General features: G+C 46.6%; 1 protein-coding gene across 1 annotated transcript; it reads left to right on the top strand.

The window, feature by feature from the left end:
• The first annotated feature begins 19,430 nt into the window (after positions 1–19,430).
• Positions 19,431–63,924, top strand: LOC147665729 (uncharacterized). Its single transcript, XM_086949559.1, is given in 6 exon segments — positions 19,431–20,903; positions 21,000–21,324; positions 26,702–26,751; positions 27,950–28,001; positions 52,382–53,410; positions 63,803–63,924. Coding segments are annotated over 6 exon segments (3,051 nt in total).
• The last annotated feature ends 8,165 nt before the right edge of the window (positions 63,925–72,089 follow it).

Raw genomic sequence — 72,089 nt, 5'->3', positions numbered from 1 at the left:
TACGCTTTTGTAACCTGCACACATGCCACTTTTTTCTCCTGTAATGTACCGATTGCTACCTCATGTATTTTGGTTGCTCACTATTGTCACTTTTGATTCATGTAACTTAACGTTTGCTTTTGTAATTTGTCCACTTATAATTTTCTCCTCATGTATTATTGCTGTTCCTAGTGTGAAGCGCTCTCACACCTTCGGTAAAGTCTGCGCTATATAAAATCGCATAAATTAAATAAATAAAACAAAAAAATTCCAAACATCACCAGTCCCCCACAGCAAGACACATTCTTCCTCGCCCACTGTGCCCTGAATGTGAAGGGCTGTGGGCGAGGTGTTAAGACTAACACCGTTTCTGTGCTGCATGGGCCCCGGGGGGCCGAGGTGCAAATGGCTCAAAGGCCTGAGAAACACCTGGCCCCCAGGGAGGCCGATTATTGAAAACAATCACCCCTCCCCAGCCCAGCCTCAGCTTGATTGCTTGGCAGGGCAGGGGTGAAGGAGAGCCCACAGCTGACAATCGCTGTCTGGCCGCACAGCGAGGCTGCTTTCATTTTCTCAATCTGTCTCCTTGCACTCTGTGGGCCGTTTTTTTTTCTCATCTTTCCTAGTCCACTCTCTGTGGACTGGGACAGGGGAGGAAAAAAACGGCCCACAGAGGGCACTGAGGCACCGGCCCTTCGGCCCATTCCCGAATGCCCGCCTTGCCAATCCGCCCGTGGGCCCAGGGCAGAGGGGGGAGGTGGGGCCCAGGGCAGAGGGGGGAGGAGGGGCCCAGGGCAGAGGGGGAAGGAGGGGCCCAGGGCAGAGGGGGGAGGAGGGGCCGGGCAGAGCGATGAGGAGGGCCCGGGCAGAGGTGGGGGGAGGTGCGGCCCGAGGCAGAGGAAGGAGGAGGGGGGAGGGCCTAGTTGGCGCGAAATAAAAATAAAAAACAAAAAATCAGTGGGTGCAGAGAGTTCAGCAGCAATGCAGGGGGCAGCACCAGGTCTCCTGCAGTCCTTGGTTGCAGCGGTGGTAACACTGCATGGTGCAGCACATGAGCTCATACAGATGTGAAGTGCATATGACTTGAGGGCAGATGCAGGGGGCAGCACATAATGCTCACACAGTCGTAGGACACACAGCGGGGAAAGTTAGACGTTAGATGTAGTGTGCATGCCCTGAGCCTCTCACACTGATTGTGCAATCTATGAAATGTGAATGCAGTACATGTTCTGCCAGCTCTCATAGTATCCCTTTCTGAAGGGGTATTTTCTGAGGGGTTATAGGTCCTTGGAGTATCTTGGGGGTCAAATGCTCTCTGTCCCCCTCCTGCTGCCCCTCCCTCCGTTCATTTAGGGCTGTCTTACCCAAGTTTCACTGGCGGAGGGAGAACATCCATCAGGGGGGCCACAGGTCTTATCCAGACCAGCCCTGTGAACCGTCGTGTCAACCAGCACTCTACAGTTTTACCACACCAGGCGAGGGCTAGCCAGCTCAATACTCCAGGCAATACTCCAGGCACTTCCCTCCCGCCTTTGCAGTCTTGTCTGCTCTTGTCATAGCTCATCAGCTCCACCCGCGTCTACCTCTGCTCCTCCAGGATGTGGCTTGGAGGATCCATCTTGGTCCCAGTAGGTTCCCCCACCTCTGCCAGCGGAAGGCATGCACTACCATGATAGGGTTGGAGGCTGGCATGCTTCTCTTTCGGTTTCCCTGGGTGTTTATCTTTCGGTTCCCCTGGGTGTTTCTCTTTTGGTTCACCCAGCTGCTTCTCTTTTCGTTCCCCCAGGTGCTTCTCTTTCTGTTCCCCCGGGTGCTTCTCTTTCTGTTCCCCCGGGTGCTTCTTCTTCGGTTCCCCGGGGTGCTTCTCTTTCGGTACCCCCTGGGTGCTTCTCTTTCGGTACCCCCTGGGTCCTTCTCTTTCAGTACCCCCTGGGTGCTCCTCTTTCAGTTCCCCTGGGTGCTTCTCTTTCGGTTCCCTGGGGTGCTTCTCTTTCAGTTCTTCAGGGTGCTTCTCTTTCTGTTTCCCAGGGTACTTCTCTTCGGTTCCCTTGGGTGCTTCTCTCTTGGTTCCCCATGGTGCTTCTCTTTAGTTTCTCCTGGGTCCTTCTCTTTCGGTTCCCCAGGGTGCTTCTCTTTTAGTTTCCCCAGGGGTTTCTCTGTCGGTTACCCTGGATGCTTCTCTTTCGGTTCCTCAGGGGGCTTCTCTTTTGGTTCCCCGTGGTGCTTTGCGTTTGGTTCTCTCTGATGCTTCTCTTTCGGTTTCCCGGGGTGCTTCTCTTTCGGTTTCCCGGGGTGCTTCTCTTTCGGTTTCCCGGGGTGCTTCTCTTTCATTTCCACTGGGTGCTTCTCTTTCAGTTCCACTGGGTGCTTCTCTTTCAGTTCCCTTGGGTGCTTCTCTTTCGGTTCCCCTAGGTGCTTCTCTTTCAGTTTTCCTGGGTGCTTCTCTTTCGGTTCCCCTGGGTGCTTCTTTCTCGGGTCCCCTTGTCGTGTAGTTCCTGTAAACCTATATAGGGGTCTGCATGTTTAGGCAACATACTGCAGGATTGGTGTCAGACTGATTCTAGAAACCCCCACCGTGTATGTTAGCCTGTGTACCAGCTAGCTCACAGTGCCAATAGAAACTCCTCTTACTAAGGAGAGAATAGTTCTTGGAAACTATCGAACATGACAACCCTGATCCCTCAGGACCTTGGAAACAGTGTACTACTTTTTGCTCAGTCACTCGTGCTCACTCAGTCTCAGAGAGATACACAGAATAAACGGTATGGACGTTTTCCAATAAGCATTTATTGGACAGTCGTTATTCTACTGTAAAATAGGTGTGCTCAAACAACCACTAGACAGTAACAGATATAAATGATTAGAAGTACTATGAAAGTAAGGGGATGGTATATTTCTACCATTTTGCTATAACCATTAATACAGGCACGTATATAAAATGCATGACAATAAAATGCATACTCCTACGATGCCTCCCTAACTAGATGTACCTAAATGTACCTATCATGTATGTAGGTGTTAAACCAAGAATTCCTGTAGGATAAAGTCAGCCCCATTACCTGAAGTGAGAGACTGTGGGACCCCTTCTTGATCTCGAGCTGTACACCCCGCAAAGGATGTTAGACCACTGCAAGTTGGGGTATCTGCATGCAGGAACCTCAGCTTCTCGTGTCATTGTGTCGGCAGGGAAAGATGTTTATTTACCCAAAGCTCTCCCCGGGGGTTCTGCCTTGATGTTCCACTTGTCGGACTTAGGATGACGTCGGGAATGAACTTTATACATAGTTATTAGACAGGAGATGGTAGTCCTTCTGAGTTTCCAAGAATCCTCATGCATATTGTATGAGGCTTTTACCAGGGAAAATCCTGCGTTCTGTGTATTTATTTTAATTTTATTTTTGTTATTTGTAGAGTGCGGCACTCATCCCTCGGGATATCAAGGTGCTGGAACCAAATTAGCTAGTAATTCTGCGGGCCGTTGCTTAAAATTTAGGGAATAGGCGTGTTTTTAATTTTTTTCCAAACTGGAGGTAGTTAGAGGTGTGTCGCAGGTCTTAGGGGAGCTCATTCCACTTCTTAGCTGCTAAATAGGAGAACGAACGTCCTCCTGTCCTTACTCTGTAGATGCGTCTTGTTCTGGCAAGGGCTGATTGGAGCGATCGCAAGTTTCTTGTGGGAACATAGAATTCGATCTTCTCCTGAAGTAGTAGAGGGCCTGTTTTATAAAGAGCTTTGTGAGTATGGCTAAGAAGTTTGACTACTGCTCTTTGGCGCATCGGTAACCAATGCAATTTCTTCAGGCAGGTTGTGGCAGTCAAACTTCCCCATATTGCAGACGAGTTTTGCTGCTGCATTCTGCAGCACATGTAGTCGTGTAAATAGGTGCTCATTCATGCCTACAAATAGGGCGTTGCCATAGTCCATCAGGCTGACCAGCAAGGCTTGCATTACCGATCGTCTGCAGCCTAATGGTATCCATGGGAAAAGTCTAGCTAGAAGTTTTAGGATAGCAAAACCTTTGCCACAAAGGGATCGCACATGTTCCTTCATGGTCAGGGCATCGTCCATGATGATGCCCAGGTTTTTTGCATGTTGTTTTGGAATGGGTGCATTGCTTAGAGTGGGAGGCCTCCAAGTGGCGTCCCATACCAGTTTGGCGCCGCCAAACAGTAGGATTTCAGATTTTCCTGCATTCAATTTCAAGCAATGTGTGTGCATCCATTGGGCCATTTTGGAGAGACAGTTGTGCAATATTGATTTAATAATATGGGGTTTTTCATCCAGGGCTACCATCAGTTGGTGTCATCCGCATAGGAGCAAATACCAATGCCCCACTTCCTACCAATTTTAGCTAGCGAAGAAATGTAGGCATTGAATAGGGTGGGACTTAGTGATGCCCCCTGTGGGACACCACAGCCGATGGAGCTAGGTTTGGAATGGAATTGACCGAGATGCACTGACTGTGTTTGGTTACTTAAGAATGAGTGAAGCCAGTTCAGGGCATTAGAATGGATACCTTTTTCGTAGAGGATATTCAACAGGTTACTATGGGAGACCGTGTTGAACGCTGCCGACAGGTCCAACAGTATCAGAGCAACTGCCTAACCCTGGTCAGTGCATGATCTGATACTGTCCGACACTGCCAACAGCGTTGCCTCTGTGCTGTTGTTAGCTCTGAATCCTGTCTGAGAGGAATCAAGGAGATGATTTGTTTCCAAGTACTTGGTCAGCTGCCCATTTACCAATTTCTCTAAGACCTTCGAGAGGTAGGGGAGCTGAGAGATTGGACGGTAATTTTCAGGATTGAGAGCATCCGTTCCTGCTTTTTTTAAGAGGGGGATCACTGAGGCATGTTTCCATAGCTCGGGAAAGATGGCGGTTCTTAGGGATTTGTTAAAAAGCTGGGTAATCAGTGGGCAGAGAGTGGGGGCAATCTGCGTGAAAATGAAGCGGGGACCGGGATCCAACGGGGATCCGGATTTTACTGTGCTCATTGCCTTCAATACCTCGTCGGCTGTGAAGGGGGTAAAACTACCCAGGGTTGATGTGGCTTCCGAGTATGGAATTGAGAAGACCGTGTTAATTGCATTAGTTTTACTATGGGAGCTGTGGGGGCTGAAAATGGTGTAGATCTTTCTTATTTGTTCCGTAAAGAAGACACTGATTCTGTCACAGGCCTCGACTGAGGGGGTTAGGCTTTGGGTCATACTAGACGGCTTGTTGAGTTCCTTCACAATTTTAAAAAGTTCTTTGGCTGAGTTACAGCTCTTATTGATGCGCTGGAAATAGTAGGATTTTTTTGTTATCCTTATGGTAAGGTTGTAGGATCTAAGTTTAAACTTGGATTTTAGTTTTTTTGCTTCATTTTTGGACAGCCTCCACTGTTGTTCAAGTTTCTGACATTCCCTCTTAAGGCTTTTTAGTTGTGGAGTATACCATTTTTCAGTATGGGGCCGTTTCTGGGATTTCCGAATGGGGACCAAATTATCCAGCGTTCGATAAATCTCAGTTTCAAGGATGGCTGCGTCTGAACATACTGTGGTATCATCTGAGATCTCTAGATTAGTGCCTGAGAAATGTGTTTCAAAGGTGGATTCATTGACTAGCCTCCAGGTTCGACTAGAAGTTTGATGATTTTCCCTGGATTTGGTAATCTTAACAGGTAGGCCTAGCGTAAAGACTATGAGCGAATGATCTGTCCAGAGTAGTGGCTTGATCTCATGAATGACTGTGGCATCGTTATTGGAGAAGAGTAGGTCAAGTGTATGACCAGCTCTATGGGTCAGTCCTTCTATCCACTGTTTAACACCTTGGCTGCTTGAGGTATTTATCTCCTGTGCTGGACCATAATAGAAACGGTGGGGTCATGACGAGCTGAGCTCGTCATGAGCACCGAAGGGGTTAAAATTGAGAATCCGCATGTCGCTCTCCAGTTGAGAGACAGCTAGATTGTCTTTTTTCTCATAATGTATATTAAAATCTCCAATTACCAGTAGTTTTTGTGTTTTAGACAGGTTTGAAGAAGTTGAGTGAGTAGTTTAGTGCTAAGTTTGACTTGATGGCCTGGGGAGCGATAGATTACTGTTCCTGCTAAAATATTGAGACCTTCGTGGAGTAATTGGAAGGGGAGAATTTGAAGTTCGTTGTAAGGGGTTGCTTGCACCAGAAGGCAAGTTAAGTAGTCCTTAAATATTATGGCAACTCCCCCACCCCTGCTCCCGAATCGGTCTTGTTTAATAATTTTATAGTTACTGGGTAATGCATTGGCCAGATCTGGAGAGTTAGTATCATTCAGCCATGTTTCGGTTATGAAGACCAGTTCTGGCTTCTTATCATTTAATAGGTCCCATATGTCGATGGCATGCTTAGAGAGGGATCTAGCATAGAAATATAAACAGAGGAGTTTCGGGTGATCGCGGCTATCCCAGCTGTCTGACTGATATTGACCCATGCTTGACCATTTACAGGCGCGGCAGGAAATTGGGCCATGTGAAAGTCCGGGGCAGGCCAAAAAACACTGTGCAGAATTGTTGCATGGTTTGGGTGCATAGGCCAGCAGCTCATTCCGTGTGTAGCTGATGGTAGTGTGTAAGGATAGAGTGCCACCGGCAGGGGTTGTGGCCCCTGGCCCCGGCCTGCCGCGACGGGCGCAGACAGGCTTGCCTTAGGCGCGCCTTCAGCGCGCCAGCGGCTCGCCCGCTGCGCGTCCGTTGGCACATTGGGTTAAGTAGCGGGAAGCGCGGGCTCCTGGCTCCGCCCTCCCGCTCAGACAAAATGCACACAGATTGGTCTGCCTACTTCTTGTTAGCTCTCCACTCAATCGGCACTCAGCCGTGGTGGACCGGAGCTCAGGAGTAGGCAGCCAAAGAAACACGGTAGGAGGGAGCAGCCTAGCTCACTGCCTTCCTTTTCCTTATTTTAAAACTACTGTGCAAAATAGGCAAGTTAAAAATACAGCAGCCAAAGAGACACGGTAGGAGGGAGCAGCCTAACTCGCTGCCTTCCTTACCTCTATTAAAAATATTGTGCAAGATAAGCAAAGTTAAAAATACAACCGAGTGATGTGCTAGATAGGCAACATTAAAATAACAGGATAAGCGTTCAGCAGCAGCAGCTTACTAGTGGTATGCTGCGCGTCCGCCAACTCACTGGATTAAGTAGTGGGAAGCGCGGGCTCCTGTCTCCGCCCTCCCGCTCAGACGAAATGCACACCGATTGGTCTGCCTACTTCCTGTTAGCTCTCTACTCAATCGGCACTCAACCGTGTTGGACCGGAGCTCAGGAGTAGGCAGCCAAAGAAACACGGTAGGAGGGAGCAGCCTAGGTCGCTGCCTTCCTTTTCCTTATTTTAAAAGTACTGTGCAAAATAGGCAAGTTAAAAATACAGCAGCCAAAGAGACACGGTAGGAGGGAGCAGCCTAACTCGCTGCCTTCCTTACCTCTATTAAAAATACTGTGCAAGATAAGAAAGTTAAAAATACAACCGAGGGGCGTGGCCAAGATGGCGGCGGAGTAGGACGCCTTTTCGTGCCGCTCCGGCGCTGATCCAACATAGCAACTAATAGCACGTTTTTTGGGGGCACCCACGAGCCCCTACGGTGGCGGAGACGTTCGCCTAGCAGAGCGGCGGACGTTGGCGGGGTCCCCGGAGCGGTGTGACCCCCAGAGCACCTGCGAGGACGTTCGCAGCCTACGGCCTGTGCGACCCCGGGCTTTCCAACCATCGCGGCCCGGCGTGGTCGAGGGGCGGGGCCCTAGATCCGCCTGCAGGCACTGGAGCAGACGGTCGGCTGAGCGGACCGGAGTCTGGACGAGGGAGGCTCTATCGGCGAGACCCAGCTCATACCCCGCCACGCCTGGGAGAGGACCCCTGGCCAGGTAGCGCCACTTGCACAACCGGTGGCCCCTTGCTAACGCCATCGACTGGCCTCCCCACGTGGGTGGCGCCTGCGGCCTGCTTGAACTGTCCGAGCCTAGGGCCGGGTCGCTGCACGGAACCGGACGACGACGAAGCACGGGAGTGACTCTATCGCTCATTGGTGGCGGAGGCTCGGAGGACCGAGGCGGCAGATCGCTGGCCCCCTGGAACTCCCGTCTGGGATACGGGAGACGCTCACAGTCGAGTGCCTGAGGGCGGGGAGCCTGGAAACGACTGGAGGCGAAGGAAGGAACCGAGTGCTCGGCCCGCCGGCAGACCCCGCTGCTTCCTTGGCCACGTGGAGCCGACACAGGGCGTCATGTCTACAGTGCAACGCAAACGAAACCAGGGGAAGGACAAGGCCTCCCAACAACCGGCCTCCCCTGGAGCTAGTGGGTCATCAAGGCAATCTGATGAAGACGCTCCGGTGACGAAGGCCTTCATGTCGGAGCTGTTTGCCTCCATCAAGGAGGACATATCGGAACTCAGGTCGCAGCTCGCCTCCGACCTGCGGGAGGTGCGGAGGGACGTGGACGGCATAGGTGAGAGGGTGGCGACCCTGGAGGACAGGGACCTGAGCGTGGCCACAGATGTTCATATGCTCCAGCAAGACATTATCCGCCTCACCGAGCAGAATTTGGACCTCCAACTGCATACGGAAGACCTTGAAAACCGCTCCCGTAGGAACAACATCCGTATACGGGCGGTGCCCTGGGACGGTGAGGCGGGAGACCTCCGGGGATACGTACAGGAGCTGTTCCTCCAGGTCCTAGATGAGGTGGACACGACGGAGATACGGATGGACAGAGTGCACCGGGTGGGCTTGCCGCGGCGAGGGGGGGGTCCTCCCCCCGACATACTGGTGTGCGTCCACGATTTTCAACTCAAGGAGAGGATACTACGGAAGGCCAGGACCATCGACTCATTGCAATTCCGTGGCCATAGACCCCAGCTGTTCCAGGACTTGGCGGCCTCTACCTTACAAAAACGAAGGGACTTCCGTCCTATCACAGCATTCCTGAAAGAGAGGGGGATCGCCTACTCTTGGGGGCACCCTTTCAGAATAATTTTCAGATGGCAGAATCGCCTGGCCCAAGTACGCACACTTCAGGCGGCAAAAGAACTTCTAGGATTGGCGGATGTTCCATCATCGCAGGCCACGGCGGCCTCCCCATCTCGGCGGCGCCGCCGATCGAACTCTTGGCACAGGGTAGGGCGCTCCCCCGCCGGATCCCCTGCAAGACAACGTCCGGACCTCTCTACCAGCCTGCAGGAACGAGGGGCAGCGGTCGCTTCGGTGGCCTCGGCCACGTTGGCTGCTTCACAGCTCAGCTCTGGGGCGGCGTGATCCCCATATGGCGGATTGGCGCCGGGAAGGCTCGGGCCTTCTGATCGAGGGTGTGCAAGTACTCTGGTGGAGACGACCTTGATTACGGCCAAGGGGAATAGTGGCTTCATTCCTCTGGCCTGTCACTCGATTGGGGGCTTCCTACGGACTTCGGCCTACTGATCCTGTTGAGTATGGTTTTTGCACTTTTTTTTCCATTTCTGTACAATGTTCTGTGTCGGTTCGGGGGGGTTTTGGTTGGGGGACTGTTGGGAAGGGGGAGGGGGGGCCGTGACGGCAGGCCTTTGGGGATGAATGTAGAGAGTGAGTGGTGGACTGCGCGCCATGCTGTAGAGGGGCTGAGCCTCCGACTGTTCTGGGAACGTTTGGGAGCACGTGGTTGGGGGGAGGGGTGGAAGGAGGGTTGGGCGCCATTTGTATTTCTGATAGCAAGATCTTTGGGAGGTGTTTCTTATGCCGATTAGTATAGGCACTTGGAATGTCAAGGGCTTGAATTCCCCTCAGAAGAGACAGAAGGTCCTGAAATACCTTGTAGACCATCACCTTGATGTGGTGGGGCTTCAGGAAACCCATTTAGCTCGAAAGGATGAAATGCGGCTCCGACACAGGGCGTACCCCATTGTGTACAGGTCCTCAGCTGTCACGAAGCATCGGGGGGTGGCGTTAATGTTTAAGGCAGCGTTGCATTTTCAGCCTGTGGGAGTCCGCACCGATAGGGAAGGACGGTGGTTGATGGTCAAGGGACACATCCAGGGCAGGTTGGGTACGTTTGTGGTGCTCTACTTGCCTAATTCGGGCCAAAATAAGTACTTGCAGGAGCTGCTGGAGAAGGTGGGGGACTTTGCGGAAGGACTGGTATTCATGTTGGGTGATTATAACTTGGTCTGGGATGGGGAGATGGACAGCTCGGGGGGTCGGAGGGCGGACACGGGGGTTTTCTCGGGGAGTACACAGAGGGGGGTGGAGGAGATGGGGCTGGTGGATGGTTGGAGGTTTTTTCACCCTGCTGTGAAGGACTATACGTTCTTTTCCCATGTGCACCACTCCTACTCCCGCCTGGACTAGGTCTTCCTCAGCCAGTCCCTTAGAGGGGACATCTTAGATGCCGCCATTCTCCCGATTTCTGTCTCGGATCACAGTCTTCTAGTGCTCACGCTTCGGTGGTCGCCGCCGGACACCGCGAACCGGAAATGGTACTTCCCGGCCTCGGTGGTCCGAGACGATGTAACCCATCAGGCCTTGCGTCAGGCCATCCGGGACTTTTTTGATAGCAACCCTCCCTCGGACACGTCCCTAATGACTACCTGGGACGCCTTTAAGGCGACGATCAGGGGGACATGCCTGGGCCTCAACTCGCAATTGAACACCTTACGTAGGAAGGAGAGGGAAGCGCTGGAGGCAGAGGTGCTCGCGCTTGAGAGGGAACACAAAGCTAATCCCTCGAGGGTGACCCTACGTCCCCTAACGGCAGTACGGGGCAAGTTGAAGTCTCACTACACGAATAGGGCTGAACTCACGCTGTTGCGGCTGGGCCGGCTCTCCTACTCTGGGGGCAACAAGATTGGTAGACACCTTGCCCGGCAATTGAAGGATAAGAGGGAGCGGGAATACGTAGGTGGGATTAGAGACTTGGCAGGAGTGCTCCAACACGATGACGAGGCGAAGGCTGATGTCTTTGGCCGCTTCTACGCCGCGTTGTACGCGGGGGAAGAGTTGGACGCGGCCAATCAACGTGCATTTTTGCAGCGCTTATCGCTTCCGCAGGTGCCAGGGGCCTGGAATGATTTACTTGAGGCTCCGATCACAAGGGAGGAGGTTCTCGCGGCTATTAAAAACCTGAAACTACACAAAGCCCCCGGCCCCGACGGGTTCACCGCTGTCTTTTACCAGACCTATGCGACTGAGGTGTGTGACTTCCTGGTCGCCCTCTTTAACGACATGGCTGGACCTGGGGTGAATTCTGGGACCCTGGCGGAAGCAGTGATCACGGTCCTGCCGAAGCCGGGGAAGGACCCGGAGTGGTGTGCCTCATACCGCCCTATAGCTTTACTCAACATCGACGCCAAGCTCTACTCGGCTATATTAGCGAGCCGCTTGCAAGACCTGCTGCCGTCGATTATCCATGCGGACCAATCGGGCTTCATCAAAGGCTGCCAGACGCATGATAACACCCGGAGGGTCATCCACCTTATAGAGAAGGCGGACAGGTTCCGCATCCCGGCGGTCTTGGTGGGGCTGGATGCGGAGAAGGCTTTCGACCGCGTGGACTGGGGCTTTCTCTTCCACACGTTACGGGCGTTTGGGTTTTCCGATCGCTTCATCGCGATGGTAAGAGCTAACTTCTGCAGCCCGCGTTCACGGGTGGCGGTGAACGGCCACTTGTCGGCCTTCTTCCAACACTCGCGGGGCACTAGGCAGGGATGTCCCCTCTCGCCCTTGCTGTTTGCACTCAGCATTGAACCTCTGGCGCTGGCAGTCCGGGAGCATGAGGGGGTGAAGGGCATCCCGTTCACTGGGGAACAGCACAAGATCACCCTGTTTGCAGATGATGTCCTCTTGTCATTGGCCGACCCCGCTAACTCCCTTCCGTGTGTACGTGATATCTTGCTGGAATTTGAGGCGGTGGCCGGCTTCAAGGTCAACTATGGCAAATCGCATGTCCTGAACCTGACCCTATCTCAGGCCGAGGTGGCACGGGTGAAGGCGACGACGCCGTTGGCCTGGGCCTCGGGGTCCCTGCTATATCTCGGGGTACACCTCACCCCGACAGTGGGCGGTCTCTTTGCGGCCAATTTCCCGCCCCTCATGGCCAGATCACGCGTGGAACTGGAGAAATGGAAGCCTAGATTCCTGTCCTGGCTGGGACGGGTACATGCTATCAAAATGGTCCTTCTCCCCAAATATCTATACCTGTTCCAAGCCTTGCCTATTCCACTGCCCTCTACCTTTTTTAGCCACCTCAAATCGATGATGTTGAAATTTGTCTGGCAAGGTGGTCGGGCGCGGCTTTCATTTACACTCCTGCGGCGCCTGCGAAATGACGGAGGGGTAGGCCTTCCGGACTTCCACCTCTACTACAAGGCGGCCCAACTTAGAGTTATGGTGGAGTGGTCGCAGCAGTTTTCTGACAAACACTGGCTGCACATGGACCGGAGTGTGGCAGGCCGGTCCATCTGGGACCTAGCGTGGAAGCCGAAGCGAGACCGCCCGGTAAACGCGTACATTAGTACTCCCACGGGGACTACGCTGAAAGTTTGGGACACACTGGCCAGTGACGAGAGATGGACGACCTTCCCATCCCCGTTCACCCCTTTGCATTTTAATCCAGAGTTTTCCCCGGCGCTCACTGAGGGCCCCTTTGACGTTTGGAGGGAGGGGGGATGCCGGGCATTACTTCACTTGTTCCATGGCCCCGAACCCTTGACGTTCGAGAACTGCATGCGGGACTATCAAGTGCCGCCGGGGGAAAGGTACCGGCATTTACAACTGCTACACTGGGCCACTTTACCCGCGGTGCGAGAAGCGGCGACGAGACCTTTATCCGACTTTGAGGCCTTTCTCCTGAAGACCTCGGCCATGAAGGGGGCTATCTCCTTTTTATATCGGCTGCTGCTCCGCTCGGCCCTTTCCCCTAGACCGCGCTACATGGAGCAATGGGAGGAGATGGTGGGGAGGGATATCACTGATGGAGAATGGTCGGCGCTTTGGAAGGACATGACGCAGTTTAACCACTCCATACTCTTGAGGGAAGCACATTACAAAACCCTAACGCAATGGTACATGGTTCCGGCTCGACTTCATCGCATTTTCCCGGCGGCCACGGACAGGTGTTGGAGGGGTTGTGGCCTTTTGGGGGATTTCCGCCACGTTTGGGGGGATTGCCCGGTCATTAAGCCCTTCTGGGCCGAGATCCTATCGCATATTAAAGACATTTTGCAGTACCCTATCGATGACTCTCCCGAATTCGTTTTGCTGGGTTTGAGAGATCCCGGCCTGGAACACCAATCGCGAGCCGACAAAAAGATCTTATGGCTGTGCCTCGGCGCGGCCAAGCTCACGCTGGCCTCGGCCTGGAAACGTAAGGAGGCCCCGGCGGTTTCCCTTTGGCACTCCAGACTGTGGAGACTTCTGAGTCTCGAGAGAATGGCGGATATATTTATAGGCAAATATAAAAACTTCAAGCACGTGTGGGGCCCCTTGGTGTCCTTTCTTTCTGCTGGCTTGCCTTCGGCTGTTTGCCCGGCGTCATTGAGGAACTTGCACTTGTTTCAACTCTAGAGTGTGCTTGGTGTATGAATGAGATTTGCGAGCGGCGCCGTCACGGGGGGGGGGGGTAGGGGGGAGTTTTGTTTTTGGGGGGAGGGTAGGGTATCGCATTGGGACAGTTACTTCACCGAGATGAGGCATACTTGATCGCTGGAGAACTCCTGGACTAGTTGCTGGCTGCACTATTTGAGCTACCCCTTGGCGGGGGATTGCTGCGGGACTGCCGACATTACCAGCACTGAAGACTTTTTTGCTTTAATGCCCTGCCTCATCTTCCTTCTCAGCTTTCCCACTGTGTGGGACCTTCCATGCGCCCACTGTGATGTCTTTTGTTAATTGTTACTTTTTCTCTGTATGCAAAATAAAAATTTTACAAAAAAAAAAAAAAATACAACCGAGTGATGTGCTAGATAGGCAACATTAAAATAACAGGATAAGCATTCAGCAGCAGCAGCAGCAGCTTACTAGTGGTATGCTGCGCGTCCGCCAACTCACTGGATTAAGTAGCGGGAAGCGCGGGCTCCTGGCTCCGCCCTCCCGCTCAGACAAAATGCACACCGTTTGGTCTGCCTACTTCCTGTTAGCTCTCCACTCAATCGGCACTCAGCCGTGGGGTCTTCCCGTCCCTCTACGGGGCGGGGCATGCTTCGACCTACGAGTGACGCGGGAGCACTTATATTTTTGACAATAGGCTATGTGTAGATTTTTCTAACTTGATCCACAAGCAGGGAATTAAAACCATATGCAAATGGCGAAAAGTTAATACAGAGCCATTGTTATCAACACTTTCAAACACCTCCCCCCTCTTACCATAAATTGAAGACATTCTCTCCAAAGAAATATAATTCACTCTGTGGCTCAGACAGGCTAGTAACCCACACCCCAGAGAATCCAACGGCGTGTTATAACCCGCACCAATCAGTGCCCTGGTACAAGCCAGAGTTAAAGGAGGTGAAACCTGCATTACGTTGACACTGGCGGGAAAGGGATGATGAAGAGAGCAAAATCAAATTTAAAACGGAACTTGCAGAATATAAAGGCAAAACCTTTCATGCAAAGCCATTTTGCTAGACGAATAAATCTTTGGAGCACATAATAAACAGAATTTTTTTGATATCCTGAATCATTTGTTATCACCAAATATAATCAGAACTACCCTGTTTCCTACTGAGGAATTGTCTGATAATCTAAATACTTTTTTAGTAACGAAAAAGTTGATTAAAGATAGTATACATTACAGCAGAAGTAATTCTGAAGTTGAGTCTGAAAATAACTCTACTCTCCTTATTCTTTTTTGAAGAAATAAACAAGCTCCATGAATTTATGTTCAAGGTCAAATCCGGGTCACCAACTGACCCTTGCCGTCCAATAGTCATGGAATCTCGGACCTCATCAATCAATCAATCAATCAGCATTTATAAAGCGTACCCCAAGGGTATCTGGGCGCTGAGGGTGCTGTGTCTCCGTCGAAAAGCCAGGTCTTGAGCAATCCCCTGCAGACCGTTTTCATCAATTCAGTAGCTCGAGCGATCGTTCCAACTGCATTTTAAAATGCTGTAATGCTTCTGTTACTGAAAGAGTAGGGAGATTACCCCAATATACTCAAGAATTATAGGCCAATATTTCAACTCCTTTGACCTGAAAAAAACATACAATCTCATGTTGCTTTAGAGGACCATGATCACTTTCAATCACAAACTTTTTCCACCCCCTCCGAGTCAGTCATCCTATCTGAGGTTGATACCTTAAGATGGGATGAAACTCTAGGACAGATCTCTGCTCTGGTGCTTTAACATTTTGTGGTCACCTTTTGAGAAGGTCTGCCATCGCATGTTGGTCGACCATTTAGAAGAAGCTGGCTCTCAGGACTCTGCCCTGGAATGGATGAATTCCTTCCTACTGATTGTTGTTAGGGTACACCAGAGATTATCATTCTTCCCGCACCTCTGTCATTTGAGTTGAGCTATTGGTGAAAGAACTGTCCTCAAGACGGTACAGGTTTTACAACTACACCGACTCTCAGTTGTTAATTTGTGTTGGCAGAATGTCCGCCTCACCACTCCAGTTTCAAAATATGATGCAATTTGATAATTACTTGACGAGGTTGAATCAACTGAAGCTGAATATTACCAAAACTGAGATTTTAAGTGTAAAGAATAAGACCATTCTTTGGAACCAACTTTACTCTCCAACAAAAATGTGATTATTACCGGAGCCTAAACCTACAGCTAAAAGCCTCTGAGTGATAATCAATAGCAATCTTAGCAAGAACCAGCAGACTGGAGCAGTAGGATCTGAATGCAGATTTATGCTGAAACTGCTTCAGAAACTAGCCTCCCTTCTCCCCCTTTATGCAAGAAAAGCAATAACTGTGCCCGCAGTCCTATCTAGATAGCATTATGCCAACCGAGTATATGTATGAATACCCATAACACCATTCATAGATTACAAGTAATTTACAGCAACGCAGCTTGTTTACTACATCATCTTCTGAGGTGGACACACGCCACACCTATATTGAAATAACAAATCCCCTCTAAGACCCTCTGCCTCAGCCCTAAAGGTTTGAGAGGTCTAGCCCCTCAGTTCATTGCAAACCAGGTGGAAATGCATATACCCGTACAAAACCAGAGATCACTTCACTTGAATTTACTGTCTATTCCGAAATTACAGAAGATCAGATCAGGTGGACGCAGCTTTGTGGTAAAATCCCCTTCCATACGGATCTCTCTCTCGGCTAAATCCATTTTGAATCTGACTTCAAGTGTTTTCCCAGATATCTGACAATCTACACGCCTACTCATACTACATCCTTCCTGGTCCGATTTGTTGTCTCCTCTTTTGTGTATTTCTGATTTGGTGCTAAGAAACCTCAGACTGAACATGCTCTCTACATATGCAATGACATAACAACCATTTTGTAGATCCTGTAGAGGTTTGGTATGTTGGGGCTTGCTTCAGTCACTGAACCGAATATTGCAAAAGAGGGGTGTACAGTGCAAGTGAGGATGATAGCACAGTCTTGTCTGCTAGGGTATTTTAAACCTTTAATTGCTGCAATTCTGTTTTTTTGTTAACACAGTGTGCAGTTTGAGCAGAGCAAGGACCAGACACATGGCCTGATTTCGATCTTGGCGGTACTCCTGCTGTCCCTCAAGCCGGGCCGAAGACGGCTGAAATGCCAGAAACCGGTCCCCGGTAGCTTGTTTCCTTCCCAGTATAAGAATTGGCTTGGTAGTTTGGTCTGCCCTGTTCCCATGATGCACTGGGCCAGGGTCAGACTAATTTGCATGTAGCCAGGTTCTGAGCTGGGATGGTGCAGTGAGCTAAAAAACGGTGATGGATCAAGCCCTGATCTTTGGACTGGGTAAGAGTGGTCTGCTTAATTCAGACACTCTGTTCATCACCACCCCCTTTTCTGAATCATTTTGTCCACCATAAGCGTGGAAGGGTATACTCAGATGTGAGTCCCTTGCTCATTGCACCATCAGGATTCAAGCAAGCCGGGCCGAAGACGGCTGAAATGCCAGAAACCGGTCCCCGGTAGCTTGTTTCCTTCCCAGTATAAGAATTGGCTTGGTAGTTTGGTCTGCCCTGTTCCCATGATGCACTGGGCCAGGGTCAGACTAATTTGCATATAGCCAAGTTCTGAGCTGGGATGGTGCAGTGAGCTAAAAAACGGTGATGGATCAAGCCCTGATCTTTGGACTGGGTAAGAGTGGTCTGCTTAATTCAGACACTCTGTTCATCACCACCCCCTTTTCTGAATCATTTTGTCCACCATAAGCGTGGAAGGGTATACTCAGATGTGAGTCCCTTGCTCATTGCACCATCAGGATTCAAGCAAGCCGGGCCGAAGACGGCTGAAATGCCAGAAACCGGTCCCCGGTAGCTTGTTTCCTTCCCAGTATAAGAAGTGGCTTGGTAGTTTGGTCTGCCCTGTTCCCATGATGCACTGGGCCAGGGTCAGACTAATTTGCATATAGCCAAGTTCTGAGCTGGGATGGTGCAGTGAGCTGAAAAACGATGATGGATCAAGCCCTGATCTTTGGACTGGGTAAGAGTGGTCTGCTTAATTCAGACACTCTGTTCATCACCACCCCCTTTTCTGAATCATTTTTGTCCACCATAAGCGTGGAAGGGTATACTCAGATGTGAGTCCCTAGCTCATTGCACCATCAGGATTCAAGCAAGCCGGGCCGAAGACGGCTGAAATGCCAGAAACCGGTCCCCGGTAGCTTGTTTCCTTCCCAGTATAAGAATTGGCTTGGTAGTTTGGTCTGCCCTGTTCCCATGATGCACTGGGCCAGGGTCAGACTAATTTGCATATAGCCAAGTTCTGAGCTGGGATGGTGCAGTGAGCTAAAAAACGGTGATGGATCAAGGCCTGATGTTTGGACTGGGTAAGAGTGGTCTGCTTAATTCAGACACTCTGTTCATCACCACCCCCTTTTCTGAATCGTGGTGGTTTTAAGTACTCCATCAAGTTGACGGTGTCCCGCCCGCTGTATTTAGATGTGTGCAGTTTGAACCGCCGTCTACATCTACAGACTGTTTTCCGTCACGGAAGTATTAAGGGAAGAGTTGTGGTGCAGCAGCCAGGGCGGCACACTCCGGAACACGTGGGCTCACGGTTCGATCCCCGGCTCTGGCGGCAGGTTAGCCCAGCACCTTGTGACTCTGGGCAATAGCTTGCTTAATCTTCCCGATGGCCCCCAGCACCGGGACACCTCTCCGGAGGTTGCTGTGCGCTTTACAAATGCTGGTATTTTCATTTTAATTCACCTCCGACGCGGAGGTCTTGTCTGCCGGCTGACAATACTCTGTCGCAGTCAGGCCTGCGGTATTGTGGCAAGCCGATTTTAGATGTCCCTGTTGTGCTGGTGTTGTCCTAGCGGTGGTTCGCTGATGGAGTGAGTTCCTGGTGGATTGATGACTTGTGAGTACTACTTATTAATGTGTCAATACACATTTTTGTTGTGTGCTTCTAAATACATATGTAGGTAATGTGTCATGCCCCTTTTTGTTACTTATTACATGCCACACAACCAACATTCCCACACTGTATAATCCACACCCAAGGGCACCACAAGCACAACACCTACAACCACCACAACAATATTTTGTTTTTTAGTGTAAAAAGACCTTGTTAAGTTGTAAAATAAACACTACTGCATTACACATTAGACTAAATTGCATGTAAGTGCGAGGCAACCACACATGAGGCTACATCAATCGTTAACACACTATTCATAGTAAGACAATTGTGAAAGTAGCTTTCCTCAGATCCTGGTGACAATGGAGTTGTTTGGCGTTCTTGTACAGTCGAAGCAGCAAAGGGGGACATGGACGAAGGGGTTAAAGACAGAAGTAGAAACCAGTAAAAAAAGGTACATGTATACCTCATTTCCTTCGATTCCGCCAACTCCTAGTAGGATGGATTCCCTCCACAGTTGTCTTGACGGAAAGCCACATCTTAATAGTCCCGTCAGCAGCCGCTTCTGCCTATGACGCTGTTGACGCAGTTGAAAATTCCTTACTGAGTCGGCTTGACTCTGGCCTTTTTTTATCTATAGGCCTGCCAACATCTAAATAGAGCAGGTGAACCGCCAAGTAGGCAGGCAGTGAATCCGTCTAAAAAGTGACTGCGAGACCATTACCCCCAAGATTTTTACCAGGCCCATAGTGTTGGAAACACATTTCAAATCAGTGCCTTTTTTTAATGCATGAACTATGTTATGGATATTGTTAAATTTTAATGATTGAATTTTTTTCTGGTTTTAGAAATTCACAATTTTCTCTGATCACACCAGGCTTGGTGAGACAGGAAGGAGTATTTTGACCTAACTGTCTTGTGATAACGTGTTATCTTTTCTCTTTTCCTGCCCTCTGCAGACACTTGAAAATCAAAATACTGTTATGGGGAGAAGACGGGCTCCAGGAAATAAAGTGACAGCGCAGTGTTCACGCGAATCCGTAAGAGCCACAGTCCCATCTTTACCTCTTTATGACGTCTCAGCTTCAAGATCCCGAAATGATGCTCAGAGAAACCAGGAGCTGGAACCGCCTTTGGAGAACCTGCCGCACATTATCCTTCTATCCCTGCTGGAGGAGTTGGAAGCCAAACTCGATAACTTGCTGAACACTGTGGAGGACGTACCTTCTAGAGTCGCTGGCCTTATTAAGAAAATCTGGATAGAAAAGGATCAATGTTACCTAGATAATGGTGGAGTGTCTTTGGAGATGGTCTGTCCGGCGAGCATTAGAGATTGTGCTGTTAGCCGGTCTCCTGCGACACCTCAAGTGGACAGGCCAGGTGGACCAAGCTTGTTTCTTCAGCCGGTGTTCTCTCATGGGCATGCACCAAAGCAAAACTGTATGCTCTCTTCTCCGACCGATGTTCAAGTGCGTCCAGAGGAGCCAAGCCTTTGTTTACAGCCAATGTTTCCAGATCGACATCACCCACAGCAGGACCAGTGCATGCAACCTGGGTTTCCAGATGGAAATGTACTTCAGCAGGGTTGTACTGTATCCAGGTGCCCTCAGACAGATCCTCCAGGCAGATCACTGGGGGCAAAGCTGTATCTTCAGCCGGAATTTGTTGAGTGCCAGACACCACAACAAGACCACAGCATACAATCAGCGTTCCAAGAGGAGAGGGAACCAGATGTGCACCTGAAGCAAGAACCATCCCCATTGTCTGCTAATAGCTGGGACCAGCAACAGAACATCTGCCCACACTCGCTATTTCCTGAAGGACAGGAACCACAGAAAAAACACTGTATACAACCCACGTCACCAGATGGGAAGGAACCTGATGATCCCTTAGAGGAAGAATTGATGTGTTTTGAATGCCAAGATCCCCAGGGGAACCGCAGCCTACAACCTGTGTCACCTGATGGGATGTCATCAGACGAACACATAGAGTTTGTGCTATTGTCCTTTGATGAGTTGGGGTCACAACAAACCCAGTGCCTCCAGCAACACCTATGCTTGCAGCAGGAACTTTCTTATGCACAGGATCCAAATGTGCTAGAATCTATGCACCCTGAAGCACAGGAACCAGATCAAAATGACAATCTAGAACTGGCCTGTACTGATGCACACGGTTCAGATCAGAATTACATGCTAAGATCACTGCACACTGCGGCACAGGACCGAGAGCTAGAGTTAGTGCTTCCTGAAGCACAGGAACCAGATCAGAACTACACAGTGGAACCACTGCACCCTGAGGTGCAGGATTCAAATCAGAACTACAAGCTAGAAACTCACTGTACTGATTCACAGGGCTCAAATCAGAACAACAAGCTAGAACCACTGCACACTGCGGCACAGGATCAAGAGCTGGAATCAAAGCGTCCTGAAGCACATGAACCAGATGAGAGCTACACAGTGGAACCACTGCACCAAGAGGAGCAGAATTCAAATCAGAACTACAAGCTAGAAACTCTCTGTACTCATGCACGGGGCTCAGATCAGAACAACAAGCTAGAACCACTGCACCATGAGGAGCAGGATTCAAATCAGAACTACAAGCTAGAAACTCTCTGTACTGATGCACAGGGCTCAGATCAGAACAACAAGCTAGAACCACTGCACCATGAGGAGCAGGATTCAGATCAGAACTACAAGCTACTGCACCCTGAATCACAGCATCAACATCAGAACTGCAAGCCAGAACTGCTCTGTCCTGATGTGTGGGGTCGGTCTGTGTCTCCATCATTCCTAGGACTGGATACAAATACTGCAGATGAAGACTCAATGGAGAGAGGAAATGCAAAATCACATTTATTGTCGTCCAAAGCCACCCCAGGTATGTGTTTCGCTATAAATGGACACGTGGAGTGCACACTAACACATGTAACCTCTTTAGAATGCATATGGGCAGATTTTAGAAAGTCTCCGAGGGGATCATGTTGGTTTGGATGGAAGCCCCTGAGCAATACTGACCACCAGAGTACGAGTACACTGGGTGCATGTGTGTCCCTGCATTCTCCTCCTCTGTTTCCACGCAGGACTGCATCCTTCCTGTGCAGAAACAGGCCTGGTTATGGTACTCTGCATGAGACAAGTAGGCCTTTAGCTCTCATCCTTCCTTATTCGTCCCCATTCCAGGCTGAGGAACTGGAAATAGCGCTGTTCATGGGAGGAATTACTGGGAGGAATCACACTCAATAGTCTGATGCATGTGATGTGGTGTTCATTGAGAATAGCAGACATGCGCAGTTTAGAGAGGGAAGTGTTTCCTGTTACACAGTTACAGTGGGTAAGACGCAGACGACTCCAGTTCCTGATATAAAAATCCGAGTATGTATTCAGCCTCAACAGCAGGGATGACCAGGGATGTTCTTGCCACTGCGGGGTTCTACAGGAGTGCACACCACCCCATGATAGACAGATACACAAAGTGATTGGTTATGTGTCACTTGTGAGTTCACCCTCCCGACTTCTAGCTCAGTCCCAAGTGTGTTGGGAAAGTTTTTAAGGAAGATAAAAGTAGCCATGATCTACCTACAGCAGCACCATGCCTTTAGCAAACTCTTTACTATGAAAATGTCATCACATCATCACACGTAACATGCTGAGTTATGGTTTGCACACCCGTAGTGTGAGTTACGGATTGTGGTTCTAACCATAACTTACAAATTTCAGGAGTTTATTCGGTTTTGAGTCTTAACCAAAAATTCATTTTATCCATGTTTTAAAGGTAATTTCTGATGTGTTTTTTAAAGACCCATTAAGGTTTTATAACTAAGTGACTATAACTTCACAGTAACTTTTTTCAGTTAAAATATATTAGGGATAAAGTACCCCCTGCTATACATTCTAAGGATATTGCATGTCGACGAGGAGTTCCATAACCGTAGAGAGGAACCATGCTGAAGGCAGACTTCCTTTATAAGATTATAGGGCTCCAAGGTGACTGGCAATTCTCTCATAATGTGCGCCAGGTGGTATTTTATCCCATATAATACATGTTCACCCCATCACCTTTCCCACAAATCACTTAAAACCTTGGTGTGTAGCTGTTTCATATGAAAGGGCAAACATGTTTGCAACATGAATATTAAAAATAAAACCTCCAGTGCAAAATTAAACACATCATAAACCTGTTAAATATTTGTTGCACACAAATATTAGAAACAGTTCAATACAAGTCAGAAAAAAAGCTGCAGTAGCTGGGAATGTGCAGAAACATGGAGGAAGAGTCTAGCTTTCCTCTAAGAAGTTAAATAAATAAATATATTCTCTCTGCTTGTCACAGTAAGCTCGTAAAATAGAGCAGAAGAAACAAAAGCGACGTTACGTTTGTTCCTTTAAACAGCTGCTCCAATTATGCTCGTCACCTGACCTGAAATATAAATATATGTTCATATAATTACTTTGGCACAGTTTATTGACTGTGCACAAAGCTATTTGGGTGTGGCTTGGCTAGTTTCATGCATGTCTTTAAAGTGAATTGTCAAAAAAGTACAGAAAAAAGGTTGAATGAAATTGCAACTGTTACTAATGATAGTGCCTTTGATTCATTTATTATAAATCCATTCAGTTGTTTTTGTGAAATTTAGCGTTTTGAAAGTGTTTTTGTGAACTTCAAATTAAGCCAGTAGTCAATTAAGATAAAGCTGGATCTTTAGCCCATGAATGGTCAGTGAATCTGGACTTGCGGAGCCAAATGTAAAAATATATTGGATCCGATTGGATGAGGGAGCTTTTTCTTCTGTTGTCCATTTCGGATACATAAACCCAAAGTTAGGTCTGCAGACCTGAAGCTCCCTGATTGACTGGCTACAACTCAAATCATTACATGATGAAGGAACTTGTTCCCCCGCATCCTGACAAAAAGAATAAAGAGGCCAGAAGCAGCTGAGGTACCATCCTGGCACGGGGGCAGCCCGATGGTGAAGTGTAAAAACATGTTGCTGATTTTGACACGGGGCTGGGTTCCACGTCTTGGCCCCTGAGGTCTGCAAACCGCGGGCTACTGACTGAAAACTACAGCAATTGGTCTTGTCCTCTGGTGGACATTTCTGATGTTCGGAGACCTGTTGCTCGGTCTGAAACCCTATCAATGTCCAATAAAGATGCACAAGTTTGCAAGGGTCCACTAACCGCAAGAGAGTGTCCACAAACCCTTAAAAATGTTTAAAAAGTTCAAATAAGGCCGACCCTGCAAAAACCCACTGAAAACAAGCATTGCTAAGCCAATTGGTCTCTCCAATCACAGAACTATTTGCTTGGGCAATAAATGTTAGCCATTATGTACACCAGTGTGGCTGCTACTTCGCAAGGCTAACATTTAGTTGAGTGGGGTGGGATAGGTTGGGGAAGAGTGGAGTGGAGTGGAGTGGAGTGGATTGAGGTAGATTGGGGTCGAATGTCGTAGACTGGAGTGGAGTAGATTGGAGTGGGGTATATTGGGTAGAGTATATTGGGATAGATTGGAGTGGAGTGGGGTAGACTGGGGTATAGTGGAGCAGAGTTGGGTGGATTTAAGTGGAGTGTGGTAGATTGTGGTAAAATGGGGTAGATCCGGTGAGGTGGGGTTGATTGGGTTAGATTAATTGGAGTGGGGTAGAGTGGAGTAGATTGGAATGGGGTGGGTTATAGTGCAGTGGGGTAGATTCGAGTGGGGTGGGGTAGATTGGGGTATATTAGAGTAGAGGGGATAGAGTGGACTGGGGTATGTGGTGTGGAGTGTAAGGGCTTGGAGTGTTGTGTCATGGAGTGTTGTGTCATGGAGTGAGTCACGCAGATTGGAGCAGTGTGGAGTCGAGTGACATGCCGTAGAGTGTCTTAAAAGGGAGTGGTGTAGAATGGAGTGGCATGGCATAGATTGAAGTGGAGTGGTGTGGAGTGGAGGAGCATTGTGTTGAGTATACATGGTGTGGTAGCGCACTGCTATTATAGACAACACATTTTCAGTTGCGAAGACCATTACATTTGCACTGAAATACAGTTTTACTGCACATAAACGATAATGTGCGTAAATGTCATCACCTAGTGTATTGATGTGTTTTTATGCTGCTCAAAATGTTTCTCCTTACTTCAGAATTACAAAACAATGTGCTTCATTAGTACTAATTCTGATATATTCTGAAACATCACCTCAGCTAATTTTTTAGGTCTTGTCTGGCCTTAGCAGTGCGCATACGCTGCTCTCGCAATGACGAGGACCTTTTGGAATCGATAGGAATTCCAAAATGTCCTTACATTCTAAGAAGTGTAAAGCGCTCCAATACTGTCGGGTCGAGTTCGTGCTAAATAAAATCTGCAAAAAAAACGCTTGCTTCAACGAAGTCTGAGCACATTTCTCTTTCCAGGGACTTTGTGAGGAAAGAGAAGTACCAGTGTTTCTTCAGTACTCCTAGTCAGAACGCTACCCTAGGTTATGCCCATCCTCTAATGTGGTACCTCTGCTGTAAAGACTCATCCGGAATGTAAACAAGCATCCGCCATTTTGGTTTTCTATCTCTGTGGCCCGAGCGTTCTCTTCCTGCATCACCGTCTTTACTGCCACGCATAACTGTGAGCAATGTGTTGTGCAGACAGCAGTGACCTTCCGAGAAGGGCCCTGGCACTTGTTGGTTTACAAATTAAGCACTGGTTGCACTTGAGTGTTTGTGTTGCCGACAAACACCTCTCACCTGTTGTGTGTATTCCAGATATGCTGCTGTCATCAATTGCTGTAGATGGTGGAAAGTGTGTATTCATGCTGTATGTCCTAGCATTGCTTATTTATGTGCTGCCACTATAGGGCTGACTCTTTCACACTTCACCCAACTCCAGGTTGTGTGAAGTTCATGGAATATAAGTGAATAAATGTCTCCAATTTGAACCACCAGCGTGGTAGGCTCTAACCCTGATGGTTTCTCTGGTCTCAAACATGTGCATGCGCAGCCCGTTCCTTGCCACTGCATTCACTTTGCTCCACTGTGGACTTGTTGAACAGGTGTAACCCCTACTTCCACGTCTTACCTGCTTGACATTCGAGTAGTTGTGAGGAGGCTGGTACTCTCAGATGCAGTTCAATAATCCACGCGTGCCTGCGGCCAGGAGGACGTTGACTCCACCGACACGACGTCTGTTTTCAGCAGGTGCACCAGAGAAATAATGAATGCAGGCTTTCTTTTCCGAGAAAGCTTTGGAAGGGAGGATACAGAACCTGCAATCGTTATCACTTGCTACTCCCCTTGTGCTTTCCTTGGCTGTACCCAACTATTTAGCTAGCTGTGTTTAATTTCACATTGCGCTGAGCTCTGCAGGGGCCCAGCCCAGCCCTGGAATGGAGGTGGGGGTAGCAATGCGTCTGCCTGCATTAGTGTACTGGCAGATCCCAGATACCGCCTTTTTAGGTCTCGCGACCTATCAATGCGCATACGCATTGAGCGGAGCGAGAATTCAAGTGCTCAAAATGCTTGTCAAACCAAGGGCTTTTTGGTGCGGTTTTCTTTGAGTTCACGTGAATCACGTGACCAAACAAGCACGCGCATCAGCCTCCCTCCCTCCCTCCTAATTGCATTTTTTCACGGCCGCAAACACATCAAAGGGCTTCTCCCAGCGTGTGCTCTGCGGCTACTCCTCCCCTAATTATTCATGGCTGGCCAGTGGCCGGCCGTAATTTCAGTTTCCCTGCCGCTCTTGTCTATAATAATCCCTGCCATGGTTTCTCTTCTCTTTCATACTCTTCCCCTTGTTTCAAATGTTACAGTGAAGTTATGATTAGGATTGCTTTTAACATCTTAATTTATGTTAAAAAATAACATTTGAAACCCACTTAATAAACCATAGTGTCTCTCTCCCTCTCCCCCTCCCCCTCTCTCCCTCTTCCCTGCTCTCCTCTTTCTCTCTCTCCCTCCTTCCTTCCTTCCTTCCTATGCAGTTTTGATTATGGTTGGCTCAGAGTTTCTATAAAAATAAAATAAAAAAAAGAAAAGCAATTATTTATTTTCCTGATAACTTTAGAATCTTTGACTAATCTGCATAAACTTTTCAAAAAGATGTTTTTCTGGATTCTCTTTAGTATACTGTAGAAGGGATGGGCAGATATATGGACACGGAGGCTGGGTGGATTTACTAATTGTGAAACTTTAGGTTATCAGCATGAAAGCAATATATGACTGCTGTGTTATGATGTTCTTCCTGTGTGGTCAATGGGTATCGTCCTTTCTGATGTTTCTCCTTTTTAGGTTCTTCCAGGAGGTGGTCCACGCCGGTACCCTCGACGAAAGAAAGTGTGGTAAGTATCCACTAACTGTACTAAATTTGTTCACTCTTCACCAACACCCATGAGAAAGACCCTTACGAGGTGAGGTTCTTTTCTTAGTAATGAAGGTAGGAAGAAGGTACACGTGGGCTCTCCCCCACTATAGCCAAAGGACTTCCCTTCTTGGTGTATATGGCCCAAAGGGAGGTCTTCCCTTTGTGGAAAACATTCCTTATATGTAGGCCTTCGCTTTGTAAGATAAGGGAACCACTATTAGAAAACCTAGGGAAAGGTGGCACTGCCACTGTCCACCCATGTGTTGTGTAGTTCCTATAAACCTATATAGGATCTGCGCGTTTAGAAAACATAGACTGTGCGATTGTTGTCTAGACTGATTCCAGACACCCCCACCGGGTATGTTCGCATGTATACCAGCTAGCTCACAGTGCCACTGTAAACTCCTCTTTCCAAAGAGAGAATAGTTCTTGGCAACTATCGAACATGACAACTCTGTCCCATCGGGGATTGTGGAAACAGTACAGTACTTTTCGCTCAGTCACTCGTGCTCACTTTTTCTCAGAGAAATACACAGAATAAACAGTGGGGTCGTTTTTCCAATAAGCCTTTATTGACCCAGCATCATTCTAGTGTAAAATAGGTGTGCTGACACAACTATAAGACAGAAACAGATATAAATGATTATAAACACCAACAGAGTAAAAGGATGGTAGATTCCTACCATCGTGCTAAAACAAGGAATAAAGGCAGGTATACAAATACATGACAGTAATTATGTGTACTCCTACGATGCAACCCTAACTAGATATATCTAAGTGTACCTAGCATGTATGTAGGCGTAGACTAGACACTGTCCACCTGTGTGATTAAAACAAAAAAGAAAGGTGCACACACCATGTCCTTAAATGCAAACATACTGATGCTGGACGAAAGCAAATGTATTTCAGGAGCAAACACAGGTACCCTCACTGTCTGTTAAACAGTGCAATAAACATGAATATAGTGCTGTAAACATTAAAAGGCCTCGTCCTTAAATCTAACCTCCCCTCCTTCCCCAGTCTCACCTTCCCCACCTCCCAAATCACTCACTGCAATGCCAAAACTCTTCTGAGTTGTGAAAAGCAAATCCACGCTCTCCAGCGGCGTCCACAACTCCTTGTACCACCTCTCTGGAGTGTCTTCCTGATAGTCTTTCTTTTGTTTTTCCTTACAGGTCGTTCCGCTACATGGGAAACTGAAGGATCGGCCTCCAAGACGCTCCGACGGTTGGTCAATGGGGGGGTGGGGGGGGAGTGGAAGGGGGCGGGAGGGGGGCACTTCTCCACATCTACCAAATGTGTTTATTTAATTCGGTGGATTCATATAGCACAGTCTTGGCCCAAGGGCATTAAAGCACTTTTGTAGGTATCATAAAATTACAGAAAAGCAACAAAGAAAAGAGATGAACCCTCGGATCATATTTGCGGGGACAGTTCAAATCTAGATAAATTGGAAAACTGGATGCAGAAAAGTGATCATAGCTTTATCATCATCATCATCATCAAAGCTTTATTTCGATATACAGAATATCATAAAAGCACTTAGAAATATAAAACCACAATTCATATACATTAAATTTTTTTAAAAGTACATTACAATAAAACCATTCATATTTCAATAAATAGTTTAAAAACAAATTAAACATTAGCAGCTTTGTGGGTTATATATATTTTTTTTAAAATCCAACTAATACTATGGTCATCTAGTAGCCTTCGATCTAATCAGCCAAGCCCAGCTCAGAAATTTGCCCACCCCACAAACTAAGGTTGTACTAGTGTCAGCCTTAAGTATAGTGCAGAGGAATGATCCCTGGTTCCAAGCAGTAAACACACTGGTTTTAGCCATTTCTGTCTGGGTTTTGCATAGGCTGGGCATACAAAGAAGACATGAGGGATGTTTTCAGTGACACCTTCACAGATTGGGCAGTCAGGTGGGGTTTGATGCGGGGGCTTCCACTTACACGTATAATCACGGAGGGGGAGGTTTCCCAACCTAAACTGGATAAAAAGGGATCTGTGTCTTGGTTTCTTAATGAAATCCAGGTAAGGCTCCAAACGAGGCTTTAATTTATGCTGCATGAACGCCTCAGTCAGCCTGCCTTGGTTTGGGTCCCTTAATTCTTTTTCATCAACCCACTTCCAGTAGGCTCATTTAGTTTCATCCTTGGATAGAGAAACCTCAGGCAACCAATCAATTGGCATGCCAGATTCAAGTAAGGGCTTCTTTATATTGCGAATCCAGCTAATTTTGTGAGCACCAAGAAGGTTCATAACTTCTTTCAAGCCATCTAAATACTTTGAGAGCTCGGGGGTCCGCCATAACCTGGCCCAGTAAAGAAGAGGACGTAGCCTGGCTAAATCCTTAATGGAACGGCGACCCAAATTGCTCAGTAATGGTTTGATGGGGGTACCCCTTGGTAGTGATGTCAGCTCCCTAAAAAACGTATTCTCAGAGGTGGTCAGGGCGTCAACACAATCAAAGCCCTACAGCTCTGCGCCGTAAAGGGCACAGCCTACAGCTTTTGCAGCATAAATATCCAAGGCAGGAGTGATGGGCTTAGAGATGGATGTGCGATGTTCTCGCCCTAATGCTCCGACTACCCTTTTGTGATTTAATACCATTTTATCTATGTGAGGTTGCCACTTTAAATTATGTGAGATTCTAATACCCAGGTAATCAAATTCATTTACGCGTTCCAGTGACACCCTATCTAAGGAGCGGGTGGATCTGGAAGCCTTACTTGAGTTAAAGTAAAGGAGTTTGGTTTTTGATGTATTTATGACCAGGCCCTTCCGCTCACAAAACAGACAGAAACGATCCAGCAGCCTTTGCAGACCCACGGGGGTTTTTGAAACCAACAGCGTGTCGTCAGCAAAAAGGAGGGTGGGCACTTTGTCACCCACCAAGACCGGGGCATCAGCGTTTATTTCGAGCAGAAATGAGACCACACCATTCACAAATAGCGTGAAGAGTGTTGGGGCTAACACGCAGCCCTGACGTACCCCTCGATTCACAGGTATTCTGTCAGTTTTCTGCTCTTGAGATCCCCATCTAATGCGGGCATAGGTTCCAACATGCATGCGTGCCAGAAGATTTAGAATTGGTAGAGGAATCCCCATCTCCTCCAATATCAGCCAAAGGTGTTCATTGGGGACCAAGTCAAAGGCGGTCGTTAAGTCAATAAATGCCAAATAAAGACCGCCTTTGCCAATGGTGACCACCTTCCAATGAAGGAGTAGCAACCTAAAAGCTTGATCAACCGTGCCTGTGCATGCCCTGAAACCGGCCTGAAAGGGTGAGATGATATTGTTCTCCTCTGCCCAGGAGAGGATTTTCTCCAGGAAGACCCTACCAACCAATTTCTGCCCAGCGTCTATAAGACTAATTGGGCGATAGTTGGCGGGATCCTCCCTATGGCCCTTCTTATAGATAGGGACCACCTTAGCCGCCCTCCATGAATTGGGGACAGGTGAGCCTGCTAATAGTGCATTTGTCAGATTTGTGAAATAGACTGCCCAACCATCAGGGTTAGCTTTAAAAAGGTCACCCGGCACACCATCCTACCCTGGGGCTTTAGCAGATACAATTTTAGCTATTGCCGTCAGAACCTCTTTTTTATCAACTCTAATGGGAGCAGCCTGCCGAGAACCATCATCCAGTGCACCGCTCAAATGTCCTGGGGCTCCAGGCAGTGCATTACCACCATAGAGTTTAGTAAAGTGTTCAAACCAGTCCCTGTCTGTGATATGATTGGGGATTTGATTCGAATCACAGCCATTCGAATTTCTGACGAGTGCCCAGAATAAACTACCATTCTTAGTTTTACTAGCATCTTTAAGGCTTTCCCAGTGGGATTCTTACCACTCCCTTTTGGCAATTGTTATGGCTTGTCTGTAATGCAATCTGGCCAACCGGACAGATACTGGATTGCGAGATTTAATTGCAGTAATTAAGTTATTTTTCGTTCTTCTGCAGTTACTATTAAACCATTTCTGGAATGGTTTGATTTTTGTCAAGCTCTTTTTACCCGGAACCATGAACAGCTTGCCAATCTGATCCATAGTAACAGTGTAAATGGCTTCTACCTCTGCAGACCCAGCGCCTCATTGCATACTCCAGATAGCCTTAATGACTGCTCAACGAGGATTCCATTCAGTGCATTCAATCTAGGTTCATCCATACAGAACTTTGGCCACTTGAGAAATCTATTACAGTTGGAGGGTATGATTTGCTTAGATATTAGCTCCCCACTATTTGAAGAGGTATGTTAATTTCTCTGCCACGGGTCCACCAGAATAAGGGACAAGGGGTTATGGTCACTCTCCACAGATGGTATAATGACCATATCTACCACTGACTTCCAAGCTCTCCTGTCCACCATTATATAGTCAATCCTGCTCTCGCACAATACTCTATTGTATGTCTTTGCTCCCTGGGCATCAGAGACAGTACGGCCATTCACAGCTCTTACACCTGTTTCAATCATTAAAGTATTTAATTGAATAACTACAGGAGACCATCTCCTCACAGGTCTGAGGGTAAGAGGCGGGACGCCCCATTGAGCATCGTCCTCATGCACTCCCAAGATATCATCTGCTGCCAAAGGTTCAAACGAGCAGTTAAGGCCCCCTGCAACCAGGACTAGAGAATCAGGAGAACATAATTTCAGCAAATCAGTTAGAATGTCAATAGTGGGTGACTTAGCCCCCCCCTTGGTACCTCTTGCATATACATTAAAGAAATCCCAAGTGGGGACACCATCCGTGCCCTCAATAGAAAGTCTCATAACATCCAAACAAGAGGAGGTGTGATGAGTGATCTTGAGATTAAGATCAACCATTACCCAAACCATGAGGCCTCCAGAGGGACGACCACGTCCAACCGAAGTAGCTGATGCATAGAAACAAGAGAATCCCTGTTTATACAACGGTTCAACACTCCATGTCTCTTGAAACATGCATATATCGTACCCATCAATAAAGCTATTCCAATCTGGTAATAGGAGCTTGTTTCGCAGACCTGCCACATTCCACGAAACAATTTTAAGATTGTTAATATAAACCTTACTGGGGATTGGAACACTTAAGGTTTCATCTAAGGCCTGGCTAGCATCAGTGTTGATAATACTCGGAATGTCCAGAGCTATATCAAAGGGCTCGTGCCCCACGGACTGACGTGAATCAAGAGGGTCTGAGGAGCAACCACCCAAGGGGGAGGGGGAGATATTCGATTCTCTTACTCCAGCATCGGGTCAATCGACTGCCTCCAGACAGTCAAAGCGATTTTGGTGAAAGAAATTTCCCATATTGAAGGAGGGCATATGCCATCCTCCCGGGGGTGGTCCCCTCCCTCTTCGCTGTACCGTTGTCCAGCCATCTAGCTGTGGGGTAAAATAACCCGGTGGATAAAAGTAAGTCAATGGGAGAGAATAAATAGTCGTACCTGTGCTAGGGTATCTCCAGTTGCAAATAAAGTCAACAATTCTAGGGTTGTCGAAATTAATCAAAATGCAATCACCCGTATGTTTTTGGCCAGGTAACCAACCCATGGTGCCCTTCGGATCATAAGTATTTTGCCAACAATGTGCGGGGGCAGAGGTCTATTCACATTTAACCAATGAGTGACCCTATTCCAAAGGTTTACGGACTTTCCACCTAATTTTTACCCAATTTTGGTACCCCTGTCAGGACTACTACAAGTGGACTGACCTCCGGGGGTAAATTTAATAGCTTTATCTATAGTGTCTCTGAAATAGGAGGATTTTGAGTTCCTTTTTAACTGTGGCAAGACTGGTGGTTGTTCAAGGAGGTTGTGGGAGGTAGTTCCAGATCCTTGTAGCGCTGGCAGAAAAGGCGAGCTTTATAAAGTGTTCCTTCCTGAATGTCGCTTGTTCCAGCAGGAGGACTTTACAATTTCTTGATTCTTGTTGGGATCCAGAGATTTTTAGTTTTTAAATAAAGGAGGAGGGTGTGAAGTTGTGGATGGCTTTGTGGGTCATGCATTCAGTGTTACATTGGTCTGTTGCTTCAATTGGAAGCCATTGTAGGATACGAAGTATAGAAGAAATGTGATAAAAAAATGTTGTGGCCTGTCACAAAGTGGAAAACTGTATGAAGCATTTCTCTCTGTGATGCTAATTTGCTCCGGGATACCAGACAGGAGAGAGTTCCTATAGTCGAGTCTGGAAAGTACTAGCGCATGGACTACTAAGTTGGCGGCAGGAACTCTTGAGCGCTGATGAGACCTGCTTCGGAAGGTAAATGTGAATGAAACCCAGCGATTTAGCATTCTCTGAAATGGCCAGTTTGAAGTTCAGTCAAGATAAGGCATCAAGTCACCCCTGGGCATGGAAGTTGGATTTTGTTTTGGTGAGATTACAAATAAAATCATCTTTCTGGATTCGTTTAGGTGGTGATTGGAGATTCGCTCTTAAATCCTTTCAGTGGTGTCGGAGAGTAGGAGGATGTCACTCTGGCAAGATATTTACAGGTAGATCTGGGTATCATCTGGATAAGCTGTGATAAAGAATTCCAGAGTTACGCGGAGTCTCTCCACGTGGTTTGAGATATAGATGGAACAAGATTGAAGCCAATGTAACCCCTTCTTTTAGGTCTGTATTTTGCTAGAATCGGCGCTCTCCATTTTAACTATTTGCTGTTGGTTAAACAAATACAAATTTAATCATTTTAGAAATGTTCCATCAGTTCCCATCCCTTCCTTCAGGATGTTCATCAGAGCACGGTGGTTGATTGTATCGAAGGCCGCCGGGTGGTCCAGAAGCACAAGTAGGCTGCACATACTCGAGTCTAAGAAGCCGAGAGTGTCAGCCACAATTTGCAGCGTGGCTGTGCCTGTGCTATAGCCTTGTCTGAAGCCAGATTTAAATGAATCAAGGAGGATGTTTATTGCATACGGAGGTATAGCTGTAAAGCCACAGACAATAATAACATCTTCCCTAAGAAGTGTTGAGATTGGGTGGTAGTGGTGCGCCTCATGGTCATCAGTGAGCTTCTTAAGGATGAGGGAGACCTAGCTAATTTACAAACATTTGGGAAAAATAACTTGCTCCAGTGAGTGATTCTCCAGAGAGGTCCAGTGCAGTAGCAGCCACCTGGGCATTTCCTTGTCCAAGGTTTCAGCAGATGCATGAGAGAGCTGGTTGGAAGGATTGATCTTAGTTAGACTTTCAAGTAGCTCCACCTCGGAGACTGTGGCCAAAGGCAACCATCTCCATTGGGGTTTGTGGTTCAGTACTCCGTAATCAGGGTTGTCAACTCTTGGAGGAAGGGAAAGGTCCATAGAGTCCACTTTCTCCCCATAGAAGGGTGGGCAATCTTCACATGAGCGTGTTATGACTTTGCTATTTAGGACGGGCTGTTGGATTGTTTAATGATTGAAAAGATGTTTAGGATAATTTTTTAAAGCGTTAAGCAGAGATCTGGTGTAGTTAGATTTTGCTTTGAAAATGTTCGATTTGTAGTTTCTGGCAGGCCTGAGGCTAACTAGATGAGAAAGAGAGTGTGCTTGTAGCTTTTCTCAAGATTTCTCAAGCGCTTTCTTTAGGCAAATAGATCCTTTTGCTCCTCAGTGGAGCATATTCTTTAATCAGACTTTCCACGCACTTCTTGACTGACTGTATTGGTGAGTGAATATGAAAATGGCTGGTTGGGTGAGTGTGTGCTTGTGTCAGGTGAGTGAATACATGTTAGTATCTGTATGAGTAAGTGAGCGAGTATGCGTGTAACTGCATGGATGAGTAAGCAGCTCTGTGCTTGACTGTATGGGTGAGTGAGTAGCTCTATGGGTGACTGACTCAGTGGCTGAACCAGTGTATGAGTGGATATATCAATGGCTGTATTAGTGGGTGAGTGGGTATATGAGTGACTTTATAGGTGAGTGAGTAGATGTGTGTGTTAATCTATGAATCATTGAGCTGCTGTGTAAGTACTTGTGTCAGAGTGTCAATGGGTTTGAGAATGGTAGTGTGGAAATTGAAGTGGGTGTATGAAAGGTTATTTGAGTGGGTGTGTCAGAGATTCTGTGGATGATGTCATCAGTGATGTCACTGACCATTTCATGAGTTATGTAGTATGTGAGGTCATAAGCAGTGCATTGCGGGGGGCAAGTTATAGTTAGCTCACTAACTATAACAGCTGAATTTCTCTGGTTTTGAATGAGTGAAACGTCAGCCTAACTATAAGTGAGTGCGTGTTAGTGGGTGTGTATGGGTCTGTGACTGGGTGTGTGAGTGACTGTATGGGTTTGTACATAGCTGTGTCAGAGTGTGCATATCTGACCTATATTTTGCCTCTTGCTGCTGATTTCAGACCGTTATTCTGCTTCGTTCTGCTCGTTTCTGACCTTTATTCCGCCTCTTTCTGCCAGTTTCTGGCATTTTTCTGCCTCTTTCTAATTTTTTCTGATCTTTATTTTGCCTCTTTCTGTCCGTTTCTGACCTTTATGCTGCTTCTTTCTGCTCTTTTCTGACCTTTATTCTGCCTCTTTCTGCCCTTTATTTTGTCATTCTCCTCGTTTCCGATCTTCATTTAGCCTCTTTCTGCCAGTTTCTGACCTCTATTTTGTCTCTTTCTGCTCTTTGCCTTTATTTAGGCTCTTTTCAATCTTTTTGCTGACCTTTATTTTGCCTCTCTTTGCTCGCTGCTGACTTCTATTCTGGCTCTTGCTGCTTGTTTTTAATCTCTATTATGCCTCTTTCTGCTTGTTGATGACCTTTATTCTGCCTCTTTCTCCTAGTTTCTAACTTTTATTCTGCCTCTTTCTGCTCATTTCTGTCCGTTATTCTGCCTCTTTCTGCTCATTTCGGCCCCTTATTCTGCTTCTTTCTGCTCATTGCTGACCTTTATTTTGTAGGTCGAGCGATTTGTTAAATCTACTTTGTGGGGTATGACTCCTCCTTTGCTTGCCTTTGGCTTATCTGTGTGTCCTCTAAAAATGGGACTGTGTTACTGGCTGATGGGTGCCTCATGTCCCACCCTTCCATTACTGGCTGATGGGTGCTGCATGTCCCACCCTTCCATAGAAGTTAACTCCCATGGAGTATTGCTGAGGGAGCATGAAGCAGCGCGCACGCAGTCCCATGCAGCTGTGCGCACGCAGTCCCATGCAGCTGTGCGCACGTAGTCCCGAGCCAGGGCATGCCCTCACGCCCGAGCAGCAGTGCACACGCAGCCAGTGCACACGCAGTCCCGAGCAGCGGCGCGCAAGGAGTCCCGAGCAGCAGTGCACACGCAGTCCCGAGCAGCGGCGCGCACGGAGTCCCGAGCAGCGGCGCGCAAGGACTCCCGAGCAGCGGCGCGCAAGGACTCCCGAGCAGCGGCGCGCAAGGAGTCCCGAGCAGCGGCGCGCAAGGAGTCCCGAGCAGCGGCGCGCAAGGAGTCCCGAGCAGCGGCGCGCAAGGAGTCCCGAGCAGCGGCGCGCAAGGAGTCCCGAGCAGCGGCGCGCAAGGAGTCCCGAGCAGCGGCGCGCAAGGAGTCCCGAGCAGCGGCGCGCAAGGAGTCCCGAGCAGCGGCGTGCAAGGAGTCCCGAGCAGCAGTGCGCACGCAGTCCCTACCTGCATTGCAGCTGATAAGTGTTTGTTAGGCTTTGTGGTGGCTGCCTCTTGCTACAAATTGCTGGGAAATCCACCCGAAAAGATATTCCATTGCTTGAGAAGAAAACAGCCGCAATGCTGAACCGGAAAGGACTTCGAGCTGGACCCGAAAACGTGGACCAGCAGTACAAGAGCCTGCTGCCTGCACTGAAAGTACGGCCGTCTTTGATAAACACCGGTGCTCGGTCAAAATAAACACGGGTCCATTTGGGCTCCCGCACGAGCAGCGCAGCAGGATAGGCACTGCCTGGTTTCATTTGTTCTAGTACAACGCAGGACAGAAATATTTTAATGGTGGGTCATTGGAGGGGCAAAACAAGCATGTATCTCAATGTTTCTTTATTTAAAGAAACCGTAACAGGTAAAGTAATCATTCTATTTGTAAAATGGGTAGTAACAACTGTTATAGGATACTAGCAGGAACGTAATGATGAAAAAATACTTAGGAAAATTATATTTTACCGTGATTGGAATAACTTATAATTTAGAGAGAGGGAAATTTAATTGATGGGAGGATGAGCGCAAGTTTAGAGTGTAGCAGCGGCCAGAGCTGCCCTCTTTGGAGTTGGGGAACCAGGTTTGAGTCCCGGCGTCGGCTCAGCGTCCTGTGATTATAGGGCGAATCATTCACTCTCCCAGTGCCTAAAACAATTAAATTGATACTTGTATAGCGCACTACTCACCCGCAAGGGTCTCAAGGCGCTTGTACGAATACTGCTGTGGAACCCATCCTGGCTTTCCCTGTGAGGCGTCCACTCCTGGGCACCCCCAAGGTGGAGGCCAGGCATCCTTAGCGTTGTGGGGGCCGTTGTGGAGATTAAGCAAGCTATTGCCCAGAGTTACAGAGTGGGACTCCATGATTGGAATAGGCAATGAGGCGAGAATGATCAGGTCCATGGAATTTTGAGCCCAAGACCCGCCGAGGCGGGGAATTGAACCCTGGTCCCGGGCCAGACCTCTGCATCAGGGTCTGCCACTCTAACCATTGAGCCACACTTCTCCACATTCATTAAAAATGAATGTTTAATGGAGCTGGTGCTTGTGCTTTCTAGTTGAGTTTGCGCTATATAAATCTGCAAAAATTCAATAACAAAAAAAGCAGGGCTAGTTCCCCACGCCTATCCTGATGACCATGCTCATAGCCGGGTCTCAAACGGAGGCCTGTACCAAGCTCATTCGCTCTCAAGGTTTGATTCCAAAATAGCACAGTTGGTCACTCCTGCCTCTAGTAGAGGCACCTTGGTGAACTCTCAAACACCTTTTCCAATCAGAGCGTGCTGTCTGCATCTGATTGTGTTATGATAATTGAGACAGCTTGTGTATTATGGGCAACACACCCAATAAAACTGCCCATACAAACGCAGTCTTATCTGAGATATCCCACGCGTGTTGTTTTCCATCAAAGGCGGGATTCCATCGGATTTTCTCTTCCTGGCACATGCGTGTTGATTTTTGTAAACGTGAAGGCCTAGTACACCGTTGATGGTAGTATGGAAAAGGCGCATTATAAACCACTACTTTCGTACAATGTATCCAATTCCTGAGAACTGAGGCTTTCTGTTCAGCCTGGTTAGCTGTATAAACACATCCCTTCCATCAGAGAGGAGGTGGTCACATCCGTTCCCTATCGCATTGACCTGTAAGGCTCCATGACACACCTTGTCTCAGACAGGAGTGAATTGTTCATGAGATGGCACATGAACCAGAGATCAACAGCTTAGTCTGTTTTTAGATGACAAAAGACTCCCAACTTTAACAATAACTCATCTGGCAAAAAGCAAGCACAGCCACTGCATGTGGGAGCGCGCAAATCAACCCTTACCAGGTAAAGGCTTCCATTTACCCAAGAGTCATCCAAACACAGGAGAGAAATAAGAACAGTGTTTATATCACAATACACTGTCATGCACTTCTCCTTCATTCACTCTCTGGAATCTCCACAATGGTGATTTAGACATAAGTAGAAAAGTCTTCCTGTGCATTGTGTGAATGGAGTGGATCAGTAGTTGATTGATGGTATTACAGCAAAAGCAATATTGCGTTTAGAGAAAGGAAATGAAAATGCCATTTGGAACAGAAGACAGTGGCACAGTGATGTCATATGAAGCAGTTTAAAAATAATTTTGTATTTTAAAAGGATACTCCTGACAGGATAAGTTAAAGAAAACAATCCCCCTTTAAATCAGTCTAGAACCTGAATGTATCATGGAGCTGCACTTTTAATAATAAGTTATAATTGACTGTATGGTTTGCAGCCAATTATAACTCATTCTTTTAAACCATGTGAAGAGGGAGGAGAGGAAAGTCAATTTTAGGTCTCACCTGTGACCGCGAATGTGCTGTTGCTTGCAAGACAATGTTTTAGCTAACAGTGGGCTTGGAGCCCGTCAATTGCTTACCATTGGTTGGCTTCATTGCCACTGTTTGCTTTTGATTTGTTAAGAGTTCGTGCTCTTCTTATATTTGACCCTGAACCTGGAGCATGGCCAAAGTACTTGAATATTTCCACTCCTACCATTGTGGGAGGTCTTTTTTTAGGTCTCGCTGCGATGCAGGGGCGGAGAAGGGGAGGGCGCTATACTCCCCTGCATAGCTTCTCGTTGAGAATTCCAGATCCTTCCATCCCCAGGCGCTACACTCCGTAAACACGGGACCGGGTTGTAAGATTCACCGAAGACCCCCTGGCGCGCTCCTGTCACGCCCCCCCCTCCCCCGTAATACCAGGGTGCTGGGCAAGGCCGCACACATAAACTCATACATGCCGCCCCCTCAAGGCGCCCGACTCTTGCTGTCTGGGCCCCGCCCACGCGCAGTGTATAGCGGGGGAGGTTGAGATCTGAGAACTACATGTTCCAGCATCCTTCACGCTTTGGGCTCCGAAGCCAGGAGTGGCCGAGACGTGACCTCCAGGGAGCAGCAAAGTAGGGGCCCCGGGCCTGAGACAGCTGGGGGGCATGACTGCAGCCATCTCAGGTGAGACAGCCCCGGAAGGCTGCCCAGGTTCACAGGTGAGCCCGCCCGCTCTGCATAGGATTCCCCCCTCCATACTCACCGCCAGAGGGAGCCTCCACTCACAACCCCTGCTTTAATGTCAGGAGCATTGAGCGGAGACTGCAAGTCCCAGAATGCACTGCTTAATCTGAACCAGGAGTCGGGGGAAAGTTGTAACTTGGCCTCTCTTAACCCCAGGGCAAACGTCCTAAAGGTGGGGGCTCACAAAGGGGGGCAGAAGGCGCGTGACATCACCGGGAGGAGGTCCTACACCTTGTAACCCCCACGCTTTTGTGTACACTTCTTTTATTTTGATGCGCACACCTGATTTATTGTCCATGTAGAATGTGTAGGTGCGATCTAAAGCGCTGACGCCCTGCACTGTGATGATAGTGTCACGAGGCACCCAAGGCAGGGTGTCAGAGCGCTTTACGTCGCACATACTCAAATAAAGTAAACACCACTCTTTTCTTCTATTTCTTTCATAGCGCTTGAGCAATGTAGTGCCTTTGTGTAAATGCTGGGGACAAACACACCCCCGACCCTCATAACCCCTTCCCTGCCAGGTTTCCCCCTCTCCAATTCTGCGCGGAACAGGGACTGCGGGTGTCATCAGGAATGGTAGGGGCTATGTGGGCTGCTGCAGTGCTGGCCGCGGATTGGTTGCGGTCATGTACCGTGACTAGCCATGCCCAGTTTACACCAGAGTGGCAGGATGTACACTGCTGAATACGGACGCACGCCCAGTGTGAGAAGTTGGCCTGATATGTGGTGTTTCCAATTCTGGAACCACCTTGTATCAGTCCAAAAAATCCCTTATGGTGTCTGGTTGTAAGTCAACCTTGTTAGACAAGCTATCCTAGGGGTAGCATGGACTAAGCAGCCTTAAAGGCTTAACTTAGGAGGTCGTGTTAAGCGAGCTGTTTTACCACATACAATCCTGTAATACCAAATGAAAGGACACCACACAAGTATATATTATAAAAATATATGTGTTTATTTCTAAATTAATCCCCAGTACTCTTTATGAGCAAAGGGGCACAAGCGTTAAATCAAAAGCACAGTATAACAATAAAGTTGCACAATTATGGATGAGGGCGGGTGGCCACTCAAACCATATATTAAAAAAGTGGTATAAGAGATACCAATCGAACAGTGGTTAGGCCTAGGGCCTAGAAAATCGCTGGGAGCAGTCAGGACTAGCAATGCTGAAGTCGGGAGAAGCCCGCGGGATTCGGGTGCAGCACGTAAATTGCGGCTTGCACCAATGCAAAGTCAATGGTGCGTAAAAGTTACACAAAGTTAGTTTAAAGATACTTCCACTGAACCTAGAGGAACAAAACTTAAGACACAGACCCTAGAGGTGTGTACCAACGTGGGCAAACTGGCGTTGCAATGTTACCTCACCCACAGGAAGTGGGTGCACAGGGTCGAAGTGGCTTCGGGTTTTGACACGCAGGCTCTTGGTGTTTGGAGCTGAAGATGCTGCAGGCGATGGGAAGCAGAAGTGTCCGGTGTGATCCAAGGGTGGATCGAAGTCGAGAGGAATCTGAAAGCAGAGGGGACAGAGTCTGGGTCACTCAGCAGTGACCAGGGTGGAACCAGGACGGAACCAGGCAATGTCGGGCGCAATCAGATGGTTGTCGAGGAGCTTCTCTCCGCTGTCACGTGGGCTCTTGGGCATCTGCGACGTCCAGGAGCAGGTCCAATCTGTCCCACGCAGGCTCTCGCCGTCAGCACCGTCGGCTTCGAGATTGGAGCAAAAAGCACTTGGCAAAAGCAATCCACACGGAACCGGGAGATTGCTTCTCACTCAGACCAGGAGGGTCAGAGCGGGGGCTCCTTTTCACAGGAGCTGGTGCAAATCTGGAGCAACCAGAAAAGCATTCGGTTTAAGGTTTTCATCGGCACAGGGGCCACAAGCCAGCTGGCAAGTGACCGGGCCAACGCGTCGAGCCAACACAAGCAGAAGGGCCCCACGCAGCACTCGTCGAGTGTGGAGGGGGTAGCTTTGGTGCAAGTGTAGCTCAGGGTTGGGGCTTCTCAAACCCCGGTGTACTGCTTCGAGGGTCACTCGTGGGCTGCACGGTCAGCGTCTCGTGGCCTTTTCAAGATGGCGTGCCCCACGCTTCCGGTCGCCTCCACGGGTCTAAGCTCTGCAGGGACTGTGGATCGGGCTGGAGGAAGGCAGGCAAGCTTGATCTCATCGATCTCTGTCGCTCGAGTTCCGGTGGGAACTGCAACAAAGCAAGGGTTGAGGTGCTGGATGGTACCTGTTTGCACAGGGTGGTCACTCCTTGACCACAAGGGAGATTCTTCAGTCTTCTACGTTGAGTAGGATGTCGAAGGGTCCAGAGTTTCGTTTCTTATGTTTCTTCAGGATAATCTGAGTTGCTCCCACTCTTATTCGAATCTGGTGGGCTGGACATCCTGCTAGGTCCCCTCCTATGGGTGGGACCCAGGAAGGGGGTGGATACACCACTTTCCTTTGATCCAGGCCGCGCTGGGACTGGGGCTGGTGTACCCCAGAACCGGTTTGGCCGGATTATGCAAGGGGCAGCCTTGTGCTCCCCAGGCAGTGTCTGGTTTCTTTGAAACCTCCCTGCTACAATCCACTATCTCCTGTCTGGGGTGGTGTAACACCGCCCTGCGACAGGAAACTCTTTGTCCAGGCCACCATTTGCTGAGTTTCGGTCAGCAGCAGGAGGCCAGACCCGTGTCTGTGGCAGAGGCATCCATTTTGTGGATCTGAGGCTCTTTTAAAATCAACCGCGTTTCAGCAAAGTAACATGTCTTCTCCCTCTAGAAGGGTGGAATGCTACCCCCGTCGCCAGAACTGGCGAGGGGGTAGTATTCCAATTCGTATGACACCTTACACGACATGTTTTGATAAAGCCAAACCAAAGTTGCTATATAACCGCGAGGATTATAAGGCACTTAATAGTATATGGTATGGCATTATCCTGGATCAGCTTAGGGAGTTGTTCCCGACAGCTGCAGACAGGCTCAGCTCATGCCAGAGCTCCATCTCACATTAAACCACGCACTCTGCCTCCAGGATTGATAAGGCCTTCCATAGGAGTGACTCACAGGTTTATATGTGTCCAGATATAGGTTTAGATATAGGTATACTATATCTAAGCAAGGGGTGATTACACCCACTTGCCCCAGCTGAGTGATCAGCCAGTTGTGTCAATTTTGGATAGCCAGCCAGGGGTGGCAAAAGATATGCTGCAGCCCCTGGTAGGCCTTGGGTGGCACTTATGCCCTGGGCACCTATAGTGCATTATACAGGGGCTGATAAGGTGACCCAAGCCAATTTAGTTATGCACCTAGGGTACATGGAATCCATTTTACAGAAAGAGCAGATAGCCTGGGGCCCTGATTAACAGGGAACCAGGCCAACTAAGTTGAAAACCAGCTAAACACAGGCAAAACATCTGGGGTAACCATAGTCAGGTAGCCACCTTCCTACACAACCCCCGCCCCCCCCAAACGAAAGGAGATAAGGCTATCCTTGGCCAGGTAAGCCTATATTGCCTGAGTGGCCATATAAGGAAGTACCTGCACTAGCATGGGTACCCCCTGTCTCATGGTCCACTAAGCAGTCCCTCACCCTAGGGGTATTAGAGGGTCTCCACCATAGGGAATCACTACCTTGGGTGTGTTTATGCAAAGTTAAAGGCTGGGTTGGATATGGAGTATCGAAATGAGGCTCCACTAATTTTGGGCTCAACTTCCTCCAATTATCTTCCACCATGTGTGCCTTTCTTTCTTCAACTAAGTTGCACTGAGCTCTCAGGGTCAACCTCTGGCTACCTAAAGCTGGAGGCTGGGTCCCTCTGTTTGGCTTGCTGGAGGGACAGTTCAGGTTTGGGCCCTTTGGGTCCCAGGTTTGGCTGTGCCCAACAGAATCCATCTGTGGGAGGTCCCTAACTACTTTTAAGGAGGCTCCCTCAGGAGTTTTTAAAGTTTTCACCTTACTAGGGCTACTAGTTTTGGTGCCCCTAATCTGTTGATGGGGGTGCTTTATTTGACAGGGGGCCCTCTGGGTCTCACTGTCCTTCTTGTCCTCTGCAGCCCTGGGCTGACTAAGGCAAGGTAGGGAGGGGCAGATTACCTGCTCCAGACTGGATCCCACCTGAGAAGGGTCCACTACCATCAGAGGCTCTGTCAGGCCAGGCCTGGTGAGGGGGAGATTTCTCTGCCTCCTCCATGCTCTCAGTTTGGGTGAAGTGATCCATCATTTCAGGCTTCACAACACACATATCTGTTTGAGTTTGGGCTGTGGCCATCACAGCCCCACCAACCTTTTCAGGAGGAGACTCAGTTTGGGTTTCTGCTGTTATCATAACAGCTTTGCTATTCTGTTTTGGAAGAGCTTCTGTTAAAGATGGGGCAGAGAGTTGCTCAGCCCTACCAACCTTTTCAGGAAGGACATCTTGGGTTGGGGCTATAGCCAGTACAGCCCCACTAACCTTTCCATTTGAGTTTACCATTCTAGAATGGATTTCCTGTTCAACCTCAGCCCAGGCTGAGATTGCTAAATCATTACCCAGTAGGCAGTCTACAGGCAAGTTTGGTGACACTGCCACTCTCTTTGGGCCAGTGACACCTCCCCAGCTGAAACTTACTACTGCCATGGGATGATTTGCTTCGATTCCATCAATGTTTGTTACCTGGTATGTGTCACCAGGTAGAAGTTGCTTAGAGGGGACTATACAGTCAGCCACCATGGTGATGCTAGCCCCTGTGTCTCTAAATGCTTCAACTTTCAAACCATTGATGATGGGTTCTTGTCTATATTTGCTCAAGGTATTTGGGCAATCAGAGAAGTTGGCAAACCCCATGCCAGTCTCATAAACAAGATCATTTAGTGATGGGGACCTGGATAGGCCAGGGTCCACCTGGGCCCCAAAAGTAAACCCACCCAGATTCCTGGGTTTGCTCCCACTTCCTGGGGGATTACTGCTGACAGTAACAGGAGGTGTTGGAGCTGGCTTTGGAGGTATATTATCTTTATTGCCATTCTTGGGACAACAGCTGTCTGTTTTGTAATGCCCAACCTGTTTACAGGTATGACAATAAGGTTTCTTCTGAGTTGATGAAGTGTCTTGGGACCCACCCCCATTCTTGGAGTGTTGGGGCCCTGGGGAAGTCTTTTCCTTACTTTTATCCCCACCCGTAGCTTGAGGCTTGGTAGACTCCTTCTTCTGGTTACTGTCCTGATTCTTAGGCCTAATCCTGGTTCTGACCCATTTATCTGCCCTCTTTCCCAATTCTTGGGGAGAGGTCAAATCTGAGTCCACCAGGTGCTGGTGTAAGAGCTGGTTCTGACAATTACTTAGGATCTGCTCCCTCATAATCAAATTATACAATCCTGTGAAGTCGTGTACTTTGCTGCCATTTAGCCAACCCTCCAGAGCCTTAGTTGCACAATCAACAAAATCAGTCCAGTCCTGAGTCTGTGTCTTCTGGGTGTCTCTGAACTTTAACCTGTATTGCTCAGTGGTTAAGCCAAACCCATCTATTAGAACACTCTTCAGGACTTTGTAATTGTTGGCATCCTCATGTCTGACAGTGAGGAGCCTATCTCTCCCTTTCTATGAAAAGGAGTACCATAAGATTGCTGCCCACTGTTCCTCAGGAACCTGCTGTACCATGCAGGCTCTCTCCAGAGCAGTCATCCATTTGTGGATGTCATCCCCTTCCTTGTAGGGGGGCACAATCTTTGTCAGGTTTCTACTATCATAGGACCTGGGTTTCTCTATAGGAATATTGCTGCCACCAGTGGAATCTAATCCACACATTTTTTTTTCTCTTGCTAAAGCAAGTTTAGCTTGAGCCAAGGCTATCTCTTCCCTCTCTATCTGGAGTTGGACAGCCCTCATCCTGGCCCTATGCTCTTTCCTCTGGGGGGAAGTCATTCCCCTTTGAGATTCTCTTGAGACACTAGAAACATGAGAGTCCCCTGATGGAGATCTCACCCTTCTGTTGCCTGGGAGAATTAGGTTATGGGATCTGGGGAGGTGCTGGCCCTCTCCATTCCCTAGTAGGTCCAAGTTGGCTTGGCTAAGCCTCCCCACTGGAACCTTGTTACCCCTCTGACTCTGAGCAGGCTCATCTACCTCTGAGCCTTCTTCCTCCTCTTCCTCCTCTCCTTCTTCCTCTTCTGGAGTTATCTCATGCTCAAGGGGGTTCACTCCATCTCCAAAATCTAAGGGAGCCTGACTCGCCTTATTTAAGTCATCCTTTTCCAGGATGGCTATCAGGGAAGGAATGGTAGGGCCTCTGCCCTTCTTTAGACCTCTTGCAGTGCACAAGGCCCACAAGTCTTTGTGGCTAAGGTTGTCATATCTGGAAGTTGCCTTGGTAGGGTCAACTGATACAGGAGCAGAGCCTGAGGCTCCACCTGCATCAGACATGACTACTAGTGAGGTGTAAGTGGTGCACTTACCTACACTAAGTGTTTTCCTACTGTACCTTGCTAGTGAGTTGTAGTCAGGGTGTGCTAATCCCTTTAATCTACAACTACTAAGTTCAGTAGAACTTAATATGCTAAGCTTTTGATTTATATGTACCTAAGGTGTACTTGATGTGATCTTTCAATTTGATAAAAAGATTGCAATGGTAAAACAACAGCAAGCTCAAATCCCACCGCTGCCACCAATGTGAGAAGTTGGCCTGATATGTGGTGTTTCCAATTCTTGAACCACCTTGTATCAGTCCAAACAATCCCTTATGGTGTCTGGTTGTAAGTCAACCTTGTTAGACAAGCTATCCTAGGGGTAGCATGGACTAAGCAGCCTTAAAGGCTTAACTTAAGAGGTCGTGTTAAGCGAGCTGTTTTACCACATACAATCCTGTAATACCAAATGAAAGGACACTACACATGTATATATTATAGAAATATATGTGTTTATTTCTAAATTAATCCCCAGTACTCTTTATGAGCAAAGGGGCACAAGCGTTAAATCAAAAGCACAGTATAACATATAAAGTTGCACAATTATGGATGAGGGCGGGTGGCCACTCAAACCATATATTAAAAAAGTGGTATAAGAGATACCAATCGAACAGTGGTTAGGCATAGGGCCTAGAAAATCGCTGGGAGCAGTCAGGACTAGCAATGCTGAAGTCGGGAGAAGCCCGCGGGATTCGGGTGCAGCACGTAAAGTGCGGCTTGCACCAATGCAAAGTCAATGGTGCGTAAAAGTTACACAAAGTTAATTTAAAGATACTTCCACTGAACCTAGAGGAACAAAACTTAAGACACACACCCTAGAGGTGTGTACCAACGTGGGCACATCGGTGTTGCAATGTTACCTCACCCACAGGAAGTGGGTGCACAGGGTCGAAGTGGCGTCGGGTTTTGACACGCAGGCTTTTGGTGCTTGGAGCTGAAGATGCTGCAGGCGATGGGAAGCAGAAGTGTCCGGTGTGATCCAAGGGTGGATCGAAGTCGAGATGAATCTGAAAGCAGAGGGGACAGAGTCTGGGTCACTCAGCAGTGACCAGGGTGGAACCAGGACGGAACCAGGCAATGTCGGGCGCAATCAGATGGTTGTCGAGGAGCTTCTCTCCGCTGTCACGTGGGCTCTGGGGCATCTGCGACGTCCAGGAGCAGGTCACGATCTGTCCCACGCAGGCTCTCGCCGTCAGCACCGTCGGCTTCGGGATTGGAGCAAACAGCACTTGGCAAAAGCAATCCACGCGGAACCAGGAGATTGCTTCTCACTCAGACCAGGAGGGTCAGAGCGGGGGCTCCTTTTCACAGGAGCTGGTGCAAATCTGGAGCAACCAGAAAAGCAAGTCGGTTTAAGGTTTTCGTCGGCACAGGGGCCACAAGCCAGCTGGCAAGTGACTGGGCCAACGCGTCGAGACAACACAAGCAGAAGGGCCCCACGCAGCACTCGTCGAGTGTGGAGGGGGTAGCTTTGGTGCAAGTGAAGCTCAGGGTTGGGGCTTCTCAAACTCTGGTGTACAGCTTCGAGGGTCACTCGTGGGCTGCAGGGTCAGCGTCTCGTGGCCTTTTCAAGATGGAGTGCCCCCCGCTTCCGGTCGCCTCCACGGGTCTCAGCTCTGCAGGGACTGTGGATCGGGCTGGAGGAAGGCAGGCAAGCTTGATCTCGTCGATCTCTGTTGCTCGAGTTCCGGCGGGAACTGCAACAAAGCAAGGGTCGAGGTGCTGGATGGTACCTGTTTGCACAGGGTGGTCACTCCTTGACCACAAGGGAGATTCTTCAGTCTTCTTCGTTGAGTAGGATGTCGAAGGGTCCAGAGTTTCGTTTCTTATGTTTCTTCAGGATAATCTGAGTTGCATTGGCACTGCTCCCACTCTTATTCGAATCTGGTGGGCTGGACATCCTGCTAGGTCCCCTCCTATGGGTGGGACCCAGGAAGGGGTTGGATACACCCCTTTCCTTTGATCCAGGCCGCGCTGGGACTGGGGTTGGTGTGCCCCAGAACCGGTTTGGCCGGATTATGCAAGGGGCAGCCTTGTGCTCCCCAGGCAGTGTCTGGTTTCTTTGAAACCACCCTGCTACAATCCACTATCTCCTGTCTGGGGTGGTGTAAAACCGCCCTGCGACAGGAAACCCTTTGTCCAGGCCACCATTTGCTGAGTTTCGGTCAGCAGCAGGAGGCCAGACCCGTGTCTGTGGCAGAGGCATCCATTTTGTGGATCTGAGGCTCTTTTAAAATCAACCGCGTTTCAGCAAAGTAACATGTCTTCTCCCTCTAGAAGGGTGGAATGCTACCCCCGTCGCCAGAACTGGCGAGGGGGTAGTATTCCAATTCGTATGACACCTTACATGACATGTTTTGATAAAGCCAAACCAAAGTTGCTATATAACCGCGAGGATTATAAGGCACTTAATAGTATATGCTATGGCATTATCCCGGATCAGCTTAGGGAGTTGTTCCCGACAGCTGCAGACAGGCTCAGCTCATGCCAGAGCTCCATCTCACATTAAACCACGCACTCTGCCTCCAGGATTGATAAGGCCTTCCATAGGAGTGACTCACAGGTTTATATGTGTCCAGATCTAGGTTTAGATATAGGTATACTATATCTAAGCAAGGGGTGATTACACCCACTTGCCCCAGCTGAGTGATCAGCCAGTTGTGTCAATTTTGGATAGCCAGCCAGGGGTGGCAAAAGATATGCTGTAGCCCCTGGTAGGCCTTGGGTGGCACCTATGCCATGGGCACCTATAGTGCATTATACAGGGGCTGATAAGGTGACCCAAGCCAATTTAGTTATGCACCTAGGGTACATGGAATCCATTTTACAGAAAGAGCAGATAGCCTGGGGCCCTGATTAGCAGGGAACCAGGCCAACTAAGTCGAAAACCAGCTAAACACAGGCAAAACATCTGGGGTAACCATAGTCAGGTAGCCACCTTCCTACACCCAGGGTTCAAATCTTTGGTTGGCTGTGGGAGCAAAACTGATCTTGGGCAAAATGTTGTGCCTTATTTTAAATACCAGCAAGGGCACATTTGCCTTTTCAATATTTATATTAAACAATATGCTCAGTCCAGGGATGCCTATGTACAACTAAGGCATAGTCCACTACAATTGGAGTAAAAAGGTGCTTAATCTTGAGCATGTCTGGGCGCTGTGGCCCGATTCAGTGTGAGAATACCACATCCGTGACTCCTGGTGGTAGTATGCTTCTTATTATGGTTACATTGCAGTTGCTATATACCTATAACCAAACCACCCACGTTGTCGCCACGGTGTAGTGATACCCGTCTGAAAATGCAGCTGTCGCAGTTAATTTGCAATGCAATAGGTCTCGCAGTTGTTAGAGTTGGAGCCATTGCCATTGTAAATGGCAATGCCTTTTATTTATGTGTTAGTTTATAAAACGTAAATAAAAGGCATTGGCAATTACAATGCCAATGGCTCAAACTCTAACAACTGCAAGACCTATTGCATTGCAAATGCTTGTTCATTTTGTCGGTGTTGCTCCTCCAAACGCTCTCCCTCCATCTTGCCCCATCGCTGCCCTCCATTCCTGCCTGCAATATAAAATAAAAAGGAAGTATGATGCGGCTTGTCCAAGCCACATCACAGCACTTTTTTGAAAAACTTTTTGTACCTGTTTCCCCTCCCCCCCCCCACAGGCCCTCTCTCCACCTTACCTCAGGATCTGCACTCACTCCCAGCCAGCGAATAAAGAAAAGCATTATGTCGCACCCAGCACTGTCTGCGTCATAGTACTTTTATTTATTTTTCCCTTCAGGCATTATGCATTGCAGCTGTGTTCCTGTACAACTTGACTAAACAAGCATTTGCAATCCAATCGGTCTTGCATGTATGCGAGTTTGATCGATTGACATTGCAAATGACAATACCTTTTATTTATTTTTTTGAATCATAAATATAAGGCATTGTCATTTACAATGCCAATAGCTTAAACTTGCGTAAATGTGATACCTATTGCATTGCAAATGTATGTCTTCTTTCCCCTCTTCCCTTGAGACTGTGGGTGATCCTCAAGGCCTCCACGGTCCCAGCCGACTCCAGACTCCCGACTCCTCCAAGAGCCAGCATTGCTACCGCAAACAGGGAGATGCTTGAATGAGCAGCTCTCTGCATGGGGAGCAATATTTTCATCTCTTTCATCTGCGTGCAGGGAAGCAGTTGAAAACTCCACTTTCCGCAAGCCAGAGCCATTTTACAAAAATGGAGAAGGGGCAGGGTAGGCATTATTAGGAATTATTAGCTAGAGGATGAAGTCCCCTTGAATGCCGAGGGTCCTTGGAGGCCAACAAGCCCTCATGTTACCTCCATTAAGTCCCACAGAGCGAGATTGATGAGAGGTCTTCGGAGGCCATGTCCCTTTCTCCACCATTCTTCAAACGCACCTTCTTGCGCACTGCTGGTTGGGAGATTAAGTCCCCTTGAATGCTGGGGGTTCTTGGGGGCCAAAAAGCCCTCCTGTTACTTCCGGTAAGTCCCAAACATCTGGATTGCTGAGAGTACTTACAAGGCCATACACCCCTTCTCCACCACTCTCTAAAAGCACCTCCTGGTGCACTGCTGCTTGGAGGATGAAGTACTTTGGCTGCTGAGGGTCCTTGGGGGCCACCTACCCCTCCTGTTACCTCCAGAGAGTCTCACAGAGCGGGATTGCTGAGAGGTTGTCAGAGCCAACACCCCCTTTCTCCATAACTCTGCAAACGCGCCTTCTGGTGCACTGCTGGTTGGGATATGAAGTCCTCTTGGATGCTAAGGGTTCTTCGAAGCCAGGGGCCTCATCTCATACCTCCAGTAAGTCCCAGACAACAGGATTAATGAGAATTGGTTGAAGGTCCCGCCCCCTTTCCCCAACATGATTGCTAGTTAAAAAACATAAAAATTCACTGTAAAACACAAACGTTACAGGCACCTTATAGTTGGGAATTAGCACTTAAAATCCCTAAAAAATTCACTGAAAAAAAACAGGGACGTTCTAGTTAGGAAATGGAATTTAAAAAACTTTAAAAATCACTGAGAAAACAAAAGTTATAGGAACGTTATAGTAAGGTTCAGGTTTCACTCGTACAAAACCAATGAAATTGAGCAGTTATAGTTATAGCTGAGATAACTATAACTTTTCAATTTACTTCACTGATGACATCACTGAAGATATCATCTACAGAATCACTGACGGACCCACTCATACCCCTATCGAACCTTTCCTACACTCAATCCCACACAGCCATTCACAGACCTATACCGGTACTTACACTCACACACACACTCACTGATTCATAGATCTACAGACACATCCACTCAGACGCATACAGCCACTCATACACCCACCCTCTCACTCACTAATACAGCCATTAACATATCTACTTATACACCCTTACAGCCACTCTCACACTGAGTCAGTCACCCATAGAGCTACTCACATACCTAGTCACTCACACATGTGGTCAGTCACACAGCCGCTTACCCATACAGATACACATACTTACTCATACAGATACTAAAACACGCTCATTCACCTAAACAGTCAATGACACAAGCCTGTAGTTCAAGCTCCTTGATATTAATTGTTGTAGCATAGGGGGCTAATTAAAACGTCTTTACATAAGGCCAAGAGAATAACATGGCTCCCCCTCCAGATATTAAGTTTGAGAGTGCATCTGGGTGAGCTGAAGATGCAAACACAGTTTATATGAACAACTATCCAGCCCACAATGTACATTTTTGTTTAGAGGATCAATTTCTCATGAGTGACATCCAAGTTATATCATGGATAACAGCATGGATGTCAGTGTGAACCTTGGAAACTCAATGTTGTTCTCGCAGCTTTAGTATGTAATGTATTGTGGGTCAATCCTGTAATTTCTATAAAACACTCCTCTTAATGCCATTTAGAGTATGCTGTTTAGAAATGTAATGATTGGTAATTATTGTTGCTTTTCGTTGGTATCTAAGTGTGCTGTGAAGTTCATTAATCCTTATCACTACCGATCTTGTGGTCACACCTACATAGAACCTTTTACACAGACATTGAATAAAGTATATGCAGTTGTTTGTATTAAAATTCATATGGCCCCGTAATTTCCTAAGTCATTCGCTATGGTCGTTTCTGTCAGTTGACAAACGTTACTATTGTCACAGGGTTAAAGCCCCCTTATTTTGGGAAAGCCCAATAACATTGTACATGACTGAGTTGGAGTAGACTTCAGCTTGTTTTTAGAATGTTCCGCTTCGTACTGATGATGTTTTTATGTCATTGGATCTTAGAGATTTTACTTATTGGTTAACTTAAACCTAAGGTGAGTGGTTCTTGTGAATCACTTGATTTGCCAGCTCCTCCTGCAGGACTAAATAACCGTACTCTGTTAGGGAGGACTAGCCAATATTTGTGTCTCGAAGGAAAGTGTGACACTTCTTCTTAGAATTTAAAAAAACTCTCCACCTTTCCTTATTTTAACAATGCTGTTTTTCATGAAATACTTTCCACGTGTAATTATCTGTTTTCTTTCTATTCTGCAGCAAAACAATCACATCTAGAAAGTCTGAATGGGACTGAGAGCCTTGGAGAGTCCGGAGGCGAGATGAATTTTACTGAAAAGATCTACTTAGGAAAATGTTGCAGAATGCAAATGAGGGAAAGACTCTTTGCTTGCAAAGTGTGTGAAAAAAGATTTATCAATAAGGCACTTCTTGTGAGTCACAAAAAAACACATGAATTACATGCAAGCCTCAGGCCATATCCCTGCAAAAAGTGTAAAAAGTGTTTTACTCAAAAAGCACATTTTTTACAGCATCTAAGAACACACATTGGAGAGAGGCCTTATCAGTGCACTGTGTGTGAAAAGAGCTTCAATCAAAAGAGATTTCTTCATCAGCATCAACGCATACACACAGGAGAAAAGCCTTATAGCTGCACTGTGTGTTCCAAGTGCTTTACTCATAAGGGAACCCTTGTACGGCATCAAATTGTACACACAGGAGAGAGGCCTTATCACTGCACTGTGTGTGAGAAGAGCTTCAATCAAAATTCAAGTCTCCTACAGCACCAAAAAATACACACCGGAGAGAAGCCTTATAGCTGCGCTGTGTGTTCCAAGTGCTTTTCACATAAGGGATCCCTTGCACGGCATCAAAGCATACACACAGGAGAGCGACCTCATCACTGCACTGTGTGTTCCAAGTGCTTCTATGATAAGGGAAGCCTCGTACGACATCAAAGTGTACACTCAGGAGAGAAGCCTTACTGCTGCACTGAGTGTGAAAAGAGCTTTCCTCGAAAGTCAGCTCTTCTACTGCATCAAAAAACACACACAGAAGAGCGGCTTTATCATTGTGCGAAATGTAAGTAGAGATTTACTCAAAGGCTCTTTTTTTATCACCAAAGATTACACACAGAAGAGAGGCCGTATCACTGCGCTGACTGCGAGAAGAGCTTTACTCGAAAGGCACACCTTGAATGGCAGCAAAAAATACACACTAAAGAGTGCCTTATCACTGCACAGTCTATGCCAAGAACGTCACTCAAAAGGAAATTTTGTACAACACCAAGTAATGCAAACAAGATAGATCTATTTTCACTATAACAATCTTTTTTCCTGTTCACCTCAATCACTGCAACTCTGTATTTTGTCCTGTTGACCTGATAATTCACTGTTATTCTATATTTTGAAACGATTGCCCCTTATACCAAAATAACTCTAGGTTTTATACTGTAGATCCTGTAATGCACAGTTTTGCTGGAATGTTGTTACTTAGCGGGGGCTCATAGTGACAAATGCATATTAGCTTGTTCAGTTGTTGGATAAATATTCAAAGTCACACATTTTTTTCTATGTACCACAGCAGGTTGCATGCTCCACTCATGCTCCACTGTTCTACAAGCAGGTAGTTTGGAGCTTTCATTTATTTAAGTCAATTCCTTAAATATCAGAAATGGCTGTATAGTCCAGAAACATATTTCAAACTCTCAGGAGATTCCTTTCTTTTCCCGTAGCACTCTCTCCCTGCTGTTCCTTTCCTAACCCTCCCCGCCCCTTTCCTGGCTCTGTTGCTACTCTACTGCTGCAGTCTGAGGTGCCTGGAGGTGGGCTCTGTTGAGCATCTCCCACTCCTGAGGACTGCGACTTGTCCTGATCAATAACAACCCTACGTATTGAACCCTCATGAGTGGCACAAAACTCTTGAGAGGATGTGGTGAAGCTCTTACCATGGTTTAACAAGACCTTGCTGTGGCTTGGTAGCGGCAGCAGCTTTTGCTAAGAGGGTCACTCAAATGCAACACAGGAACTCAGTCCAATCATGAATCTCTCATTTCTCTGGTACAGAGATGCAGGTTTCCCAAGTCCCCCTGTACAACCTCCAGTTGTGGCTCTTGATAAATCTGTATTAGTGCCTCAGGAAGTCCAGCTGTCTGCTCTGAAGAGATTTATTGGAGACACAAAAGCCCACACCTGCTTAACCTAGGTGCAGTTGCAACCTGTGAGTTTCCCAGTCTGGGGCAGCAGGTGTGATCTCTTGTTTGGGAGGAGACACTGCTTTATGGACAGTGCTGTTAGTGAGAGAGGATAAACCCCTCTTGTGGACTGGAATAACTCTAGATCTGAATTTGAGAAGACTGTGGATCAATGATCAACCATGTTGTCAGCCAACAGTGTACCGCTAGGCTTATAACAAGGAAATCAAGACTGTACAACATATCTCACCTAACTCAGTTGGCTGGAGGGAGAGACCGTGTGACTGGAAGAATAGAGGGCAGATATTTTATTTTATCAGGGTCTTGAGGAAGTACTGAAAGATGTCTTCCAGATTATGCCATAGCTAACCAAATTCACAAATCTTTTAAATCTCATTTTATGGTTAGGCCATAGGCCTCATAAGAGAAAAGGTGACTGAAGAAAGTTTTAGAGGAATTCAGGGTACAGAGAAAGAGATCTCGCTTGTAAGAGAGAGCAGCTTTAACCCATCGAAATCTGAAGCTTTCAAGTTACTTTTTCTAAAGAAGAATATGCAACTAGTTGAAATACTCAGTGCCTACATTGTGGTCGGAAACAATAGTTTGTAAAAGAGTGTCTGTTAACCCAAAAGGTGAAATCATTGGAAGTGAAAGAAAGACAGTCGTCATAGGAAATCTAAGCACCTTGCTGCAGGATGACGTGCCCCCTCTGGGAAGTCCCTTCTCTTTGTCCAGGTAGAGCACAGGACATCGAGACACGTTTATCTCTCGATGCTTCAGTCCCATGTCCTGATTTGTAGTATGACAGATTCAGGGGCTACTGGTCATTTTTTTGATTTACAGACATTGAAGTATCCGTCCATACCAGCAGTGACCGAAGAAACTTCTTTACCAATAAATGCTGTTGATGGTATGGAATTACCTTCAGGATCGAAGTCTGCACATACTGTCACAGAGAACCTTTAGTACAAGGCTTAAGGTGAAAAACACAATCTGTGCACCCGCTTCAATGTCACTGCTTCCCCTCAGTGTGGGGTTATTTTATGAATTCTACTGCTAATCACTCACAACCCTAGTATAGATTGGCAGTCCAGAACAACAACCCATTGTAAATTGCAAATCTAGAACAACAATCCTAGCTTAGATTGGCAGTCTAGAACAACAATCCTAGCATAGATTGGCAGTCTAGAACAACAATCCTAGCATAGATTGGCAGTCTAGAACAACAACCTTAGTATAGATTGGCAGTCTAGAACAACAACCTTAGTATAGATTGGCACTCTAGAACAACAACCCGTTGTAGATTGGCAGTCTAGAACAACAGCCCTGGTATAGATTGGCAGTCTAGAACAATTTCTTTTCATCTAGACCTTTCTGTAAACCCTCTGTTGTATGCTTTGGTGCAGTCATGCTGTGTCCACTCAAAGACCTTGTATCTATGCACAGCTTTCAGATATATTTGATGAAGAAATGGAAGAGCTGTTTCCGGTCCACCAACAGCCTGACCGTCAGGTAGACCCAGTCTTAGAAGTGTTATTCCAAACGATCGGGTCTATGCATTTACTGACACTGGCCACGAACACCTCCAGCCTACTTAAATCAATACTTGGTCACTGAGTTTATTAGGCCCACTGGATCTCCTGCACCTTTGTGCTGTGGACTTTGTTTTCCAGGACTCAAGTGTCCTGCAAGGGACAACAGCTGCCACGTGTTGGTTGAGAGAGAGCCCTGAACAAGGCAGGAAGGCCCCGGATATCTGATAAGCGAACCTTCCTCTCTGTGTGCTTACCTTTCCTTCTTTCTTTTAACACTCACATACATCTCAAGCCACTACAGGACGAGAATACTGTGTTCTAAGCAATATTTTTTTTGACCAGCCTGCTGTGCTACCAGTTATGTATATAGGCAGTGGACATTCTCTGTTATGAAGGGTCTCTTGGTTCCTTGTAACAAAAGGTCCTCCTAGCATCGTATGTTTAGTAATAAAAACTCTTTGTCACTTGGAGATTCTAATTGTGCGATGGGGCTTTTAATGCACATAGAATAATGTGCATTAAACTCCTGCCTTTGATTCGTTATATGCGAGATCAGATTAACAACACTAATATTTGTACTAAACTTGATATAAGTGGGATATATTCACTGGTCAGGAGAGATGGGGAGACCAATGTACTGCAGAGTTTAAATGTGTTAAGTTTGTTTGAATACCGCGTATTGCTGTTTTCATTATGTAATGCCCTGGAGGTTTTCGATTATTGTTTTAATTATGTTATTAATTGACTTCTGTGGACACTTTAACATTGTCTAAATTGATTATATTATAATTTATTCATCTGATGCACGTAATTGCATTAACACCTATTAGCAGTTTTGTCTCCCTTACAAAAAACATGTGTTTTACAAGCTCATAAAGTGTGGTTTCCATGTGACCGAAGTAGAGTTCCTTGAGGGGATTCTGACACCATCTGGCATTAAAATGATGCTGGAAAGGTGCACATTGGCCAGACCTAATAACTGTTTTTTGGGATTCACCGACATCTACAGATGATTTATTGACCATGTCTTACGTCATTGCACCAATTACAAGCATTCTTAGAGCACCTTTATTTCGGTCTGCAGAAGCAGAAAAGGTATTTTGCCATTTAAGGCCAGCCTTGACTTGATCTTGTGTTAACCCATCCTAACCCAGCTCTCCCTTTCATAGCTGACACTTCAGATATAGCTGTAGAAGTGATAATGACACATGGTCAGTTGCACCCTGTTGCTTATATATCTCGAACACTAAATTCTGTTGAAGTAAGTTATACCATGGCTGACAAAGAATCATTGGGCATCAGACAGGCTTTTTGTGGAAGGCGACATTATCTTCTTGGCACAAACACAAATGACCATCTTCACTGGCCATCATAATTTGCAGTTCATTCACTCTGCCTGAATAGTTACTCCATGGCACTTGTGATGGTTATTATTTTCTTGCCAAATTCCATTGTGTTGTCATGACACAAAGAACAGAATGTGGGACTCCGATAGATGAGGAACATCCATGTCTCTTGTCTTTGCTGAATCCGCCACCTCTTCAGCTCCATCAGCCATGAAAAATAGGGTTCTGTACAATCAACAGAGACTTAAGAAAACATGTACTGAACTCCAAAGAAAAATACAAACAAGCAGACAAGAAACAACAAGCTGGACTCTTGTACAAATACAGGTTTCATCCTCCATGTAAAGGACCATATTTAGTGGAGAAACGAGTGGGCCCAGTACCTTACAAATGAGGCTCCCACCTCAAAGAGCATGTGTCCGGTGCTTGACGCGGCACTACTGAAACACACTCCGTTTAGTCATCGGAATCGACGAGTGCCCAGAATAATTCAAGGACAACCGGAGTATGGGGTAAAAAAAAAAAGGTTTTGGACTGTCAGAAAGGATATGAACCGAAGAATGATGAAGAGGAAACAGCCTCAGCTTTATTTGCTTCAAGACTGGGAAAAAGTTTCAAAGTCAACACCCGAGCAAACCTAATACAAGAAAGATGTAGAGGCGGAGTAACGTCCTGATGTCCTATTGGAGGACTCCTGACATATGCACCAAGGGATAAAATCACACAGTAACTCATCAAGTGTCTGTGATCTCCTCCGTCAGATGTAATCTACTGCAAAATATCAGGAACACAGTTTCACACTGCAATGAGCTATTAGGACTTCAAGTCCCAGAATCCTTAGTAGATTGACCATTGTGGGCAGCTCTCTGAGTAAAAGACACACCCGGTTTTTCATGCTTGTTATTGTGAATCTGAAAAGAGAAGGCAGGGTCTTCTGTGCGACCTCTGCTCCCAACAACTCAACAAGTACTACTGATTTTCAGTGCGGCAGGCGGGTTTGAGGGTTTGAGGGTACACTTTGGGTTTTGATCCTGCTCTTGGTGGCTGCTTCACCAGACTGTCAATTGTTGCCAAGTTGTTTTCTATGTCTATATGTTAACAATAAGTTGCAGCTGGGCTGCATTCTGACAACAGTTTTTGGAAAAATATATGAAAAGACAAGAAATGTTCATTAATGTTGTGCTTATGGACGAATAAGTGTTGATCCATATGTGATATGACCTGCCTAAGGAAAGGCTTTATTGTTGTGAAAAAAATAGTTGATCTCAGAGAGTTCATCTGAATTTCAGCGAGCAGCTGTGAAATTTTCACCAAATAAAAACTGAAGCAGAATATTTCATGGTAATTAAATGTGTTAGAGTATCTGCAGGATGAAGTTAACAGCTGCCTAATGTTGTGCCTTTCCAGGAGTTTGTGGAAAGCAGTCTCACACAGTTTTCCTGGTACGTTGTAAGTTAGCAGGGTCACGCGGTGAACCCTACTTAATAACTTGTCCAATTGCTACAATTGTTGTGCAATATTTCTGTTTCGTAACACAAGCGTTCCTGCAAAGGGGTTGCCCACGTGCACATCATGTATCAAATTGATTATGATCAGTTTATAATAAACAGCAGTCTACATGAGAGTGGCAGGGACATACTTCTTCCATTTTCTAAATATGAATATGTCTCCTGTCAATCAGCCACGTCTTTCATCTGAGTCCACCTCGAGCTGGCTGGCCTCGGGTTCCAGAACACAAGTTCCTTTGATGAAACTCCGCCTCCCTGACTGCATCTTCCAGGTCTGCTGACCAGGCCCCTCTGCTCCCAGCACCATTGGTCCAGGGCCTTTCAGAATCCCTATCCTGGTTACGGCTCCAAAGTCACTCTTCCTGCCTCAGCTCGGTCCCTGCGTGTGCACAGTTTGCTCTCCATTCTCACTGCAAGCGTCTCATTCATCCCTGCAAAGAGCGCTATCATGCCCAGCATTTGTGTAGCAAAATAATAATTTCCTAAGAGAAAGAATACAAAAGCAATAGAGAATTTAAAACCATTATAAATTTTACTTGCACAACTCCATTAATGATGACAATTTTTTATCCCTTAGCAGATTAAACCCATAAATGACCGTCACTCTGTCAGTTGTCCGGTTAATCTCATAAATCAGTGGAACGCTGATCTTTAGATCATTTGACTCCATTTGTCACTGTAACAATCTTTTTAAGGCATATATGCTGTAGATATGTATATTTTGCATACTCCTGCCATGTGGTGTTGGGTCCGGATGTTTGCAATTTGTTTTTCTTTGAAGAAGTCTTTTCCAGTCATGAGGTAAGGTGACTCCTCAGCTCTTGGGCATCAACTCCATTGTTAGATTGTTTCCTTTCCGCCATCGGTTTCGGCTGTGGTTTGCTGGGGAAACATCCTTTACCACGCAGATTTTACTTCGCGTGGCCTTTACAACGCATCCCTTACAACGCAAGTCGTTACCACGACTTGCGCTGGAGGGCGCTAAAGGATTAAAAATAGTAAATTTACTATCCCAAAACCTTCCCTAGTGTCCACGGGGACTGCTGTTAGAGTAGTAAATTATACTATTCGAAATCCGCGCCCCCAACGGAAGTCGTGGTAACGACTTGCGTTGTAAGGAACGCGGTGTAAAGGGATGCGTTGTGACGGTACGCATCGTACCGTCATACATCCGGTTTGCTGTGCTCCGGTTCTAAACCGTTCTTCTGTTTTCCCACGTTGCACAACACACTATACCCTTGTCGGTATTGTGTAGTACGCGTTTTACCATTCTCTGCATGTCGAAAAAATAGGAAACTTTCTGTCTTTGGTTGGTAACAATTTCAAAGGCATAGGTAAATGCACACCTTGACGTTCCTCTCCATTTCCCAATAAACAGTGACTTGCCTACAATTCCCCCAGATCATACACCTGTCGGGAAGGCTACAACACTTGTTTCCCATTTGGCAATCAATTACATTAGACAAATGGGAATTCAACATTATCCAACATCATTATTGCCTGGAGCTTACCAGCAATCCCCCCAGTATTCCACGTCACACTCACAAACTTTTGGTACAATACCAGCAACTCCTCAAACAAGAAGTGCAAGCTCTTATAACAAAAGGAGATATAGAACCAGTTCCATTACAACACCAGGGGTCAGGAGTTTACTCACTGTACTTCCTAATACTCAAAAAGGATGGGTCCCTACGACCCATGTTAAATTTCAGAACGTTAAACCTATTCATACTATCGGAAAACTTCCATATGGTTATGCTTCAGCAAGTGGCTTCTTCTTCTACAACAAGGCGACTTTATATCCACACTAGACTTAAAGGACGCATACTTCCACATTCCTGTTCACCCAGCACATCAAAAATATCCCACATTTGTGATAGCAGAAAATCACTATCAGTTCAAAGTTCTCCTCTCGCAGTTACTACTGCACCCAGAGTGTTCACAAACTGTATAGCAGTAGTAGCAGATCATCTAAGAAGGCAACACATTAATGTCTTCCCATATCTAGATGATTGACTCATCAAAGCCAACACATAGCATAAGTGCTTATAAGACACTCTAGACTACAATAGATCTCCTCCATCAATTGGGATTTACAGGCAATGGGCAAACGTCCCATCTTCAACCCTCACAACTGCAGTCTTATCTGGGAGCGCCACTAAACACTCATACAGCTCTTGCCTCTCCCAATGCAGCCAGGATAAAACAAATCAAACTCTGTTACTACAATTTCAAAACAACCAATACCTAACTGTCAGGACTAATGAAAAAAGGGGCCCCTGAATGCACAAATTAAGGGCAGACAGGCAGGGGAATCAAGAGCAATTCAATCCAAAGAAAAATCTGCTCCCACTGATATAGAAAAGGCTCAAATAAAGTCCCAAAATTATGTCATTGGTAGTAAGCTCACTTGAACCAACAAAGAATCATAACATCCACAATATCTAAATCATGAAAAACCATTCAATATTTATTCCATTTTCTTATATATAAATATACCTTTTTTAAGTTATACAACCACATAATTACATAAACATAATATAAGTACCATCATACAGCCTAAATCCCACACATCCCTTCAATCAATCATATCCACATCACACATATTAAACATTCTTCATACATCCAGTACATATCCCAATTCAGTTGCCAGTTGTTGATGATGTATCGGGTCCTGCATAGTCTTATGGTGGAACCAAGACTAGATGGCAAACTATCAGGACAAACTTGAAGCGCCAATGCGTGTTTCGGTGCTTGGCCAGTTCAAAGGCCACACCTTCATTAGGGCACACAGAAGAAGGGAGGGGGTCAACAGCACGAATCTGCAATGATTAAAATTCCATTGATTATCTATTTCATCTTATTTTCATTTATCTATCTAAATCCATCTCATCATTGATGTTACAAACATATTTCTCATCGAAAAAAAGTCTGGGGGGGGAGTCTGATTCAGAACAGTGAGCTTAGTACCAAAAAAATCACATAATAACCAAAATTTCAATTCAAAGACATAAACGGAACCGGGGCACAGAGGAAAACAAAGAGACAAAATACAGAGAGGTGAAAATGCCACAACAATAAAATGTATAGACCCTGCACAAGTCCCGAGCGTGAAACAAAACCTTCAGAGTCCACCCATCACAGCCAGAAACAGGACTTCCAAAGGTTATTTTCATAGAATCAGAAAACTTAAAACAACTAAGTAGCATGCATCGATAACAAAAATAAGAATCCTGAAAGAAAACCCACCTCACACTTCCAGTCAGTCCGATAGATTGTAGGGCTAGATACAGCGAAAACGTGTGGACTCCTCGAGGAATAAGGAGAACACAAACGAGAGCGGACTTTTGACGCGGTACACCGCAAGTGTTAATAGGAAAACCAGGAGAAAGAAAAAGGATCACTTCATCTCTAAATGAGGCAGAACGTTTTCAGTCCTATGAGACCTATGACGAGCCCTCCAGTACCAAATAAACTCCCCATGGTTCACACTACTCACCTCAGATAAGGGCAGAAGAGAAGTGTAGTATCCACAAAAATGATACCCCACGTGTCGGTATCAACTCTGAGAGTTGTAGTCAACTCAAGTCAGGGTATCAAGGCCAGTATCACGGGGGTGGAGTGGGGATTCTGGTTCTGAAAAAGTATGTAAAAAACAAGAATTAAAGTCGGGCTAACAGGCCCTCCGCCATCTAAATAGAGGAATCGATTATAATCCTTTATTCCTGAAAAATGGCGGGAGAGATGGACCAATTCAAACCCTAAAGATGAGGGGTAGAATCAGACTAACAGACACCTCCTCATCTCACCTCGCCCCGGGTCAAACCTATAACTCGACTGATTAATTTCGCAAACCCCATGCGCAGAGAGCTCTGTAATGTCCTCTAAACTGCTCCATTATTAGGTAGTTGTAGCATCCTTCACTCTCTGATCCACACTGTATGACGTCATGAATTCTATGTGGTTACCACAGTTACTAGAATGTATGTTTACAAGCTGTGGTGTTTATTACTTTGAGCTTGGATGAGATCTGGATGTGTCTCCTTTTATCTCCAATAAACCTGAGCTCCTTCTCAACTCAATCCTGTGTCAGCTGCATTCTTATCAACAACCAGGATCTTACATTGGCGTAGTCGGCAGCTGAAGAAAAGGGAGACTCAACTATCTCAACAAAATACTTTTCTTCAATTTCAAGGTACCATTTTCTCTTTATTACGTGCCTATGATTGCACCAGCGGCTGTTAATATTAATTGTGCTTTGATTGCACCAGCGGCTGTTTTCAGTATTAATTTAATAACCTTTTAATTGAACTTTGTGTCTTTTTGACATATATCAATACATCAGTGGGTAATTCTTTAAACTGTACTCTTTACAGTGCTAAACCGCTGCTTTAATTGGTTTTTCAACCACTTATGATTTGACTTTAATTTTAAAGGAAGACATTCTGACCTTTGCAACAACTGTTTAAAATTCTACTCTCACTGCGTTGGGACTGTCCTCTTAATGTGACTTTTATTAAATTTTGAAACTAACTTGGCTTTTATAACTTCTATCGAGCTTTGAAACAAAAGTGATTCATTTTCGACGAGCGTGTTAATGCCAAGTGAAACGGTACTTTCCTCTAAAGAGCTCGGTATTTGAAAGTAAACAAATCTTTGCCTTCATCAACGTGGAAACCTAATGCTTGCAGCGGCTGTTTTAAAAATAATCAAAGCCCGTGAGTGTTCGCGCGTGAAAGCTATCACTCACCCTTGTCGTTATTTGCTTCTTGTCATCGCTTGGAACGTGCAGCTTCTGGTGTCCATGGTTTCAGGTCGTGCAGCTTCTCTGTCTTCCGAAGGACTCGCACAACTACGCGTCTCAACGCAATGTTGACTCTGAAAGGTGGCGCTGCCGGGCGTAACGTCTGACATCATTGGCAGCCATTTTTAATTTTCATCGCGTTTCTTTGGTTTCCCTGACAACTCAATTTCAACACGCTCTACTAAACTAATTATTTACATATAATAACACTTTGTAGTGTTGATACCGGGTAGTTTTGCTTCACAGTGCTTAACGTTTAACACTATTTCTTTGCCAATTCTTACTATATTGTCAGAGCACCTCGTTCTCAGAAGCACTTTGTGGAACAGCCTCCTGGACAACATCTCTCAGAAGCACTTTGTGGAACAGCCTCCTGGACAACATCTCATCGCAAGTTTATCACTTCTACTGAACTGAATGAATATTTTTTTTATTATTCTATTACTAATTTATATGTATGACAAAAGTGATTGTTTTTCTAGGCTGTTTTACTTATCCTAGTAATAATCTTTTAGTCACAACGCTTTAATTGTCCTAATCCCTCATTGAATTAGCAACCATGCAAAATGTCACTGCAGCCCCATTCTTTCTGTCATCTCCTGGGGACCCTCCTATTAAGTGGCAAAAATGGAAAAAAGTTTTTGAGCGTTACGCTAAAGTTTGTGGGGTTAGTTTGAGTGCTGAACGCAAGACATCTCTCCTACTCCATTGTCTTGGGTCAGAAGGCCAGGATGTGTTTGACCATTTAGCAGAACTTACTTCTGAAGAAGAAAGAGGTCTCAATGAGTTTGAAATTTGCATGAAAAAATTAGACAATCATTATTTGCCCAAGGTTAGTACGATTTTAGAAATACATCAATTTGCTAAAAGGTTACAAAATGAAGGGGAAACTGTTGAGGGTTATGTCACACAATTAAGGAAATTATCTTCCTCTTGTAAATTTGCCACTTCCATTGACGAAAGAATTAAAGATCAATTCATGGTTGTATGTAACATCAAAAAAGTTCGAGATGAATTGTGGTTAAAAGATGAACCATCTTTAGATGAGGTCCTACAACTTGCCAAAAGAGTTGAACATTCCCTAAAGTGCGTAGATACCTTGAATAAAGACAAACAACCTTCTGTTCATGTTGTTAAAAATACGGTAGCTGACTCACAAAAATCTTCAGGGTTGATCAATCCTTCAAAAACTAAAAAGAAATCCTTTGTACCTAAGTGTTTCAGGTGTGACAAAATTGGTCATTATGCTAATGACACGAAAGGTCCAGCATTTAATGCTGTTTGTTCAAAATGTAAGAAGAAGGGTCATTTTTCCAACTTGTGCAAAAGTAAAACCCCTTTCACTTCTGTGAAATTTGTTGATGATGAATGTTTAGAGGAGGATTTTGTGTGTGGACAGGTTATTGTCCAAGTCACTTCCACAGCTGATCTTAGAAACTGTCCTATTGACACTATTGAAATTGAAGGTGAGTCAACAGACGTTCTTTTTGACTCTGGTGCAAAAATAACAATTATTTCTAGAAATTTTTATTTGGGTAAGTTGTCCAACAAGACTCAATTATCTAGAGCTGACATTCGCCTGTTAGCATATGGAGGTAAACTCATTCCTCTGTTGGGATGCTTTACAGGACGAATTGAGTACAAAAATCGTTATACTGTTGGCAAGATCTATGTTTCGCAGAAAGGTGACAGTATCATCAGTTGGTTTCACCAGGGTGATCTCCACATAATGCTTGATCCCAGTTCTCCCAATCCCATAATACTCAAAGAACTTGTTAGTTCTGTCCAAGTTGATTCCAATGTTGAGTTGTTGTCACGCATCAAAATGCAATTTCCTAAAGTATTTAGAGATGAACTAGGGTGTCTCAAAGATTTCAAACTTGAAATTCCACTAAGACCTGGTTCTCAACCCTATGCTTGCAAGCCTAGACCTGTTCCCATTTCCCTCAGGGATGAGATGATAAGTGAATTGGAAAAATTAAAGTTGGGAGGGATCATTGAGGAAGTCACAGGAACTGATTGGATTGCGCCCGTAGTTGCTGCTCGCAAACCCAATGGTTCTTTGCGTCTATGCATTGATTTGAGGCAGTTAAATAAGTGTGTTATCAGTGACAGATATCCTCTTCCTAACATCTCAGATCTTTTAACTAAAGTGGGTAATGCAAAAATATTCAGCACATTGGATTTGGCCTCTGCTTACCACCAGATTGAGCTAGAAGAGTCTTCAAGAAATCTTACATCTTTTATTACTCCCTTTGGGACATTTAGATTCATCAGAATGCCCTTTGGTCTTGTTTCAGCGGCGTCTGTATTTCAGCGCATCATGGAGTAGGTGCTTAAAGGTTGTGAGAAAGTGTGTGTGTACCAAGATGACATTCTTGTATTTGGTAAGAATGATGTTGAGCATGAATCTATCCTGTTTGACGTGCTTAGTAGACTTGAAAGGGCCAACCTTACTATCAAGATTGACAAGTGTCATTTTGGTGTCTCATCAATTCATTATTTAGGTCATACAATTTCAAAAGATTGTATTGCACCTAAGGCCAACTTGGTGGATACAATTGTTAAGATGCCCCCTCCTTCTTCCAGAGAAGAATTGATGAAATTCTTTGGTATGATAGAGTATTACAACAAGTTTGTTAAAGGTTTTGCCGGTCAGTGTGTAGGTTTAAGGAGTCTGTTGAAAAAGGGTTCTGAATTCATTTGGAATGATACTTGTGAGTCTGAATTTCAGACGTTAAAAAAGGGTCTTGAAAAAGCTCCTAATCTTAGAAGTTTTGACCCTCAAAAGATTTCCATTCTTACTACTGATGCCAGTCTCAAGGGACTTGGTGCTGTTCTCCAACAAGAGAATGACGGAGTCTTAGACACCATTATGTTTGCCTCACGTGGTCTTAAGGACCCTGAGACTCGTTATTCCGTTATTGAACGGGAGGCTCTGGCTGTGTTTTGGTCTGTCAAAAAATTCAAGAAATTTTTGTGGGGAAGTAAGTTCATAATCAAAACTGATCACAAGCCTTTGTGTGAGATTTTCGCAAAAAAGGGTATTGATTTAGTGTCTAGCAGAATAACCAGATGGGTTATTGCACTTCAAGAATTTGATTTCACAATAAAATATATACCAGGTGTTCAGAATTGTGTGGCTGACACCTTGTCAAGGCTGGTTGATGTTTCACAGGACGTACCCTTAGAAGATGACTGTGAAGAAGATAAATATCAGGTTTGCCCCGTATCTGTTGAGGTCATTGATGAATCTGAGTGGCGTTCTAAATTATCATCTGATCCTGTTCTCTCTGGTGTGATGACTCTCCTGGAGAAGGGTTGGCATTCTAAGAAACAGGGATGTGCTGAGTGTGCGAAATTCTGGGGAGTGAAAGACGAATTAGCTGTTTGTAATGATCTTTTGGTTCGTGGGACTAGATTGGTTCCTCCCTCTGGACTACGCAAGAACATCATTGATCTGGCTCATGAGTCACACTCTGGTATGACAAAAACTAATGAAAGAGTTCGCTCATCCTACTGGTGGCCAGGCATGGATTTGCACATTGAGCGTGTCATTAGAGATTGTGTGGTTTGTAATCTGAGTGATAAATCCAAAGTTGTAAGAGTGCAACCTATGATCATTAGGGATCTCCCTGGTGGGCCGTGGAAAGAGGTCTCATTTGATATCCTTGGTCCTATTTACACTGATGGCCAGCAGATTTTCATTTTTGTATTAATGGATTTATTTTCCAGATGGCCTGAGATACACTTCACATCCAATATTGAGACTAGCTGTGTTATAAGATTCTTAGAGACCCTATTTGCAAGGGAAGGGTTTCCACAATCGATCCTCACCGAAAATGGGGTTCAATTGGTTTCCAGGGAAATGGAGTCTTTCTTACTCAGGTGTGGTATAAATCATAAAAAATGTGCCCTTTATCACCCAGAAACCAATGGAATGGTGGAGAGATTTAACAAAGTACTCAAAGAAACCATCTCTTGGGCTAAAGGGGCAGGTCTCAATTGGAAAGAACAGGTTCTTAAAAAGGTGGAGAATTATAGATTCACTCCTCACTCCACTGGTAAATCGCCCTTTGTCCTTTTTAGGGGAAGGTCCCCTTGTACTTTGTTAGAACCAACATGGGTGAGAGATTTGAGTGATGAAATTGCTAGTTGTTCCAAAGATGGTGATTTAAATAATGGACTTAAATGGCGTGAGAAAGAGATTTTGAATTCTTCCAACAGAAAGCTCTACTTTGATTCCAAGCATGCCGTTAAAGCAACGCCTGTGAAGGTTGGTGACATGGTAGTTGTTAAACTTCCTGGTAAAAAAATCAAATTCTCTGAACCAATAAAAGTAATAAAAGTCTTTAAGAATGCTGTGAGAACCTTAAACCACAGAATATGGAACTTAAATAGAATTTGTGTTTTATCTGGTAATCATCAACCTCCTGCTCTTGATCTTAGGACAGATGTTGATGATTCCCGGTTTGACCCCAATCATGAGGTTCCTAGAGTATTTCGACGCCCTTCCAGGTCTATCAAGAAACCTTCTCATTTAAAAGACTATGTTTCTTAATGAAAGTATTGTTGTTTATCTATTGTTTTACAATGATGTTTTCTTCTTCTTTTGCTCTAGTTTTCGTTTTGTTTTTTTATGGGGGAAGATGTGTAGCATCCTTCACTCTCTGATCCACACTGTATGACGTCATGAATTCTATGTGGTTACCACAGTTACTAGAATGTATGTTTACAAGCTGTGATGGTTATTACTTTGAGCTTGGATGAGATCTGGATGTGTCTCCTTTTATCTCCAATAAACCTGAGCTCCTTCTCAACTCAATCCTGTGTCAGCTGCATTCTTATCAACAACCAGGATCTTACAGTAGTGTTAAAATTTAGTAATAGGAGCATCATACTCTATTTACCTGGTTTGTTAGGTAAAGATATGTCTACTGCTCCAGCTCTTCGGGTCGACAGACGATACAACCTCCGTTCGAGACTGCCGAGAGGAAACAAACAGGATGTAAGATGTAAGCGAGTCAGCGATAGGCGGCTATATTGGTTAGTATATATGGGGCTTTCAGAGCCAGCAAAAAATTGTTTTTTTATTAGAGGGCAAGGGGGGAGATAGAGAGTGGATCCAATCAGGCAACATAGCAATTTACTAGAAAATATGAATCCCCATTAACAGGCGCTAGCTAATCGGCCCGGGGACCAACGCCGATGAGAGCAAAAATCATAACTCATAACTAATTATCTCTGTTTCTTTGCTCTCATTGCTCTTCTAAATGCATTGCTGTTAGAACTGGGATTTCTGGTTGGCTAAGGCTGATGTCAAAGCCAGGCAGAAACCACCATTCTAGTCAGGGCAAGGGAGTCACACGCCAAGATAACCCCTGCTCACCCCCTTGGTAGCTTGGCAGGAGCAGACAGGCTTATACCGGAGGCAGTGTGTAAAGAATGTGCGCATACACACAACAGCAACAACATCCTAGGCACACCACAAAATGAACTCCAGACAAGGTTATATAAAAATAACTTTTGTATTGTCAAAACACATTAGATAGTAATCACACAATATACATTGTGCCAACTGGCACGGGCAATATTCACAAGGGATTATTTACAGGACAGGGCCACATGGGCCACTGTCAGAATCACACTTAGTAGAAATAGCACTTCTAGAACTTAGAATAAGTGTAACACAAAATAACAATTATAGATCACAACCAGTAACCGCTGGTAACAGGTAGGTACACACTACGCAATACTAATAACCATAGGCCTAGATCACGCAGGACACATAACCTCTCTAGTATAACATACTAGGTAAAGCAAACTTCTAAGCATAAGCACCTTTAGAAGTATCACATAAGCATAAATGCAAAGCACATTACGCATAGTCACATTTAGGCCTAACCAGTAAAACTACAGTTGGCAATCTCTCACTAGTCTAAACACATTAGACTCTCCCCCTAAGCATAACTCTCATTTAGGGGCGTGACTCACAGTGAAGTAAACTCTCACTAACACAAACCTACACAGGTAAAGTAACCTCACAATCACAGTAACATCACATTGCGCAAAAATCACATTAGGCAATTACCATTCTAAACATAGTAAAATCACATTGGCAGAAATCACATGAGCCACCACCTGTGGCAGTCCCTAGGCCAACTTGCCTCTATAGGGCTAGGACGCCCTGTGTCCCAAAGTCAGGGTCCTAAACGGAGCAGCTGCCCACTAAGTGCTGGGCAGAAGTGGAAATAATGATGGGGCCAACGTTGGAGCCTCACAGGCTCTGACCAATGCCATGCCCCTGAGCGTCTCTGGGCTCTAAACACAATGAATGATACTCCAGAGCCTCTCTGCAACGTAGGAGCCCCACTCGGGGGCTAGAAAACAAAGATATGCCCCCGGGGCCCTTGGGGGCTAAATCAAGATGCAAAGGCGGCCATCCGAGTCCCTCTCTGGGGGACTCGAAACCAAAGATATGCCCCCTGAGCCTCGCAGGCTCATAAAGCAACTATGCCGCCAAGTCGGAGCTCGAATTCAAAGTGAGGCTCCACGGCCTCAAACACAAAGGCCCTTGCACTGGAGGAGAGGGGCGGGCACCGGCAACGTGCCCCGACGCCCCCTCTCCTCTATACAGCCCCGGCCCCACTCACCGGACTACTCGCGCAGGGACGTCTCCTCTCTGAAGGACCTCGCTGGCGGCTGCAGGAGGGGGGCGGGAAGCACTGCCGGTCTCTCTGTTCAGGCACCGCGGGGCTCTCATTCAAACACCGGAGCCCCGCCTGCACCTGCCGCCGCTCTGCTCTTTTGGTTGCCTTGGTGATGCGGGGCTCCCCCTCTACTCACGGGATCCCCGATGGGGGAAGAACACTGGCTTCTTCCTTGTGGCGGCACGGGGCTCTCCTGCAACTCCGGAGCCCCGCCTGCCCCTCCAGCCGCCCTTCTCCTCTTCTCGGGCTGCGGGGGCGGGGACTTCCGCCTTTGACCCCCATACTTCCGGGTGGCCGTGGGCAGCGCGGCGGCCCTCCCCCAGCACTCCCAGGCTGCGCTCCTATCAAACCAGGGGTGGGCACCCTCGAGGCAGCAATTTGCGGGGTAATGACGGGTGGGCACCGGCTGAAAAGATAAATAAAGCGCTGCCTGCGCTATAGAGAAAATAAAGCGCTCCCCGCGCTATAGGGCATAACTAAAGCGCTCCCAAGCGCTATGGCGGTTGATTACAGCGCTCCCAGTGCTAAAGGACATGAAAGTGCTCCCAGGCGCTTAAATGGAAAGTAAAGCGTTCCCCGGCGCTTCGAGGAAAATACAGCGCTCCCAGCGCTAGAGGAAACAAAGTAAAGCGCTATTAAGCGCTGGGGGCCCACAATCAAGCACTCCCAAGCGCTAGAGCACAAGTAAAGGTCCACAAGTCCAGGAAAGTCCTTCAGGAGTCAAGACTTCCCCTGGGCCCAAGCAGCAGCACGCCCCTGGCAGGATTCAAGTTGGCAAACCAGAACAAGAGGTCACAGCCTCCTTTTATACAGAGAAATCCTTTGTCTAAAGGTGCAGGGTGGGGGAAGAACCAGTCGCAGCTGGTCTGGGAGCACCCTTGATGTGCTCAGCCCCTCACTCTATTCACTGGCAGGGCTAGGGACATTAGACGCACCACAGGGGGCGTAGCCAGCATTGTGGAGGGAAAACCCAGCCCTATTCAGGTCCCAGGTGTACCCCTCCCTCACTCCACTCACCACTGGGGCAGACCCACCCAGACTCTTGGAGCCAGGCTCACCAGCTAGCTCCAGCCAATCACATGCCAGACACAAATTACACAAATATGCCAACTTCTAGAAGTGGCACTTCTACACTAGACACATTCATGCCGCATACATCATTGCGCAGCATTAATCTCACGAGTTCGCACATACCAAACTCGACCCTGCACTTCCCACACATCAGGAACTACCATGGGCATACATATTCCCCATTCATTTCTATGGGAGGGCACCACACACACAGAGAGCTCACGCACTTTACACTGTACCACAGTGAAAAAGTGCGCAGAGGCCTAAAATCGCCAACACCAGGTCACAGAAACCGGCTAGGAAAAAGCAAAACGTTTCGGGGTGAACTTGCCAAAAAGGGCCAGGGCCAACAATTGCTATATCCCTTGTAAATTCTCTGCACATTGTTAATTCTTTTTTATTATTATGTTTTACCTTCCCTGTAAAGCGCTCTGATACTCTTGGGTCCAGCAGCGTTATATAAAACCTTTGAAATAAATAAAATAAATAAATAAACCAGAAAGAGGAAGAGGGGTCTAAGGCCGTCATACCTGGAGGTAGAGCCAATTTCATCAGACCAGAGTCCGCGTTACATTAGAACTGGATGTAAGCAGGTAAGCTCCGGAAAAGAAAAATAGTATTCCCGGTTTATTTAAAGGTCCCGCAGTGCGATGACAGCCAATCACAGGAAGATGGAAATCATCACATCACAACACAGGTCAGAAATAAAACACGAAATGGATCCAGAGTACCTGGATAGAAAGAACATTTCAGAGGGGCAAAGCGAGATCCAGAATGGATCCGAAAGGCCCGGAACGACTA

This window comes from Lissotriton vulgaris, unplaced genomic scaffold, assembly GCF_964263255.1.
Source record: "Lissotriton vulgaris unplaced genomic scaffold, aLisVul1.2 SCAFFOLD_5853, whole genome shotgun sequence".
Taxonomy (NCBI): domain Eukaryota; kingdom Metazoa; phylum Chordata; class Amphibia; order Caudata; family Salamandridae; genus Lissotriton; species Lissotriton vulgaris.
Note: the sequence above shows the minus strand (reverse complement) of the source record. Positions and strands in the feature narration are given on the sequence as shown.